Raw genomic sequence first — 51,752 nt, forward strand, 5'->3', positions numbered from 1 at the left:
ACGAACTAGCAATTTAAATAAATTCCGCACATCCATTTTTACCTCTCACACACCCCTCTCAATTTCAGACCATCAGATCGAATGAATTTAAGAAGATCAATGGATAAAAAATAATAAAAATGTGCATAAAGTAAATAAATAAATGGATAGCCCTAGAGATATGAACGTGATAACTAGTAGGAGGGTGTTCATTGAGGATATCAGAGAGGGGGTTGTTGTCTATGGAGGCTCTTTTTGGCGCTACGTCTTTCTCCTTCGCATGTTAAGGTTGTCTTGTTGCTTTCATCCAAGGATTTTAGGGCAGTTGTCGACTTCCTTGTATAAGGGTTGTTTAAGTCAAAGTACATTCAAAATGCTTGGTTTGAACTTATTGTTGGGGAATGTTCGCTTACTTGAAATAAAAGTAAATAAATTAGGCTCATATTTAATATATTTGAAGTCTGATGGTGGTGTTCTTACGATTGATCGTAGGAATTAAAAATTAAAAATTAAAAACGAAATAGTTATGAACTAGTCTTTACCAATTGTATCTTAAATTTATAAAAATTGTCGATATTGGAAAAGTAATTGATTATTGAGTGATGGAGCGAAATCAAATCGCGGTCCTTTAACTAGGTTAGTTCTATGATGCGGTAGAACCGTAGAACCTAGAACATGAACATGATCCATCATCTTGGCAGGAATTTAAAGGGGGTCCAATATTCTTTCGGTCGTACAAAATGAACTGCCAAAGAGTATTCGGATATAAATGCCGAACTAGGTCGAAAAGTTCTGTAGGTTCTGCCGACACAAATCAGGAACTTCGGTGCTGGGCTAAGAGAGAGTTGAGAGTTTGGGCTGGAGTCGGCCCATCACTAGATGGTTATGGGAACCCGACCCGAATCTCATATCTCGACATTTTTTTTTTTAAGAATTTAAATTCAAAGAGTGTCTCGTTCTCTCACGCAAATAAAGCTCAGCGAAGCACATTGTCCCCGGCATTTCCCGCCAAATTCGTTCCCAAACCGCTAGGGTTTCTCTTCAGTTCTCTCTCTGCATCCTCTTCGTATAGCTGCTGTAACTTCATCTTTCCGATTGGAAGAGGCAAACAAACGAAGAATTTCGACTTTTGCGGTAAATCTCCGCAAAAGTGTTACCACTTCATATTTCGGATTTCAGCGCCAATTTTCTCGTCCTTTCATCTGTGATTTTCGATTTCTTTTTACGTTTTGGCGTTTCAGGAAGTTTTTCGTATGAATCGGAGCACACTCCGAGAGACGGCCAGTTGAGCGAGCGGAAAATCACAATCGGACGGTCTGTAATTTGATAGCTGAAGGATTTTCTTTGAAACCAATGGAATCAAAGCTTTGGAGCTGAATTTTGGTCAAAGTTCGGGTATACAAGTTTATAACTTCTCTTTTTACTGTTTGGTTGCTGAGAAAATGTTAAAAATCAAAGGATTTTGCGTTTATTAAGCATTGATTATTTGATATTGATGAGGAAATTAATTGATTTTTCCGCTTCTTTGTTTTTATTTTCAGAAATTATATTGTCAATGAACATGAAGCTATTTTCTTCGTCTGTATTTCTTTGGACAGATTTGATTTCAATATATTTCTCACATTTTTTCTGTTCCAGTGGTTTCCTTTATTTTGGTTTCAGAAAGTGGTCAAAAATGTTGAAAATGGATAAGAAAAACCTATTTTCCATAGAATTTGTGTTAATATTTGCAAATGAACTCATTGCTCTTATAATTTGTAGCAAGTCTGCAATTTTTTATTACTGCACTGGAAAAAGTTTATGTTTCCTTTGTTCGTTTTGCCACAAGCCTCCCTGGTTTCTCAATTGAAACCCATAACAAAAAGCATTTAACCCATGTTTTATATCCCCTAGGTATGCCAGTGCATTAGATTGTCTTTGAAGGTTGAAATGAGATGCAATGCGTGTTGGCGAGAACTGGAAGGGCGAGCCGTTTCCACCACCTGTGGCCACCTTTTGTGTATCCTACAGAGAGGAAAATTTTGCGTCAACATTCGTGTAACTTAACTTTCTTGTGGAAATAGGGTTGATTGGTATATATGAATATAAATTTCCTTAACAGTTTGGAAAGGCACAGAGGATGCGGGCAAGATCCTTGGCAGTGATGGAGCGTGTCCCGTTTGTGATCAAGTGCTCTCTAAGAGGTAAGTGCCTCTAATGATCTTAGAATGGTAGCATTTTCTGGGAATCTGTATTCTTCAAGCCTTGCAGTTAAGTGTGCAGGTGCACTGTGCATACATGTACATAAATGAGAGGGTGTCATCTTTTATTACTAACAAGTAATATGAGAGTGTAACTATAGATATGCACTGTATGGGATAACTGCTGAATACCAAATTTAGTCTGTTTCCGGCATCAATGGTTGCTGCAGAATTCTTTTTCGTGCAGCAACCAGTTTGTGCAATCCTTGAGAGAACCGAAAAGTAAAGCCATAACATGACAGTTCCTGCCACCAATAAAACTTTGTGTTTTGAATAGAAGCACTGTGGCAAACTTATTTCCTACTTACATATAGCATCTTGCCCATCTCATTTTGCTTTCCTCTTGGCAGTCATATGAAAGCTTTTGATATCAATCCAAATGATGAATGGATAAATGTAAGCAAGTACTCACTGACTAGACCTAGCTTGTCTTCATGTTTTATATTACTTTTCCTTTTGCGTTTGTAGCTTCTGTATCCTTTTGATAATGATCGGAAGATATTCTGTTTCAGATGGCCATGATTGGAGTGTCTCCACAGATATGTATCCTTTTCTATGTTCTCTGCAATCTAATAATCTGATACGGTGATTGGTGCATTTCTTATGAGGGAGTGATGAAACTAGATTAGGTTTTTATTGCATTGTATTCAATGTTTTATAAAGGGACAATGGCAGGACATCTTTCCCTTGACAGTATTCCTAGTAATGAACAGTGCACACAAAAGTGTCATGTTCTACATTGGCCAAAGGGAATTGGAAATGCAGTGCAAGATGAACAGAATGCAAGCTCAGTATCGGCAGAAATTTGAAGCAATGCAAGAAAAGTTTGGTGAGAAAATGGAACAGCTGCATGCTGCATACCAGAAAATGGCAAAGAGGTGCCAAACGATGGCGCAAGAAATTGAGAGCTTGTCCAAGGATAAGCAGGAGCTGCAGGAGAAGTTTTCAGAGAAATCCAGGTCTCGTTTTCATACCCACTGATACTAATTCCTGAGGCATATAGTCCCGTTATTGGGTCCCTCGTATAATGATTTTCTCTATTATATACCAGACAGAAGAGAAAATTAGATGAAATGTATGATCAATTGAGGAGTGAGTACGATTCAGTTAAACGATCCGCCATCCAACCGTCGACCAATTTCTTTTCAAGAAATGAACCTGATATTTTCTCAAACCAAGCTAACATTATGATGGATAACAGAGAAGCTGTTAGAAGAGGTAACTCTTTTCCTTCTAATGTTGCAGAAATAAATTTGTAAAGCAGTAAATAAAAACCCTATGCTGACTTTTCTTTTCGATAAACCTCCCAAGTTCTGGATGTTTGATGCTATAACGTGACTGATCTGAACATAATAGCTTTATTTTTTAATCTCTGTCTCAAATATTTCCAAATCCAGTTGACTTATTTCTTGCAGATTGGTCCGTTCTTACTCCTGAAACTCCAGGGCCGAAGGAGGATATATGGCCAGCGAGACAGAATAGTTCAAACTCCGGCGGTCCTTTTGACATGCCGCTTGGCTCACCAGCAAAACAAGCTGCTATTCCAGTTGATGCTGGGAATAGAAGGGCTGGTGCTCACCCTATGTTTGGAAGCGGAGCTAGCAACCCCGCAATGACTTTACGGAACATGATACTCTCCCCAATAAAGAGGCCTCAGCTCTCCCGCCGTCCCCAGATGTTCACGTAAGTTGCAATTTTAGTTCTGCCAAGTTTACTTAGCTATCCATTCCTGAATTCTCGTGACCTGGTTTTCAGGTTCTAGGCTCGAAGTTGAGTGCTCGCTGTTTGCTGAAAGACATGCCGAATATGTTTACTATGACTATAATTTTCTTTTTCGAAAAGAAAAAGAGAATTCTCGCAGACCCTATTACGAAACAATCATATGTTGTAACAGAAAAATGCATCAGTTGTGGCATCATTTGGTGTAAATATTTTCGTTCTGGGGTGAAACAGCTTCCGGTGATATGGTTATGGCATGGACGTTGCACCCCGGAAGCTGATTTGCCTCCCAACTCTTCCCCCTTCCCTCCTTCACTTGATGTAATTTCCTTAGCAGATATCAATAGTACGGAATGTTTCTGGCAGGACACGTTTGTTACATATTCGACTACAATGGCACGGTTATTTACTTGGAATAGAGAAAGTTACTCGCGTGCTGGTAAACACGGGGATGTCAGGGTTCCAAATAATTCCAATATCGTTTCAAGGAAAATGTGTCATGGTTTCTACTGGAAATCAAAGAATCAAAACTCTACAACCCGAACGCATGTTTACAGAAGTTCCGCAATATTCACAGCTCGTATTTACAAAAATTTATTTCTACCCAAACATCCGTCCTTACGTTTCTTCACTAATGTTCTGTAAATGGTGGGGCAAAAAAACCTTCAAAACTGGGGCCTTGGAAGATATCTCTATGACATCGCCATCTTTTATGGAATAGCAAACATGAGAACCGTCAATGTATACGACCCCCTCTTTAGACAACCACGTAGCTTCCATGGACTGACGAGATTTGATTGATCCGTGCATTAAGCTTGAGGTGTTTCCTGGTGAAATGGGCTCTCTTACCATGTACTGGAGATCCTGAGATAAGATGGGCATCGGAAATCCGCCTGCTGAGAGCATTGCAGCGGTTGATCCAGCAGCTGTTGAAACTCTGAGACCACTTGATCGAGAGTGCACCAGTGGGGTACATGGCTGGTCATCCATTTTAATTCTGCTTGTAGGTGGGGGAGGGAAAGTTAGATACATGTTAGCTAGAGAGAAAGTTAGATGCATGTTAACTAAAGAAATAAGTTAAGCATACAGCTGTGTGACCATGGAGGAAGCTTACTTGAATGAGAATCGCGAAACTGCTGCCGGACATGGATGTGCAATTAAAATATCATTAAGAGCATAAGTCGGGTGTACTTTTGAGTTTACACATAGGGATATCCTTGTCAATTTGGAAGGATTAGCTCGACCCTCGAGGATGTTGTCCAGTACCTAAGAAAAGAAGAGCAAATCTTTTCAGAAGTTACGATACTTCAAAAGGAATTGCTACTTTGTGCTGGAAATCACCAATTTTTCTACAAATCCTTCACTCTGCATCTCCAAAACGTGTAATGATATCACATTTAAGTTGTGCGGAACAACTTCACAAGAAGTTGAAAATACAGAAGTTACTTAACTAAGACTAACTCCTAAGTGAGTGGGCCTGCCTACAACCAATTAACTGCACTTAATATTACATACTTCCATGCAGACCAACCCTAGATGCCTTTAATACCGTAGCAGGGCTTGGGCCGGCAAACAGATCTTTAACGCATGAGGTTAATGTTCTATGTTTTCTCTCCTTCCAGTACTGTCTGATCTTGAAGACACCCTAGAATAGAGGAGTAAAACTAGTAACTAGTCTCCGATCATCTTTAGGTTAAAATTCAAGATCAGTCTTACCTGTTCAAAGTTGTTGACTGTTGCACCGCAAAGATAGCCTGTGCTTCTATTAGCATCAAACTCATTCCTGAGCTTCTCTACCTAACCAAGGCAAAACCAGGAAGAAAGAAACAAAGCATGAACTGATTACAAGCCATGATTAAGTGAAACTCAGTGAACTAATACGCCGATATAAAGACTGAACCTCTATGGCTTAGCCAAATTAAGAGACTAACCTCTTCAGGTTGTGTGGGGTCAGAATTCACTCCTAGAACTGGAACCGTGTCATCAATGAAATGGCTGCCTTGTAATAGAGTGCCATCGCCCCCAACTGTAACAACAAGGTCCACATCACGGATAGGCTCGGATAGATTAGTACGTACTATAGGTTTCCACTCAACAGGCTTCTGGTGCAAAATACTCTGACACAAGTTTATTGCATCCTTGTGCACTTTTCGCCTGTTCTCCAAGTAATGTAGTACCTGCAATTTCTCCAAAGGAAACTGAATTATGAGGGTGCTTTGGAAAAAGCATAATATGATGAACTAAGAAAATATGAATTACTTGTATGCCTTTGCAAAAGTTGTCAAAAGATGGAACCAAACCATCCTTCCGAAACAGCAAGACAATCAATGTCCGGAGCACTATGAGAAGAGCAAGCCCATGACTCTCTGCTCTTCACTCGAGGCTCCATTTAACGTGAAAATACAAAGTTTAAAGAATATTCCCACAACCAAAGACATAGCTAGAATCGTGTCCTTGATTAATATACATGTACAATCACAAAGCCAAACGTTATTGGTGAAACGATTTAATACCTTAAATTGGTTTGGCATTTTCTCATTTACCGGCTTTTACCAGTGAAATCACAGTTGACATAAATCCATCGCAAATTCCACTTATTCCAAGAGTTTCTCCAACATCAGTTCAGCTTGTAAAAGCCTCAATCATACAAAGTACGGGTGAGAAACTAGTACCATCATAAAAAAAAAAATCCCGGCCAAAGAAATACCGGAGTTTTTCCGCAAGCCCAAACACACAAATCAACCATCGTCGGCATCGTCAATCATGATACATTCATACATGATTCTACACATATATACAAAACAACATAAAATTCTAAAAGACAAATCATGGTTTAAACTACAATGTCTTGAAAATTGGTAAAATGGCGAGCCAACACAACAAGGTTCCCTACTTTGCGAGGGTCGGGGAATGTCCTGAAAATTGGTACAAAGTACAAATCTTTTTCACCTTTCTCACTCAAATCACAGACTTCTTAAGTTCATTGATTTCGTTTAATAAAAAAAAAAATCAATTTTTTTCCCGAGCTTCTTCTCATTTCAAACCAAATTTATTAACTTTGGCATTTTAACAAACAGGTTGAATGCTTAAGCTGAAAATTGCAAGCGACCCATCAAAACTAGCAAGGCAAGCAGTTCGAATATGAGGGTCCACGAGAAGGACCACGTTGTAGCGGACACCGAATCAGAAAGAAGCAAAAGGGGCATGGTGGTACCTGAGGGTTGGTGATGCGAGACAGACCCTCTGATTGGCCGACTGGGTAAACGTCGAACGGTTTTAACAGCAGCAACAGTCTCCTCCTCGCCATCTCTCTTTCTCTCTCTCTCTCTCTGGTGTGATGGTGGACCGGCCAAAGCTCCGTTTAGACTTGCATGTGGCGGAACCGTAACAGGCTACATTGAACAATTTCTCACAATTTAGGGCCTTTCTTTTCCACTTGTTCTTGGTAACAGTCAGGGACTTAGGGTAGGGTCTATTTAGTATTTAGTATATTTTTATTTTATTTTATGTTTTGTGTAAGAAATTATTTTGTTTTATGCTATGGTTTTAATGGAAGATTATAGTTTTTCGTTTGGGATATGATATTCACACACCTGTTTTTACTTCTTTCATATTTTTTTAATTTTTGATCGTTGGATCGGATGAATTGAAGAAGATCAAAAGGCAGAAATCAACAAGAGATGTATGAAAAGTAAAAAAATGTATGTAGATAGCACACTCTTTCGTTTTCATTTTGTGTGTCATTACAAATACATTTCTTCTGCTTCCCTCATGATCATTCCTCAACTATTTTTTGTTTCTCTTCTTTTTCTTATGTTTTTCTTTTGTATCTCTACCAAAATTGAAAACGAAAAAATTGAATGGATGAAACACAATATAAACGTTCAACTAGCAAAAAGGCTAACTCGGATGGTTCGGTTTGAAACTTTGAGCTAAAAACTAACAAAAACTGTACTTTTGAGACTAACCACAACCTACACATGTTGCATCTTTATTCAAACAATATTCTAATTAATCTAGTTAAATTGCTGCTCTAATCCAGTTATGGGCCTCTTTATAAACGACTTGAATGGTCCACACTCTTTCTAAACGACAAGAAATTCACGTATTACTTGTTATCACTTGTTATTCCATTCCACACGTCATTTCCACGGCAAAGCCGCCGCCGGTAACGATGGCTGGGGCAAGCGTTTGGTGAAACTAGAGAAATACTTTCAGAATTATATATAAAGGTAAAACAGTAATTTTATTGACGCAAGAAATCACGAGTTCCACATGAATGAAGTTGTGAATAGAGCTAGTATTTACAAGCTATTACATTTTTATGTAAATACTTTTCCTCACATTTCTTTACTGTTGTTTGCAAATTGCGAGACAAGAAAACCTTCAAAATTGGAGCCTTTGAAGATATCTCAATGGCATCCCCATTCTGTATAGAAAAGAAAACATGAGAACCGTCGATGTATACGCCACCTTCTTTACAAAACCATGCAACTTCCATGGACTGATGTGATTTGATTAATCCATGCATCAAGCTTGAGGTGTTTCCGGGTGAAATGGGCTCTCGTACCATAAACTGGAGATCCTGAGATAAGATTGGCATCGGAAAACCGCCTGCTGAGAGCATTGCGGCTGTTGATCCGGCAGCTGTTGAAACCCTGAGGCCACTTGACCGAGAGTTCACTAAGGGGGAACATAACTCGCCGTCCCTTTTAATTCTGAAGGCAACGATTCAGGAATTTAAACAGTTAATAAAAACTAATGCGTGTAAGCTAAACAAACAAGTTAAATATATGGCTGATCAGCAGACCACGGAGGAACTTTTACTTGAATGAGAACTGCGAAAGTGCTGCAGGACATGGATGTGCAATCAAGACATCGTTAAGGGCATAAGTTGGAAGCACTTGCGAGTTTACATATACGGATATCCTTGTCAATTTGGAAGGGATAGTTCGACCCTGGAGGATGTTGTCGAGTACCTGCGGAGAAAAGAAAGCAAATTTTCAAAAGATATGAATTGTGCACTTTCCCTATTCCTGCTTCTAAAGACACCCTAACTAGAATAGAGGAACCTAAATTTGACTGGTCTGGATTCTGTTTTGTATTGTGTCAAATTCATGATTTTGTTTTACCTCTTCGAAGTTGTCAATAGTTGTGGCGCAAAGATATCCTGTGCTTCTGGAAGCATCAATCTCATTGCTGAGCTTCTCTACCTGACCAAACAAAATATTGTAAATACGCTGCTCCGAAAATTACCAAGTCTCAGCCCAAAAATCAGGGAATATGAGGAAAAATTGAACTCGTTACAAGCAAGGATAAAGCACAAGCTGTACAACTAAGGAAGCTAGCATGCCAATATAAAGACTAATACTTGAGGGCTTAGCCAAAGACTGAAACTAACCTCTTTGGGCTGTGTGGGGTCAGAATTCACTCCTAGAACTGGAACTGAGTCATCAATGAAATGGCTAGCTTGTAATAGAGTACCATCGCCGCCAACTGTGACAACAAGGTCCACATCATGGACGGGCTGTGATAGATCGGTAAGCACTACAGAATTCCACTCAATGGGCTTGCGGCGCAAAATATTCTGACAACAACTTATTGCATCATTGTGCACCTTTCTTCTGCTGTCTAAGTGATGTAGCATCTGCAATTCATTCAAAAGAAACTGAATTAACAAGGGTGTTTACAACTAACTTAACAGGAGATAGAGCGTGCGAGAGTTTATCAAAGGTAGGGGGAAAATGCAATCGAAGAAAGAGGGTTTAAGGAACTGATCTAACAGTATTATCCTTGGCAAAGTTGCACAACGAAAACATGTCACACCGAGAAATGATCAGAATTTGATTTTGTTATATATACAACTACAACAACTACAAAGCGTAAACTTTCGTCACCTTGTTTTTCTTTCCCAGGTATGCCATTCTCTTTTATACTGAGTTAAACAAGTGAAATCAAAGTTCACACCGTTTAATTTTCAAACTTGTTTCGTACTCCACTTATTCCAACAGTTTTCTCAAAATTGAATCCAAGTAAGAAAATTCTTGAGTTTTCTGTAAGCCTAAACACCCAAAACCGGAAACTTTATCATTCTTAGCACCTTAAATCATGGCCTACTCATAGATGAAGCCTTAATACACACTACAAAGTAAATATATCACAAATACTACAAAAATCTTACAAAATTGGTACAATGTGCTAATCCCTCCTCTCTTCTCATTTGTAATGTTTTTGCGTTCATTGAAATTTTTTTACTTTTTGCAGTATAAACAAGAACCAAGAATTTTCTTATTATCCCATTTTTACAAAGATGAATTTGAAGGAAAAAAATAAAGCACACAAACGAAAGTTATCGACTTTGGCATTTTACCAAACACTTGGAGTGCTAAGCTGAATAAAACAGTTCAAATATGCAGATGGATCATTACCTTAGACTGAGGATTGGTGATGCGAGATGGACCTTCTGATTGGGAAACTGGGTCAGCTTCGATCGGCTTTAGCACCACCAACAATCGCTTCCTCCCCATTGCTCTCTCGATAGGGTGTGACGGTCGACTAAACACTCCAGAGCTAATAGAAATTGATGAATTAGACTGGGAGGCATAAGGTTTAAATAGACTTACTTTAGGATGTTCGTCTTAGAAAATACAAAAATATTAATGGGATGAAAATACGAAAAGTTCAATTTTTATTACAAGTTTACGCGGTTTTGGAAATTTAAACAAATTTGGATGATTAAAATACATCGTACAATGAATTTGAATTAGCTTGCAACGCTCTTTTTAGAAGGTATTATGCTTCGAAAATGGGAATCGAACACAAAATTTATAAATTTTCTCTACATCCTTTTGTCTTTAGTTCAATGGTTCCTAACTTTAATTACTTTTTTAAAATTTGAAACATTTTATTTTATTATCTTCCTTCTTTGACTTAGACCATCTCCAACCTTTAGGCTAAAAGCCAAATTATTTAGTCCGAAAAATTTAGCTTATAGCCCAGAAACAGTTTTTCTGCTCTAACCCTTCTAGTCTAAAATTTTAGTACGGGGTTATTAAAGAATGAACTTAGGCTAATTTTTTTCTTAAATTAATTTTTTTTAAATAAATATGTAGACTATCGTAAATTAATTTTATGAACATTTTAATCTAAAAATATTTAAATTCCGATAAATATTGAAAAATCACTAAATTTTCCACAAAGCAATCCTTTAACTTTCGCCAATCTTTCAACTTTCATCAAACTTTCAATTCACCAACCGTTCAACACCAAACTTTCAACTTTCACCAACCGTTCAACTTTCATCAATCATCCTCTATATAAACACATGTACAATATTAGTTGATCACACGACCTTTTAACCTTCAATCATCCTCTATATTCACCAATCTTTCAACTTTCAAAGAGTATTTGTTTCTTAAAAATCCTCAATATCTCATCAATGGGTGATAGAAGAAGGCGTAGCATGGCAATGCAGATGACACAATAACAAGCAAGGATTGAGATTAAGGATATTTATCTTAGTTGGTCTACCTTTGTCAAGGGTAGAGGATATTTATCTTAGTTGGACTAATTGATGATATTTATCTTAGTTGGTCTACCTTTGTCAAAAGTTTTTCTCATCTCGATAGTGCAAAAAAGAAATTATTTTCGCAGAGGCAAAAATCTTACAGGAAGGATGTGGAGATAGCGTTCGAGATCCTACAAGCTCAATTGGCCATTGTTAGAGGACCTGCACGATTTTGGCAGATCAAAGACCTCTATTCAATCATGATGACGTGCATAATTTTGCATAACATAATTTTGGAAGATGAGTACATCGAAATTGAAAAGATTCAGACGAAGATGTGGATGATAACCAACTAACACATGCGAGAACTATTGCAAGAGATGTTGAATATCTCGCTCCAACCACATATGAGACTCGACAGGATAGGTTCACCTTGAGTGAGTATATGAGACGTTTAAATAGAATTCAAGCTCCTAAATGTCATGACACACTCCGCAAGAATTTGGTTGAGCATGTATGGCGTCAAGAAGGTGAACGTTGATGATGTTGGTTAAGTATTTATGTAATAATTTTAAGTGTACTATGTTGTTATTTTCTAGTAATAAATTTAAGTGTCTTCTTGTGCAAGGTATTTTGTCTACTATGTTGGATAAATTATTGAATGGAGGTTGAATTATTGAAGGCATCTATTCTACATCAAAGTGTGAAATAATGACACACCCCGATCGAGATCGGGGCATGCTGGCCGTCACGTGGTCCGCTCTGGGCCGGGATGTGACAAATAATAAGTACAATAATTATTGAAGGCATCTAAATTAATAGAAACAATAATTAATAAGACATAAATTTAATAAAGTATATAAACCATTTAAACTTAATATAACCGATAATTCATAAACCACATAATTAATAAACCACATAAACTTAATACAACTGATAATTCATAATCTACATAATTAATAAACTACATAAACTTAATACAAACAACAATTAATAAAGCACATAATTCATACACTACATAAACTTAATAATCATATCCACCATCTCCGCTTGGTGATGGACTTCGTGATTGACTTGGGATATAAGGTTTAGAGGATTCATCATCTTGAAACATACTCCTTAAGGCAGACTTTCGCAAAATTTCCTTTTGCTTACCACGTAAGAACTTCTTCCTCTATGGAGTGTATTTGTTGAGGTCCTCCATCATGAAATTAATTTCAAACGTATCTTGCTCCCTATCCGAAATTTCCTTCATTTGCAAACGCATTCGGGACGTTTCTTCTTGGTGAAGCATTATAGGTTTCGTTCAATTTTACAATTCTAGTAGCAAAGTGTCCACTCATCGGATCTGGGGACTTCCTTTTTCTCTTTACTTCCTTTTGCTTATCTCTTCCCAGGGGTCTTGCAAAAGAAGGAGATGGTGTCATTTCATCGACACCTTCATCTCCGACATTTGTCTATGCGGCTTCACGTTGAAATAATTTTTCCCATTGTTGGTCCGCATCGGTTCCCTACCTCAGACAATCCTTGAGGACGTCCTAAGCATGTTGTAACTTAAAAACTTGATTTTTTGGTGTTACTCTTGTCTAGTAAATTTCCATTGCTTTGTCACCCTATGCAAAAAATACATAAAAATAATTAGTTGGAAACTAATATTATGTACATGACAAATAAAATATCAAGAACAACAAAACTCACAATTTCTGTGGTGCTCCTTTCACTAGCCATGCCAACCACGGCTCTCTACAAGTTTCCCTTTCATAAAGTACATGCTTTGTTGATAGTCTTCCACTAATCATAAACACCACCACCGTCCCGCTGGCCGTCGTTGCAGTTTTCTTGAAACTTTGCAATGATTTTATCCCACATATTTTTTTTTTATTTTGATTTGTGCTAACTGCACCATCTTCGCTAACAGAAACTCATGCCTAGCATAAAGCAACATCTTTCTCATAGGTCCAATTACGACCTCTAATATGCTCTCTTACCATGTTGAACAATTTGGAAATGGAAAGAAATGGTAGAAAGATAAATTGGAAGAATTGTAGGAGAAAATTGAGTTTTGTGTGGATGTTTGAACAAATACATAGGTATTTATAGAGTTTTTGGGTGAATTTTGAGTTAAATATATATTTTTAATTATTTTAGCCGTTGGGTTTAAATTTGGGCTGTTAGATCTTTTTTTTTTTTTTTTACCGTTAGATTTGATTATATTCGATCTTAGTCGTTGGATTCAATGTATTTTAAAATAACATATATTATTTTTTAAATTGAATTTGGACCGTTGGATCAATCAACGATCCTTAAATGATGGTCGTTCGATGCGCAAAAGAGTCGTTGGGCTCAAGGAAGTGGCCGACAGGGCCCTGACAGTGGGCCCCATGCTGTCGGGAAACAATTTCAACCTACCCTGTGTGGGCAGGCCGAGACTGGCCCAAGTTCCAGCGAGCCCACACGTTTGGGGGGGTATTTGGCCCAGCTTTAGCATTTGGCTTTTAGCTCAATGTTTTAGCTTAGGTTGAGTGGTGTTTTTGGGGGGGGGGGGGGAATCAATGGGTAATTTGGCTTTTAGCCCATGGTTGGAGAGAGTCTTATACCTTGTCCTACTTCACATATGTTATAAAACATCATTCGAATGCATTCGATTATGATTTTAAAGGAGTATATAAAATTTTAAGTGTATTCAATTAGAAATTTATTTGAAATGAATTTAATTATTTACAAATCTCACATCTCTCATGAGGGACATCATTAAAATCTATAGAAATCATTTAAACTTCATCAAACTCTATGAACTTATAAATCAATTAAAATCACTCAAACTCCATATCTCTAGTAAACTAAATTAAATTAAATTAGAATGTCGTTTTGTCAAAAGTACGAAAGATTCTATAGATTCTATAAGTCCAACTCTTATTTACCAAATTAAATAAACAAATAGTTCTAACTCCAAATGTCTGAGAATGAATAAGGAAAATTAATGAAAATGATTTGAAAACTTTGAGTTTTAATGATAAAGAAAAAATAAAAGGTAAAGTGAATAGTACCATAATTGATTTTTTTTAATATAAAAATTTGATTTTTCGTTAAAATGAATAGTATCGAAAACTTTTCATTAAAGTTCCCATAATAATACAGCATGCTATGAATATATTATTCGCGATTTTTGTGGGGAAGTGTTATTAGCGCTCAAAAAATCTCATTCTACACTTCTCAGAAATGTATTTTTCTTTCTTAATATAGAAAATTTTAAGTGTAAATGAGATTTTTAAAGTGCTAATAACAATTCCCTTTTTCTGTACTATAAATTGTTTTCTAACACCATGTTGGCAAATGATTCAAACACCTAACACCTAACCCTGCCTAACCTAAAACAAAACGGACCACAATTTGGGTCAGGTCAAATCACTAGGGTCCGTACCGTTGCTTCAATTTCTATCGGATCGCCAAATTAATATCTAATCCGTTGACCCACAACCCAATACGGGTAAAGTGAGTGGGTATACTTATCGGATCCAAACCATTTTCTCTCACACCCACATCGGGTTCAGGCTCGCTCCCTCTCTCTCTTCAGGGTCACCCACGATCCAACCCCGATTCGCCGGACCACTGATCGGATTCCCTGAGATTTTTTAAGATATAAGGTCATTTCAACAATTGCGGTAAGACCCATTTCGAATTTTTGTGTAATTTTGTTCTTTTTTCCTCTCACTCTGTTTGGCTCAGATTTTAATTGGAATTTGTAATGTTTATTGGAGTTTATTTGGTGGATTTTGGTCTGACCCAGATCTTAAATGCATATGATTGTTCTGTTGTTTAGGGATTTGAAGATGAAAGGTTGAATCTTTATAAATTGAATTTTGTATTTTTTTTGTTATTTATTTGAAAATTTTGATTTTTGAATTAGTTAGTTTTTAGGTGGTGTTGAAATTCAAGTTATGTGGTTGTGGATAAACTCATGCTTTTGTATGATCAAGAGGAGCATGATTTGACTCTGGATTTATCACTTTAAATTGTGACATGAGTCAATGCAATGGTACCTTAACAAATGACTCCAAATGTTGACTTCTAGTCCTAATTGATATATTTTTATTGGGTTGAAAAATTTCACCTTTGAAGTTCCCCTGGTGACGTGTCATGACATGTTCTTCGTTTGTTTTTCGGGTTTCTCAGTGGCTTCGTGCACATTTTTCTTGAGTTCGATATTCATATTTGCATTCAGACAGTTTTGTGTTGATCTGGTTTGATGTCACAAGGTCTATAGTTTGCTGTTTTCTCTGTCTGCGTTAAGACTTAGTGACCTATAGCCCTCTTGATAAGTGTAACGGGTTTAGTGAGAGCTTGAACATTGAATCTTTCAGCTATTAACTTATAATCGTAGACCCGCTAAATTCATTTTGAGTCATGTTTTATATTGGAATTGATCTTCAAGTTGTGAGGTTTCATGGGTTTGGTTGACATAACATACTTTAGCTGCATTATTGCTGGTTTCAAGGTTGTATTTTTGGTCATTGTGTGGGTTGTGTTCTAGACTTGCTTCCAGGTTTTCCTTGGGAAATCTCTATGGGACAAAATCGATTCAGTTTGTCTTGTGCACTGAAGAAGAAAAAAATTCGTTCGTGTTTCAGTATCCAGTTAGTGAAATGAATGTTCACATACCTCTTGAATCTTGTTATGTGTATCTTCTGACTGATAAATTTCTCTGTGAATTTAAACTAGTGATAACATGGTGATTTCTTCTTGTAGTGATTCCGTGCATTTATGCTGGTTTGTCTGTGCGTTATAGTTTATTTATAGTTCAGTGTTCGCTGGATGATTTAAGTATTGCAAGGTTTTGGTCTGAGAGTATTTGAATTCTTGTAAAGGATGTGTCTCAAGGAATTTACTTGCACCAAACATTTTAACAGTGTGGTTGTTATTCTGTGTGTTTCTCAATTCAGTTGTGTTGTAAAATATCAATTACTATGAGATCCTTCGTGTATGTCTGTAATTATACATGTACATGCACACACACGACACACACATATTTGCATTCACCTTTTATTGGTGTTGTGCACCGTAAATTATAGGACTTATTTATAGCTAGTGTTCGGAGTAATTTTAATTCTTTTGTGACTGTCAACTTTTTTTTATTGATGCTTGAGGTTCCGCATATTCATCTTGTAGTTCTATCTGATTTAGTCGTTTTATCTCATATGTTGTGCAGAGTTTGATCGAATTTCATGCCTATGTGATGGAAATACCAGTCGAGTCTGCTAAGAAACCAAAGAGGTTGACATCTATTGTCTGGAATCATTTTGAAAGGGTTAGAAAGGCTGAAATATGTTATGCTGTTTGTGTACATTGTAACAAGAAGCTCAGTGGATCAAGTAATAGTGGGACCACCCATCTGAGAAACCATTTAATGCGATGTCTGAAACGATCGAACTTTGATGTATCACAACTACTTTCAGCGAAGAGAAGGAAAAAAGATAATATCCTTGCCATAGCAAGTATTAATGGTGATGAAGCACAGAGAAAAGATGATTATATTCAGCCAGCACTTATAAAGTTTGATCAGGATCCAAAAAAGGATGAACTAGTTACCATTGCAAGCGGAAAGTTTGATCATGACCGTAGTCGTTATGATCTTGCTCGTATGATTTTATTGCATGGTTACCCGTTCACCATGGTTGATGATGTTGGATTCAAAGTTTTTGTGAAGAACCTTCAACCATCATTTGAGGTTGTGCCAAATAATGATGTTGAACAGTTTTGTATGGAAATTTATAGGAAGGAAAAACATCAAGTGTATGAGATGATTAATAGTTTGCACGGCAGAATTAACCTTTCTGTTGAAATGTGGTCTTCTCCAGAAAACGTTGAGTACCTGTGTTTGACAGCACACTATATTGACGAGGACTGGAAATTACAAAAGAAAATTCTGAATTTTGTCACACTTGATTCTACTCATACGGAAGACTTGCTTTCAGAAGTAGTTATCAAGTGCCTGATGGACTGGGACATTGACAGTAAGTTATTTGCCTTGACATTTGATGACTGTTCTGTTGATGATGACATTGTTGTAAGAATCAAAGACCGGATCTCCCAAAACAGGCCTCTCTCGGTCCATGGCCAGTTATTTGATATTCGCTCTGCAGCACATCTTCTAAATTCAATTGTGCAGGATGTTTTGGAAGCAATGAGAGAGGTGATAAGAAATATTCGAGGAAGTTTCAAGCACGTAAGAAGTTCACAATTGACACAAGGGAAGTTCAATGAAATTGTTCAGCAAGTAGGACTTAATAGTCAGAGGAGATTAATTCTTGATTTCCCAGCTCGATGGAACTCAACGTATCATATGCTTGAAACAGCCTTAGAATACAGGGGTGCATTTTCTCTCCTGCAAGAGCATGACCCTTCGTATACATCAGCTTTAACTGACACAGAATGGGAACGGATGAGGTCTGTTACAGTTTATTTGAAACTTCTTGTTGAAATCGTTAATGTCTTCTCCAGCAACAAATGTCCAACTGCAAGTATATATTTTCCTGAGATTTGTGATGTTCACATCCAATTAATTGAATGGTGCAAGAGCCCAGATGAATTTCTTAGTTCCATGGCACTAAAGATGAAAGCTAAGTTTGATAAGTACTGGAGCAAGTGCAGTTTGGCTTTGGCAGTAGCAGCAATCTTGGATCCCCGATTCAAAATGAAGTTGGTGGAGTATTACTACTCTCAAATATACGGTAGTACTGCTCTGGATAGGATTAAGGAAGTTTCTGATGGCCTCAAGGAACTTTTTGATGCATATTCAATCTGCTCAACAATGGTTGATCAAGGTTCAGCTTTGCCTGGCAGCAGCTTACCGAGTACCAGCACTGATAGTAGGGATCGATTGAAGGGATTTGACAAATTTCTCTACGAGACCTCTCAGAGCCAAAACATGATATCAGACTTGGACAAGTATCTAGAGGAACCTGTCTTTCCACGCAATTGTGATTTTAACATATTAAATTGGTGGAAGGTCCACACGCCTAGGTACCCTATCTTGTCCATGATGGCACGTGACGTTCTGGGAACTCCCATGTCAACTGTTGCACCAGAATCAGCATTCGACATTGGTGGTAGAGTGCTTGATGAATGTCGAAGCTCACTGAATCCTGACATTCGAGAGGCTTTGGTATGCACACAAGATTGGTTGCGGGTGGAATTAAAAGGCATGTAATTACACTTTGAGTTCTGCGTTTCTATTCCATAGCAGTGATCTTATTGCATGAAGTACTGATTTCTCTTTTCTATCAGATGCTAATACATTGTCAAGCCATTCTGCTAGACCAATCCCTTCTGCCAGACCAATTCTTGTTGAATAGAGTTCATTTTCCAATGGTATGTTTCTGCTACACTTCCTGCATTTCTCCATATCTATTGCGCTAACCGTATGTGTCAAGTACCGACTTATGGTGTAATCTTATGATGCAAGGTTGATGGATCGGCTATTGGCCTATCCAGTGCTGTCTAAATGATGTCGACGCAGTTAAAGCTGGTCTGGGCAGTGAACCTCATCTCTTTCTCCATGTCAATACATCACATGAGACTCGTTAATCGCTTGTAGTTCTTTGTCAAGCTTAAATGTAAATTTTAGGACATCTACTAGATTTCCAGATCTGTACGTAAGCAAGAGCAACCTCTTTCGCGTGTATCCTTAATTTTCGAGCGTGCGACTCTTTCTTTGTAAGATGTGGTTCTTCATGTTTTAACAAAATGTGGGATGTTCAATCAATAATCTTTATATCTATTCTATGCACAAAACCTTCATCCCAAGCCCTCAATCAGTATATTATTACACGTTTATCTAAATGCAATCTTTCTTTCTTATTTACAAGATTCAATTTGCTTATCTATCGATGGCTAATACCTTCAAGTCTTGCTGTTATAAACCATGTATGCTGAACGTAGCATAATTTTTGACACAGAGATTCTAAATTATAACTTACAGGAGAGGGATTGAAAGGGTGCAAAAGATTGCGTACACTACTCTAGCCAACTGGCTTAACTTCCGTCTAAAAATATATGGAGGGACACTTTTGGGGGCATCCAGACAGGTAGCATTGCACTTCTAGAAAGTCAACGAGAGACTGTCTAAAGATTGACTTGGTTTTCTTGACCAAAAAGATAATAGCTCAGAATAAAATTTTCAGACAAGCAAATCCCCAGATCCCCAGATCCTCCATTGAAATCTGAGAACTAGAGCAAAATTATCAGACAAGGCAAGCTATGTCAAACTATTACTTCCCTGAAGCAATCCTACGGGAAATTCTTCTGAGGTTGCCCATCAAATCTTTTGGCAAATGCAGCGCAGTGTGCCTGCCATGGAGGTCTCTAATCCAAACCTCCGCCTTCATTCACGCCCATCTCAGCTGTGCGGTCCAATCCAGCAACCAAGACAACACTGATCACCTCTTTCTACGAAATGCTTTGGCCGAGAAAGAGGACGCTACTCATCAGGTTGGTGAGCTTTTCTCCTTGCACTGAGACAACCCTGCATTTGGTGAGTACACCAAGAATCTAAATCCCTTCATTTACAATAACACAAATTATTTCCACCAAAAGAGAACGGTTTTAGTACAAAATAATTTCTGTGGTTGGAACTTGTAATGGTCTCATATGCCTTGCTGCTAACTTTGCCACAATTATTTGGAACCCTTGTGCTAGAAAGTTTATGTTTTTGCCTGCATTCTCCGCTACAGATTATACTAATCTGATAGCGACTTATGCATTTGGCGATGATTTGCGTATAGATGACTATAAGGTTTTGAGAATTGTGAGCAACAAAAATGTCAAAGCCCGGTGCAAGGTTGAGGTTCGGTTATTAGCCGGGGGACACTGGAAGAGTCTTAGCGCTGATGTTATTCCCGCAGACTTTATGCCTGCAGGTATTGCCGGTAGATATACACAAGCTTTCGTTAATGGTTCTCCGCATTGGCTTCAACCGAGTAAGAACGAGGGTAACCGCATTGTGTCATTTGATATGCGAGGGAATCATTTGGAAAGATAATGGTGCCACATGAGTTGAGAAGAAAGGCTTTGTCTGTGTCGAGATACGAAGAGTCTCTTGCTTTGTTTGAGAGAGAGTATGAAGTTTCGGATGGATCGAATACTATTACTCGTGTTCACATGTGGATCATGAAAGAGTACGGTGTTGCTGAATCGTGGACTAAATTACTGAGTGCGTGCCTGGAAGGAAGTCTAACAGGGCCGTTTGGTGTCAGAAAGAGTGGTGAAGTAGTGTTCAGAATGCTGGGCGGAGTGCTTGTTTTGGTGGATCCTGAAACCGAACAAGTTAAGGATTTCGAAACTGATGGATACATGTACTTCTTCATGGATTCTTTTGTAGAGAGTCTCGTCTTACTTGACCAACCGAATGCTATTTCTTACTAATTACAAGGACCAACAAATCAGAAGCCAGGCCATCTTCAACCGAAGGGTCTAGAGGGCCAAAGGGCCGAAAATAGCCCGAAAATCGTCTCCAACCAAGGGCTAGGCCAGAGGGCTCTAGAATATGAGAGGGCCCCACGGAATCAGAGAGGTCTAGAGGGCTGGACCAGCCAGCCAACCCGGGGCTGGCCAGAAAATTTAGTTTTCCTTTCGGTTATAACCAACAGGAATGCTTAAGAAAAAAATTCAAATGCAACGGCTAGCTGACATTAGCTAGCCGTTGCATTTGAATTTTTTTTTTAATAGTTTTATTATTATTTTTTATTTACAAAATTTTTCCTATAACTTCTATTTTTAATATTTTTTTTAAATTCTATTTTTTCCTATAACTTTTATTTTACAAAATTTGTTTCATTTTTTTTAAATTCCATTTTTTTCCTATAACTTCTATTTCACATAGTTGCTTTATTTTATTTTAAATTCTATTTTTATCCTATAACTTCTATTTCACAAAATTTGTTTCATATTTTTTTTAAATTATATTTTTTTCCTATAACTTCCAAAGCTAATATACAACATTAAATTAAATTAAGTAAAATGAAACAACATTAAACAATATGAAATAATATTAAATAACATTAACCAACATACAAATTATAAACATAAAAAAAACATTTAACAACAGAAACTTAAACAACATTTTAAAAAATATTTAACAACATAAAACTTAAACGCCTACTCCATGCTTCTTTTGGCCCAAAGATGTGCAACAAGATCATGTTGTAGGTACTTGTTTGTGGCATGAGAATGTATCATTCTATAGCGCCTCATGTACTCATTTATAGAGATACTACCAGTTCTTGGATTGAGAGGTAAATTAGGGCCATCATATATTTTTGCACGAGCCCTTCTTGACCTATTTGGATCTTCTTGGTCGTCATCGGACTCTCCATCAATATACTCATCTCGCTCATCCTCCACTATCATATTGTGTAATATGATGCAAGACATCATGATGAAGTCCAAATTTTCTCGACTCCACCCTCTTGCCGGTTCGCTAATAATCTTCCACCGTGCTTGTAGAATACCAAAAGCTTTCTCAACATATTTCCGGTATGCCCCTTGGTGTAAGGTAAACAACTTTTCTGCGTCATTCCTAGGGTTTGGAATTGCTTGGACAAGTGTCGCCCACTTTGGGTAGATGCCATCTGCCAAGTAATACCCCATATTGTATTGACGGTTGTTGATGTAGTAGTAAAGTTGAGGTGCTTTACCTTCCGTCAAGTTATTGAAGAGGGGTGAACGCCCAAGAACTGTAATGTCATTTTAGGATCCAGGGATTCCAAAGAAAGCATGCCAAATCCATGTGTCATATGAGGCAATCGCCTCTAACATAATAGTTGGCTTTCTCGACCTTCCACTAAAGCCTCTTTGCCATCTGGTGGGATAGTTCTTCCAATCCCAATGCATGCAGTCTAATGACCCTATCATGCCCGGAAACCCATAGTCTTCAGCTTTGCAAAGGAGCCGATTCAGATCTTCTTGATTTGGCTCGCGGAGGTACTCGTCTTTGTGAACCTGAACAATTGTGTCACAGAATTGTTGAAGAGTATCAAGGCATGTAAACTCAGACATACCATAGGTTTCATCCATCGAATCAGCTGGGGAGCCATAGGCCATCATTCGAAGTGCAACAGTAACCTTCTGATGAGGTGAGAAACCAGGGCGGCCTGCTCTGTCCAGCTTCTGTCGAAAGTATGGATTGACTTGCTGGACATCACGAAGTAAACGCTCGAAGACATGACGCCTTATCCAGAAGTGACGTCTGAAATCCTCTTCTATGTAGACCGAGTTGGGGTTGAAGTAGTTGTTCATCAGATTGGCATGCGAAATCGCCCTGTTTCATGGTTTGTAAGAGTGACCAGCAATAGAACCACTTCATTGAGGTTGTTCCTCAGTTGGTTGACACATCATGGCCCCAGCCATGGCTGCTGCTATGTTTTGTTTGTTGCGCCTTACTTGAATTTCTTTATCACACTCCTCATTTTCTCGTCTCATTTGCGCCCATTTTGCTTCCAATTTGGAATTGGATGAGGACCCCAAGTTGGAATCCGAAAAGGATCCAAAGTTGGAATTCATTGCAAACTTGAATTGAAAAAGATTGAATTCAAAGTTGTGTGAATTATAGCCCAATATCCACCCTATTTATAGCAAAAGGAAAATTCAAATCCAATGGCTAGCTAACGTCATGCTGACGTCACTTAGCCGTTGGATTTGAGCTTAAGTTGTAGTTTTTAAATAATAAATTATATTTGACCCTATGGCCCTTTGGCCCTTAGTTGGAGACGATTTTTTGTGGCAGGGCTAAAACAAGCTCTCTGGTCCTCTGGACCTCGGTTGGAGGCGGAGGCAAATATGGCCCTGTACTGCTTATTAAAATATTAATATATGGGAGAATCTTGGAGGGCCAAAGGGCTAAAATGAGCCATCTGGCTAGCCCTCAGTTAGAGATGGCCTAAGAACAGGAGGATTCTCATGAAATCGAGAAGTTTCGGTCGAAAAAGAAGAGTTTAACCTTGTGGGCTGTTATTCCTAGAGGCGAACCCAATTGCTTTGCATGTATAAGAACTTATTTTATTCTAGTAGAGTGCCCAATTTGCTTACATCACCATAATTTTAAGAATTAAATTTCAAATGCTACTTAGTACTACGGGTTCACATTTCTTTTACTTATAAGTGAGAAGTATTAGATTCGAATCTCGAAAATGACGAGTTCAGAACTAATTTATTTGTCATCCCTTTAATGTAAGTATATTGTTGCTATCATCAAATCTTGAGAATATTTGAGGCAATGATGGAATCTCATAACCCTTGCTAAAACTATATTTTATACAATATTTGATGAGAAACGTTAAGCACACGTACAATTTTTTTCTATTCTCGCACTCTTGTTTAATCTTGTTCGATGTTTATGATTGATTTTTTCAGTTTGATGACCACAATAAGTGGGGGTGTTTGTGAGGCTAAAAATGGTGTGTGAAAATAGGCACCTTATTATTTTCTTTTAGTTTTAGTTAAAATTTTATAGAAAATATATATAAATCCAAGAGTACTTGTGTATTTTCTTTTGGGTTTGAACAATATTAATGTCACATCCTGGCCCGAGCCCCCACCATATCCCGGGCTCGACTCCAACGTAGCACGATAACTCACACGAGAACTTCCCAGTGGGTCACCCATCCTGGGATTGCTCTCGAGCGAACTCGCTTAACTTCGGAGTTCCTACAGAAACCGAAGCCAATGAGCTCCCAAAAAGCCTCGTGCTAAGTAGAGATGGAAATATACATAGAAGACTTACAGGATCCTCACCCCTGAGTGATGTGGAATCTTGCAACTAATCTCTTTAATATGTTACAAAGATTGAGTTTAGTAAACCTTTGACACACAGTTCACTTGTAATTTTAGTTTTTGAACAATACTAAACCTCTTTCTATTCGGTACCTCAAACTATAGGTGATAAATAATTGCATATATGTCCAGGGCTCCAAGCTTATGGGAGTAATCAAATTTAAAAATTCATTATGTTCAGGTTTTGTAGTAGAACGATAGTATTAAGGGCTTAGATAGCGGTGGAAATCAAATTCGCATCAAGATTCATACGCATGATTGTTATACATCTTAATACAGGTTCGATCTCTACCAATTCTCCTCCTTATAGTATTTAACAATTTAACCCACTAACACTATTGCTTGTAAAAATTATAAAAAAAAAATTGGATTCGGGAATTTTCAAACACAACTTTCATCCTCTTCTTCAGTTTCTATTATATTAGAATACATCAAAAGTTCAATCCTGTGGCAATTGCTAAAGCCATATAAGCAACGTCATGGACAACTTTGCTTTTATCTTTGAAATGATCGACTGCCGCCGAGAAGCCCACTTTCACATGAATCTGCTTTTTCTACGACATTGATCATGGCTATCTCTGCTATCTTAGAGTCACCTTTAGAGAAAGCTTCACTGGCTTGTGGAATATCAGTACCGAAAACTTGGTGGTAGGTATTTCCGCAAGCTCCTTCTATAAGTTCCAAGGCATTATTCATAGCTTCGATTGCCTTAGGCTTAACTGCATCAACCACTTTGATGCCTAAGCCTTTGACATCCGCTTCGGTGCTTCGAGAGTCTGATTGAAGAGTGGAGACGCAAAGATCGGGATATGGTGTTTGGTTGCATGTTTGTTCGATCAGATTGGCATCCATTGTGAAGAAGACCGCTGGCCTACTGCAATGGCTGGTTGGAAGAAAGACAACTAGAAAAACAATTTGAATGAGAAATATTAGTGCTTTTGTTGAAGGAGAGGTAGAATCATTCTTCATCTTTTCTTTACTGATGCTGTTCAAGTGCATAGACTATTGTGCAAACTAATTTAGGGTTTCTGTACTTTGTGGCTGAGTTATGGGTGGGTGATAGTATGGTTTACAATATATAGCATTACACTAAACTAGGATACTAATCTCACATCAAACCTAATCAAATAAGTCAACATAATTCCTTGAAAACAAAGAAGCTTAACTTTCAATAGAATAACATAATAATAAATACATAAATAAATAAAACTTTTTTTTTTTTTTGGACAAAAACATTGTCATAGTCATTTTAAACCACAAAAAAAAACCCTTGCACGACGAAACACACATCGTCGCGCATAGTCACTTTGCGCAACGAAACAAACATCATCACTCAAAGTTGCTTTGCGCGATGAAATTTTAAACTTCGTCACGCAAAGTCTTTACAAAAGTAAAAAATTATTTTTTAAAAACCTTTGCGTGACGAAATCCAAATATTTCATCACCTAAACCAACTTATTTTCTTTTTTTATTTAATTTTATATTATAAATTTTAATATAGTTATTTTCATAAGTTATTATTATTTTTTTTAAAACTTTGCGTGACGAATATCAATATTTCGTCACCTAAACCCTATTTACTTGTTTTTTATTTAGTTTTATATTTTATATTGGCTTTGTCACCTTTCTGGTATCGGTTGACACATCTCGATTCGGAGTCCAGGTGAACATTCTAGGTCAGGGTGTGTCAAATCATTCGTTGCCCAAAACTTTGCACGACCAACACTTAGTCGTGCAAAACCTTCAAAATTGAGCGGGTGCCAAAAATGGGAAGAGGGAAATTTTATTTTTTTAAATTTTTTTAAGACTTTGCGCGATCAATATTTTATTGCTCAAACTCGTATCCTTCATCGCGCAAAGTGATACAGTTTTTAAAACCAATATAGTTCCTCCACAATTTTCTCAATGTCCTTCTCTATTCTCTTACCTCTCATCTCTTTCCCTCTCCCCAAATCTCTCATTTCTCTCTCTCTTCTCTATCTCTCACTCTTACTCACTCTTCTCTATCTCTCACTCTCACTCACTCTTTCATCTCTCTCACTGTCTCCTCTAACTCTCTCAGACTCACTCCTCTCTCTCATTCTCATTCACTCTCAATCTTGGCAAAATGTATTTTCTCCCCAAATTTTAATTTTTTTTTCATTAATCAGAAATAATAAATGGACACATTTTTTTTCCTCCTCCAACCCTTGTTTTATTATTTTCATGCATGTCTGATTTTTTACCATTCGATGACTAGAAATAAAAATAGACTTTGGCCCTTGAATTTTAAGTTTCTCCAAATAAAATGAGATATAAGTTTTTCACTCAAATAAAACTTATTGACTAGATTCAACATCAACAAATTTCTTAATTGTGTAAATAAAACCACTAACTATATTCGACATCAACAAATTCATTAATTATGTTTTTTTTTTCTTGTCAAACAGTAGATTTTTGTTAAATTAGGTGTTAGATTAGCCACTGACGGAGTTTGAACCCATACAGTTATGCAAGGGCTTAACTTTTTTCCACCACTGTAGAAAATGGCCACTTACATTCATTAATTATGTCTAACTTTACACATTTAAAATTGTTCGAATGCCTAAACAATTAATTACATGTGGATTGTAAGGACAAATTAATAATTTTACAAAAAGAAAAAGACATTAATGTTAGAGTAGTGCTATTTATACCATATTTTTGTACCACATTTTCATACCACATTAGATGTCATTTGATGTGGACAGCCACATCATTTGAATTAATTAGATTTTTAAATTTAGTTCATTATTTAATAAACTAATAATTAAGAAAAACTAGTTAATTAAATGATGATTGTGGTATACGAGGAGTCTTTCTTATTCATTTCCTTGGGTTTTGTAAACTTTTCAAATGATGTGGCTGTTCACATCAAATGCCACCAAGGTGGTATAGAAATGTGGTACAAAAACATGGTATGAATAACATTACTCTTAATGTTATAAATGCATTTCCTATTGTATAATAACAATAAAACATGCCTAATATATGAAATAATACATGCTTAATTAAATCAAGAAAATAATACTCTTCATACAAATGTAGGTATATTATTTGAAGCACACATATATATAATAATAAAATGCCCAATATATGTAAAAATTCACGCAAAATAATTTACATACAAAATAAAGAAATGTTATTTGATTCAAATAGTGCACCTACTATATAAATTTTAAAATGTTACTTAAAAACAAATAATTTACTTAATATCTGTAAAATACAAGCAAAATAATTTACTCAATATATTCCAATCGGAAATTTTATACTTATTTACATGTGATAAGATAAAAATTCATTATGTTCATTGTTTTGGGTACAACGATAGCATTAGTGGCTTAGATAACGGTGGAGATCGAACATGCACTAAGATGCATAAACATGATTGCTATGTACCCTAGTGCAGCTTCAACCCTAAACTATCATCCTCCTGCTAACATTTAACAATTTAACTCACTAACACTATCATTTGTAAACAAAAAAAATGGATTTGGAAATTTTCAAACAACTCTAATCCTATTCTTGAGTTTTTATTATATCAAATTCACTACTTTACTACAACAATAGAAGAATACATTAAGAGTTGATTAATTTGGCAATTGCTGAAGCCACATAAGCAACATCATGGACAACTTTGCTTTTATATTTGAAAGGACTGCCGCCGGGAAAACCACTTTCACACGAATCTGATTTTTGGACGACATTGATCATGGCTAGCGCTGCTATCCTAGACTCACCTTTAGGGAAATCTTCACTGGCTTGTGGAATATCAGTAAGAGAACTTCTTGGTAGGTATTTGCGCAAGCTTTTGCGGGCTGATTTCCGGGTTCTTTAACTACAAGTACCAAGGCTTTATCCAAAACGTCGAGTGCCTTAGGCTTTAGTGCATCGACCATATGATGCCTAAGTCATTGACATCTTCTTTGGCGCTTCGATCCAGGGTCTGATTGAAGAGTAGAGACGCAAAGATCGGGATATGGTGTTTGGTTGCATGTTTGTTCGATCAGACTGGCATCCATTGGGAAGAAGACTGCCGGTCTGCTGCAATGGCTGGTTGGAAGAAACACAACTAGACAAACTATTTGAATGATAAATATTAATGCTTTTGTTGAAGGAGAGGTAGAATCATTCATCTTTTCTTTTCTGATGTTGTTCAAGTGCACATACACTAGTGTTAGGGTTTGGATATTTTGTGGCTGAGTTATGGGTGGGTGATAGTATGGTTTACAATATATAGCAATACAGGAAGGCTTCTAGGATACTAATCTAATCAAATAAGTCAACAAAATTAATTCCTTGAAAACAAAGAAAAACTTCAATAAAATAACATATATAATACAAAATAACCAAGTAAATAAAACCTTTCCCTTTTATTTTTTTGTTTTTTTTTTGAACAGAAACATTAACCAATAAATTTTTCAGTGTGCGGAACACGGCCTAGTACATAAGTGTAATAATGCAATTGGTTGGACATTTGAAAACAAAAATTTCCAACCAATTGTGTACCGGGGCTTGTTCCTAGCACACTAAAAAATTTCTCTCTCAACCGTAGTCCTAGTTAAAAGTTAAAGCTATATTTATTACAATATTTAATGAGAAATAATAAATAGACACTTTTTTTTCTCCTCTCACATTCTTGTTTTACTATATTCATGTATGTTTGATTTTTGACAATCCAATAATCAAAAATAAAATAAATAAAAATAAAAATATGACTTTGGCTTTTCAAATTTAATTTTCTCCAAACAAAATTCGGCATTAGTTTTTTACGTGAGTAAAAATCATCATTGACTAGATTTCACATCAGCAAATTCATTAATTATGTTTGACTTTACACATTAAAAAAAATTTCAAATGCCTAAAATACCTCTATTTGAATGTTTGATGTACACAATTAATTTCATGCAACTTGTAAAGATGAATTAATAAATTTTCAAAAAGAAAATAACTGTGACCTAGCTATTGTGTCACTCTGATAACAACTTCCCAATTGTGGGACACGTGTAATATTATTCCATTTTTTTTAACGTTTGATGAAAAGGGTTGAGGGGGAAAGCTTGTAATTACAATTTGGTTGGTTTGGTTGCCAGAATCATGAGTATATTGATGAATTCTTGTCAGTAGTGACATTCTTTGTGATTGTGCAAAGATTGGTGTTGAAGTCGTGCTGGGACGACGATGATTGTATTTGTGAGTTGAGGTACAATGTGATTGAACTTGAGCTAGCTAAATCTAGTTATAGCTAAAGTGTGAATGTGTTTGTGCATCACTATTTACTTGAATTGTTGCATTAGTGGACAATGATTTGATACTGGGAAATTTCAAGGACAAAATTTTTTTTAGGGGGGAAGAATGTGAAATCCCGTTCCTGGATTTCACTGTTATGATCTATGTATTTGTATTTTTGACATTTTATATTATGTTTCGGGAATTTATATTAATTTATTTCGACGGGTGGGAGCCAAATTGGGGCTTTTTCCAACCAAATTGGACTTGGCCACAGGTATAAAACTTGCTTTACTCATTGAGATCTTCATTATGGTAAAATTTGGTAATTTTTGGAGATAGTTGAATTTTCTGGCAAGTCCGGGCAGCCGACCGCCACTAGCGGCGGCACGTGGCTAGTAGGCCGACGATGCTATTTTAAACTAAATTAGATGTCTTGATTTCAGAGTTGATACCCGCTTGATGAAATTTGATTGTTTGAACCTGTTTTCATTATAATACGCCACTTGATAAATATATGAATCGACGATCCGACTATTGGATCGTCCTCAAACTTTAATATCTTATAGAACGTAATATTTGAGGATGTTAGGAACTGAAGAATCAGGAATCCAACATACGGATCTTTCCGAATTGAATTTCTAAGTTTGTAAAACTAATTGTTGACTGCCACCTAATTCTAGCAATTGGAAGAGATCCGACCGTCAGATTGCAATGAGATTTTAGTAAGTTGTTCTATGAGCATAATGTGGACCTTAGGATGTTATAGATCCTTGATGTCATATCATATGAGACCATCAGTTCTGCATTCTGGCCTTTCGATTCTAACATGAATCTGTATTCTAGCATTGATTTGTATTTCTTTCCCATAATTTCGAGGCATTAAAAAAAATAGCAATCTACTGTGTTTTCAAGGTATTCTACTTCCATTAAATCAATGAAACGAATTTGAAGGGGTTTGTACAAGAGAAGAAACTAGCTCTTTCACTCCGTATTGTACAAGAGAGCCGAGAGATTTTTTTTTTTATTGCACTGAATCGCAAAGCCAATTATTACAGATTCCTTTAACCTCATTTCATCAATCACAGGAGAAAATTCACAAAAAATTGAGCAGCACAGGGAAGAGTTCAAATATCTATAACATCGTAAGCAATCTAAGAACCTCCTCCTAAGAACGCTCTTACGAAGATATGAAAATGTAAGAGAACAGAGAAAAGATGTATGAACATTAAGTCCTTCTTGACAGACCTAGGAATACAGTAGCTGATGAGATTTGTACCCTGAGATCAGCTGCATCTACATCATGACCGCCTTCAACCAATCCCCACCTGTCTACCTGCAAAATAAGATGAGGTTTTTTAAGACTTCGCAAGAGTTTGTTATGCCCACGAGCCATAATCCTATGTTCATTAAACATAATTTGGCTTGTGTACTGGTGATGATTGTGATATGTGATTTGATGTGCATATTTGAAATGTTGTTGATTTGCATAATTGGTATGATGTAATGAAATGTGAGGGCTAGTAGTGGACTGTTAACCCACTGTCATGGGAGATTTATTGCTTCGAGACTTGTACTACATATCGATTCATTATTTCATTTCTCGTTTCGTTGAGCCGTTTTAATTGTGTACCTTGTGCCTTGTTCCATTTCTTGTTTCGTTGAGCTTTTGTATTTGGGTACTTGTTTCATGTCTCATTCTTTGGACTTCCAGTCGGTTCCGTTGAGTGATCGGGAACTAAGTATCCACTTGAATTCCGTTGAGTGATGATCCGGAATCCTTTCTACTTTATGATTCCGTCAAGTGATGACCCAGAATCGTATCCTGGTTTAGATTTCGTTGAGTGATGATCTGGAATCCCTTCTACTCTGCGATTCCGTTGAGTGATGATCCGAAATCGTATCCTGGTTTGGATTTCATTGAGTGATGGTCCAGAATCGTATCTTTGTTGGATTCCATTGAGTGATGGTCCAAAATCCCTTCTACTCTGCGATTCCATTGAGTGATGGTCCAGAATCGTATCCTAGTTTGGATTTTGTTGAAAGGTTCGGAATCCCTTTTGGTGTTTTAATTCCGTTGAGTGGTCCAAAATCGCATCATTTGACTTGGTTTCTTAGAGTTGATATCAGCTTCAAAGATGTAGGCTTCGGCCGAACTGTGTCGCTCTAGCCCTGCATTTTGGTATATGTTATGTGTTATTGATTGAAGTGATTGTGGAATGATGTTGGTTGTGATTGTTGTCATTATGATTAGACTCGTTGATCATTGTGGTTAGAAGATAACATTGTGCTTTGTTGACTGTTCTTTGAGATGTTGCAGACTATGAATTGTGGTATTATGTGAAACATAGTGATTTATATGAAGAATGAATTGGAAAGCATATGTGCAGGAATATCATACTTGCATGTATGACAAGATGATAATTGTGTTTGGCTTATGGTTGATGTGTAGTGTGGTACCCTATGTTTTTCGCTAGAAGTATTTTATGAAAAGATTAGAGTTTGACAAATGGTGAACTACGAATGGCTTAATCCCTATTGAGGGTACGTAGGCAGTCTAACGAGAACGTTAGATGCAACCATAAAGCATACGAAAAATTACTATGCAATTTGGACCTTGAGTGGTGTTTTATCCATATCTCGGAGGCTAGGTATGTTAGATGTACAAGTATTTGAGACATCACGTGTCGATCCTGGACGTAGGTTGGGATCGGGGCGTGACAGATCGATTGCTACTAACATACACTGTCAATCTCTCAGTCAGCGAGGTTTAGAATGGTGTAATCTCTTCTAGTTTGTGTGTTGGCATATTTGGAAGTGGAGAAATTGTATTGTATTCAATCCTTCCTATCAACCTCCATTCGATCTTGTGAAGGCTATTTTGAAGTATGCTTGGGAGTGGATTGATGCTAATAAGGTTAGTCATTCTAAGCCCTGCAGAATTATTGAAAAGTTGACTTTAGGTTTTTCCAAATGACAGATGGTTGAAATTGAATATTGATGGTTCTTGTCAAGGGAAAAAACCATGCTATCGGTTCTGAAGGAGTATTTAGAGATCATCAGGGCTCTTGGATTGAAGGTTTTTTTTGCTAATATAGGAGTAGGAGAAGTCCTTGAAGCAAAACTGTGGGATCTCTTTCTGGGTATGAAAATGACTTTGGATAAGGGTGCTAGGAGGATACTTGTGGAATCCGACTATGTTGTTTTAGTGTCAATCTTCAAATTTCTTGTGCATGATTTGCATCCCCTAGCTTCTTTGTTATATGGCTATCATCACTTGATTTTTCATTTTGAACAATTTGATTTAGGTCATATTATAGGGAAAGGAATATGGTGTTGATGGTTGAGTAAAACTGAGTTTTTCTTTGAATCTAGGTTGTATTATGTTGGATAACTGTCCTCTTTCAATTGTTGGTTTACTTCCAGATGATATTTTTGGAGTTGCTAGTACTCAAGTTGTTTGTGTAACCCCCTTGGGCTAATGTTCTTCTTTGTTTAGTAGTTCCTGCTTGGGCTTTGGGCCCCTTTGTAACAAAAAATAAAAGACACTTACCAAACAAATCCTTAATTAATCAAGAACCATCTCTGTAATTGTTACATATACTATACTATATGAATATATTTTTTAATTATAATTAGTGTAGAATTCCTAACTAAATAGAGAATTATGTCACCCTACATAATTATAATTACAAAATAATTCCAATAATATATACAATAATTACAGAAATATTACTGATTAATTAAGTCTATTCTAACATCTCTATAAATTGTGACTCTAGTGAAAAGGTAAATACTAGGTTAACTGTTGTAATTTTACAGATAAGATAATGTTGAAGTAGGAGGCGAGACCAGCAACGCAGTCATGAATTTGGGCTGGATAGGCGGATCAAAGTCTAGGGTTTTCTTCCAAGGAATTTCTCCATCTCATTATAGTTCGTTCTTTGTCTAATATAACTTATCTAAACTAATGACAATTAGCTAATTAATCAAAATGATTCGTTATTAGCACTCTAAGAAAGTTATCTTATATTCACATTACTATTCATGGTGCAATTTCTTCTTTATGTTTTCATGAAATACGAGTGTGTGTAGAATAATATTTTTGAAGTGGATTATAGTAAATAGGATAAATCAAGCATAATAAAAAAGCTAGTGACGAGCAGTGTTGGGGTGTGCCAAAGGTGCAACGAATTTCTGAGCCCTAAAAATTTTTATCCTCTTATATGATCCAATGAAAAAGCAAGGTCAAAAATATTATTATTATTATTATTATTTTATTTTTAACAATTTTTAGAATGAAAGTTGAACTACACCTGGGTTCTCCCAAAAAAAAAAAAAAAAAACTTTCATTCTTTGAAACGATTTTTAAAGAACTCAAAAAAATAAAAATAAAAATTGCAAAAGAAATGTTTTATAATTCTATGAATTTTTAAAGGACAAAAAAAAAAAATTGTTTCTAAATGTCTCAAAAAACCAAAAAATGGGACCCTTAAAAGCATTCTGTTTACAAAAGAACTCTCAAAAATATAATAAACCTAATTATATAATTTGGATTGAGAGATATAGAAGTATATGAATTGAATGAAATTAATAACGATTCAATAATCTGTAATCGGATGATTGGCTGGAAATCTAAAAAGAAAGGTGGCTGGAGATTAATTGTTTCTAAAATTACAAAGATTGTTTGGCCTAAAGTCTAAAAGGAAAGGTGGTTGGAAAATCCTTTTTCGAAATAAAGCAATTGTTCTTGCATTGATTGATTCAGCAATGATACCGCATTCAACTGATCACCACGTCTGTATCGTAAATAGGCAATTACGAATAATACTGCCAAAGTAATAGGACATAGACCTAAGACATTACATATGAGCACAATTTTGTTAATAAAATTTTTTTTTACTGAAAAGAAAAATCATAATCGTAATTTTATCTATATATATATTACAGTTGATAAATACATAATATATTAATTTTTTCTGTATCAATAAAAAACAATTATTTATTACTTTCGTCCACTTTTCTCTAGCAATAAAAAAAACTTGTGTATTACTTTCTCCGCCAAGCACCGAGTGTATTTTGTATCTCTCTTTCAATCATGCTTCTTTTTCATGGATGGCCCCTAAAGCATAATTTCATGACAATAGAAAATTCAATTAATAAGAGTGAGATGCTGATTTAGATTAAGTTTGAACATTGATCGTTAAATAATGTATAAATATAATATAGTCCAAACAATTATTTTCTTTAAAAATGAGGAGCGCCTCTTTATTAAATTCAAAGCCCTCAAAATGTCAAATACGGCCCTTCCAGTGGTATTGCTAGATGTAACAAACCTCTCCCTCTTGTGTAAAGATGGACATCTAATAGGAGCATATTTATATGATTTTGTTATCTTATTTCTTTGCATTTACTATTTAATTTCCATTTATTTTGGTAATTTAAGTTATTTTCGTATTATTGTAGGTCCAGTTGGTAAAGATGACAATAAATAGCCAAATGGAGCGATTTGGAGTAGTTTTGGACTTGGATTGGATAACATATATATGGGCTGGATGTTTTTGGTGTTTAAATGGTGCTAGATATGTGCTAAAATCTGGAGAAATTAAAGTTGAGGGTTGGAAGGCAAGGAATTACACAAGAAAGAGGAATCCTAGTTGAGAAAAATTATCTTATCTTATCCAACATGATCTTATCTTATCTCTAGCTGCAATGAGGAATCTTAATCACATTCCAACACTTTCTATCTGATTCTTAGAGTCCTAAAATAATTCAAAATGCCTAATTCCTTTCCTCCTTGGATTCAATCGTTTCCCCTATATATATGAAATTCCTGCAACGATTTAGGATGTGCCGTGCGTACCATTCATCCATTGAAGTTGTTGGAATTTTCAGAGTTCTTTCTATCTTTGTTTTAAGTTTCAATGTTTATTTTAGATTGCTTTTCAGTTATGATGAACATGTGTAACTAAGTTTCTTTTTTTCTAGAAGTGAATTCGAAGTCATAATCATATGTTTTATATAAATTGATTACATCTAGTTATTATTTCATAAAACATGAATGCGATTTACTTATCTGCTTTATAGAGAACTTATTTATGTTTATTAAGGATGCATACTTAGTTTGCATGCAGGGATTTAATGCTAGAATATAAGGGAATTTCACCTAATCGTTATGAACTTATATTTGTAAGTAGTAAAAGTCACTAGTCATGATTGAGTTAAGTAACTTCTTGGCAGGAGTATCATGCTTATCATAGTTACGAATGTTTTGTCAATGCTTATGACTTTCACAGAATTTAATGACCTTTGAGATGTATCTCTATCATGCTTTTCATAGTTAGGGAACTAGAGAAGAATAATTTGGTTGCGTTGCTGAGTCCAATTCAATGAACTTAGGAAAATCTGAGAGTTAATTAGTGTTGTTCACAATTAATTTGGGGTATTGTCATTCATGGTTTATAGAAAGAATAACTGGAAATCGATTTGTATGCATATGATTCATGTGTGGAGAAGAATCATTTAGCTATCCTTTCATCCATATTTCATTCACAACTTAATTTACTTGCTGCCTTTTACTTTTGTTTAAATTAAATTTGTCCAAAATCCCCAAGTCACTGTTTTGTTGTTAGTTTAACTTAGTTTTCAGTTTTATAAGTTTAATTTGTGTTGATTAGCATCCCTTCGAATCTTCGGAATAGAACGATCCATACTTACTCGTACTACGATTGCATAATTTATAGGGTTTAATTTGTGTGTTAGTTTCTACCACATCAACATCCTCTAATTTATGGGTTGGGAGGTCCCACAGAAATGGATTGTAGTCATTGGTGTCTTTGTGGAATCCCAAACACTTGGAATGAGATTCTCTACAATTTCATTCTTTGAAACATTATTTCTATACCAAAATCTAAACTCGGGTGCACTGTTCACAGACAATGTAGTGGCGAAAATGCCCTTCATTTGTTCACTACTGAAAACCATCAATTGCACAGGTTCTTAGAAAGAAATAATGATATTCAAATTTTTAAAACATCTAGTTTAAGTGGATCAAATTAAGAGGTTTTGTTGTAATTTTTCAAAGTTAGAACAATTGGTGGATTCCCCTCATTTATAACCTTGTGTGTTTCGAGATTAAAAACCCCATAACATAGTTTATATTAGAAATTTCCGCTTGTAATTAACAAAAAAAATTGCGATGTCAAAAATCATTTTGAGCTTGTAAATATCTTGGACTCGAACGGGTCCTTTATGAAGATCAAGCTCTAGCCGTTTTTGGTAATAAATTTTGTTTTGGCTACAAGCGAAGCTAAGGGGAAGGGAGGATTCTAAAAGATCAATAGCTACGTATACAACCCTCCACTTTAATTGACATCAACAAAGAACAATGAAATTGGAGGCAATTAACAAGAACTTGATTTGCTTTACCACTTGAATAATCGCCAAGGAGGTACAATCAGAAATTGTTTAGTTGTTCAGATATATGGAACAAATCGATGATGTGAGTATCAAGGAATATATTCATGATAAACCATCTATTTATTAACTATAATTGGATGACTAAACGATATACAATTTGATTCAAATGAAGATACGTTATTTGCAAAAGGTAGAATATGTGCAAATGTGATTTTCTTCTATGACCTAAATGCCACTGTCAAGGAAATCTAACAATAAATTTAAAAGAGTAACAGTCTTGGATTTTTCTGGAAATCTAATAGAGCCTCAAAGCTTATTTATTGAACAATATCAAAACAAGGTTAACTTATGATTAAAGTTGCTTTAATTTTAGGGAACTTTGACAAAAAAACTCATGATATTGTTCACTTTAACGAAAAACTACATTTTTACACTAAAAAGTCAATCCTGGTGCTATTCATTTTACCCTTTATTTGGTACTTATCGTTAAAACTCAAAATTTTCAAGTCATTTTTATTAGTTTTTCTCTAATTTTATACCTACCTCAAACCCTAGCCCCCACCCAATCCCTAGAATCTATAAAGTAAAACAAGGTGATATCTTAAAGACCACATCTGTTAAGGAGATTCTGAACCAAAAAAATAAGATTCCAAAGCTGCCTATTGATTTGCCTATCGATTTTGTGCCTTTCATAATGCACCCACCATGATCATGTGGTGATTCTCCTACAACAATGCCCCAGGCGTCCCCATGCCTGTCCCCAAATGCTACGCCCATACCCTCTCGTGAATTTGTAATTATGATAGCAAAATATTGTTTTGATTGCCTTTTAAGATTTCACGCACTCGTTTGTCATTTTCTTCTTGGATAAGCAACCATTATTGTGCTTTTTTTGTCTATCGGATTCGGATGGTCTAAACCATTAAAATAAAAATAAAAAAGAAGGGAGACATAAACCTTACCCTCTCATGAATTTGTAATTATGATAGCAAAATATTGGTTTGATTGCCTTTTAAGATTTCATGCACTCGTTTGTCATTTTCTTCTTGGATAAGCAACCACTATTGTGCTTTTTTTGTCTATCGGATTCGGATGGTCTAAACCATTAAAAATAAAATAAAAAAGAAGGGAGACATAAACCTTACCCTCCTAGAAACAAAAACAATAAAGATACAAGGAAAAGAGGGGAAGAGACATGAAACCTAACCCTTCTAAAACCAAACATAAAGGTCTAAACCTACAAAACAGATTGAGCTAAATCACAAGGTTAAGAAGAAAAAAATGAGACAAATCTGTATATTGAAATGCACATTAATTTGAGAATAGGAAGCTAAGAAAATCAGTGTAAACTGAAAATAAAGTAGCACAAACCACGAACAGAGGGGAATCATGCCATACCAGGGTTGGATAAGACAAGCCCATGTTAGCAAAATTGTTTACAACAACATTTTCTTTGCGATATATGTGAGGGGGCGTAGAAAGTCATCTTTTGAATGCAGTCCAAAGAAATAGACTATTGCGTACAAAGAGGCCAATGAGGATCAAAATAAGTCGATTGGAGAGCAGAAATAACACTAAAAGAGTCACTGTCCAACCAAAGATAAGGTCATCTCCAACCGGGAGCTGGCTAGATGGCTCGTTTTAGCCTTCTGGCCCTCCAAGATATTAATATTTTAATAAACAGTACATGGCCATATTTTCCTCCATCTCCAACCGAGGGCCATAGGGCTTGTTTTAGTCTTGTCACAAAAAACCGTCTCCAACCGAGGGTCAAAGGACCATAGTGCCAAACATAATTTATTATTTAAATTTAAAAACTACAACAACTTAAATTTAAAAACAACATTAACTTAAATTTAATATCCATAATCAACATCATTTTCATCATCCGCCATTGTAGGAGTATAGTCAGAGGTAAACAACTGTTGCCGAGTCATAATTTCTTTTTCTTTTTCCCATCAAAATAGACCTTACTCATTGGAGTGTAATTCTAAGTGTTCCTTTCCATATTCTTATCATCCATCTCTTCTTCTATTTGTTTGGCCCGTTCTTCATGCCTACCTTTCCTTTCTTCCGCCTCAAGGGCATTTTGCTCCGCCATTAGTCGCAATGAGGCTGCCACTTCATGTTGAGCGGCGTAATCATAATTTGCCTTACCCTTTTCCTTCAACCTTCACACCTTGTTTCGTCCCATAGCCCTAGGTATGGAACCTTCACCCAAAGACGGATTTTCTACCCTTGTTTGTTGAATGGCAGGAGATCCATCTTCATCCATATTTGTAGCTGAGGATGCAGTTCCGAACACCGGCGTATGAGCTCTGTATTGAGGTGGATCTTCAAATAACAACCACACTTTACAAATTTCCCAACAACCGTGAAACTGAAAGGGTCTTGAGATGCCCTCCATATACAATTCCTCCGCTTGGCGTACCTAGAAAATATAATTACAAAAATTAAAGGAAATTAATTTATGAAATTAAATGTAATATAATTAAACATTTAAAATAAACTGTGAAAACACTAACTTCGTCGTAGTAATTGGCACCGCTTTCATGTCTACTTGCGGATGCTAATGGTGCTTGATGCCAATTCAAACTTGGATGAAGATGTTTCTTCCATCTTGAAGAACAACTCTCGTGGTTTCGGATATTCGGTGGAATGGTGCCTTCGTAGAACTCTAAGTATTTTTTGGACACACGAGTCCAAACACTTTCACTTGTTTGAGAAATCCCCCTCACACTATCTTCCGAGACCTATCTATAAACCTTGCAAAGATCTTCATCTTCTTTTTGGGTCCAAAAACTACCTTTCATTGCAGATGAAGCCATTTGAAAATGATTGAAAAAATTGAAGGAAATATTATTGGAAGAGGTAAGAAAATATAATGTGAAGAAATGAAATAGAATGAAGTGAGATAGTATGGAATGGTGAAAATTATGTGAGAAATGGTGTAGGAATGGCTTAGGTATTTATAGGGAAAAAAAAAGGTTTAAATTCATTAAAAAAAAAATTTCCCTACTATTCGTGTTGGTTATAACCGACACTATTGCTCTTATTCTTGTTGATTATAACTGACAGGAAATCTGACAGATTTAACAAAAATTTGGCCCTTTCAAATTCCGTGAGGTCCATGAGCCATCTGGCCTAACCCTCGGTTGGAGACGGTTTTTGGGCTATTTTCGGCCCTCTGGCCCTCTGGACCTTTCGGTTGGAGATGGCCTAATACCAACCCGCTGATATACAAAATCTACACCAATAATAATTGTTGATAAAAAAACTAGATCTCTTTTATTAGTTAGAAGAAAACTACCATTATACTAATATTGTTCATTCATATTTCATGATAAGGTTAGTAATAGGTGTATGATTGATTTAGAGTCCGTCTAGTAGTGAGAAGGGGTGGAGAGTAACAAGACTATAGATTCAGAATTTGAAAACTTCGAATGTAACCTTTATAGAGTTACCATAACATTGTTTTATACTGCCTGAGTAGCCAACTAGAAGTATAACGAATGCTATCCATATTGCATTTCATCGAAATTTAGTTTATTAGGACACCTAAATTAAGCATTCATATGACATTTCATCGAAATTTAGGTTTAGGATACTAAATTAACCATATAGTTATAACTTATATGACGCAACGATAGTTTGATGAGCCAATTAATTAATTAAGTGGCCCGTATGATTAATAAACTATTTGATGTCGTAAAGGGAAAAATTGGAAACTGTACGTGACATTTGCATGCTGCTCTCTGGTTGTTATTTTGTTGTGTTTTCCTCTGTTTATTAATTTTCCGGGGTTTTGGTTTTATCTATTCTTTGTGGGGTTTTTGACCATCCTTTGTCTTATTATTATTTTATTTATGATATTTTGATATCTAAGTCTGGCTTTCCCAAGGAAAATGAAATAATTTATTCCTCTTTTCTTAAATTAAAATATTTGGAACTTGACCTAATTTGAAACCACAATGAGCTGATTCCTTGGATTTGGATCCTCTCTTGAGCTCAGAGGGTCCGAATCTTGTTGACCAAGGAACACGAACCATTGGATCAAAATCTAACGGTTATAATTATTATAACTTTTAGAGGATCTGCCTATTTGTAGCCGTTAGGTTTTGATTCAACGGTCCGTGTTCCTTGATTAGCAGGATTCGGACCCTCTGCTCAGAAGATGATCCAAATCCTAATTCCTTAGTACATTTTGGCCCACTAACCACTAGACATCCAACACGTTAATTTATGTTGTGGTTAAAATTAGTATTAGGGAATTTGAACATATCTCTATACAGTTGCAAATTTTTCTACCAGAAAACAAAAGCATTGCAGCAGAATATTTACATAACAGATCTATCGTATGGTATCATGGCCAAGTTCATTGTGGTTCATATATTTTGCAAGCTGTCAGGCAGAACCGATTTGTGAGGATCTGAAGAAATGCATCAAATCGAAAAGTTAAGAAACCGTTCTAGAGCTACTCTCGAGATTTTCTATGGTGCTCTGAAGTATAAAATACTCTAAATTTTTTAAACGTTACATATCTATTAAAAAATACAAACATCAAGATCTAACGATTAAAGAACTCGTAATATCTCATATTCTGAAGCACCATAAAATTTTTGTTCTCTCTATTACCAATTGATTTTGAAATAAAACCGCAAAGACTTGAAATTTGTTAATTTGTCAATTTGTCGGCCAATTTTAACCTCGTCCATGAAATCATGCCACATTTCGGATCATGTTCGGATGGAAGTGGACCTCGGTGGCTGTCTTCCATCCTAGCTAGCTGATAATTTTCTTACTGTTTCTTAGGTAATGAAATGATTAGCTCCTTCCTTTACTTAGTCCTTGTTTTGCAGTGCGCTACATGCGCCTAGAGAGACCAACCTGGTTGCTCACAGATTAGCTAGAGAGGCTTTAGGCGTTGATGAAGATGTATATCTGAGAATCTTTTTAGGTATATATCAATATGATAAGATCGCATTTTTCTTTGTGGAAAACCAGAAAAAAAGACAGTTTGCATGATCGCGTTATAATATGGCCACAATAAGTATATAAGGTAAATGTCTTCATCAATTGCATGCTTTCTCGGATACGACAAAAGGAATCTAAAAAAGCTCAAAGACCAAGTTGCACCAACTCTGTCTTCCTTTGCTTTCTAGCTCCAAAATTAAAATTTGCTTTTTCACTTGATCAGACGAGATTTTAGTTTCGACTCATTTATAGATGCTATGATATTATATATATGCATATCGATTTTATATTTAGTTGTGACTAGTTCTGTTCTATTATAATTACGTTACATTATTGTAAACGTATTATCATATTATCATGATATATTTGTAAACAATCTATCATTCGTACAAAGTACAAACAAGGGGTCGAAAATATTAGTCCCAAAAGACCCAAAAGAATTGAGTGAGTGACTGTATTCTCCAACAATTAATTAGTTGTTAATGGATGGTTTTGGTGGTTTTATTAGAGTTGACCTGCCATTAGTGCAAAAGGATCTAGTAATTTCCAAACAAACTAAAAGTAGTGACCTCCCAAATTTCACAATATTATAAGATCAACAGTATAGTAATTAATCAATTAAGATCACACTAATAAAAGTTGATTTACGCTCAGCTTTTTATAATGAATAATTGGAATCTGATTTTCCGAAAGTTTCTGAAGTTGAGGCCAAAGGCTCATCAAAGTGCATTTGGCACATGCTTTTTGTATAAGTGTCCTAAAAAAACTGCTTTTTGTAACAGTGTCTTAAAAAACCTGCTTTTTGTAAAAGCATGTAGGAAAAGGCAAATTTGCTTAATAATATATTGCAGCCAGGAAAGATAAAATAGAAAGCAAAGTAGGTCCAATGAGAAATGTGTAAGCTCACGTGAAAGCCAAGTTAACGAACGTTGAGATATGAAGGCATAAACCCAAAGATTACGCTGCTGTCATCACCATGTACATATATTGCTGAAGAATCAAGTACAGCAGACAATATTCGACAGAATAAAGCTGTTTACTTATGTTGTTCAAGAGAATTGAGGGAGAGAACAGACTTATCATTTCTTAATTTTACTTTTACTTCTCACCACGAGGTCATGTGTTCAAAATTTTGTTTGTCGATCCACCTCATAGACCTTAATGTAGTCCAACCGACTAAGGCGTTTTGTTGATATAATAATTGTATAAGAGCAACTCCAACGTGGGAGCCCTCCCTTCAGGTTATTTATTATTCAATTCACCTGATGAATAGTAACGGCTCTTAATGAATATTAATCGCCTTTTGCATCTTCACCGTTGCACTTCAATAGCCCTGACAATTGACAATAAAATATTAGTATTTTTTTTTATTTATAAAATAATACAAAATAATTTTAATTGTAATTTCGGTAAGATTTTTAATCATTCTCGTTGCGCCACGTGTCATTATCTGAAATATTATTAAATAATACAAAATAATTATAATTATAATTTCGGATAAGATTTTTAATCGTTCTCGTTGTGCCACGTGTCATTATCCAAAGTATTATTAAATAATACAGAATAATTTTATTTCTAATTTCGGATAAGATTTTTAATCGTTCTCGTTGTGCCACTTATGATAAAATCCGAAAAGACAATTATTGGGGATGGAATTCCGATAACATTTTTAATCTTACTCGTTGCGCCATGTGTCATTATCCGAAAATACAATTATTGGTGATGGTTTTCTGATAAGATTATTAACCAATCACGTTGCGCCACGTGTCATAATCTGTTTACAATCTTTGAGGATAGATTCCATCAGATTTTTAACGAATGACGGCATGCCACGTGGCATTATGTACAACCTAATCCTTTCTGAATCTTCCATATAATCCATCATCCATCCTCACAAATCTCACACCAATTTTCTCAAGATCTCTATCATTATTCATAGTTTCTGCTTCTTTCTTACAATTTATTCTTCTTCCTCAAGGATGATGTGGGAACTCGATCAAGTAGAGGAAGAATTGTTTAACCAATCAGAAGGAATGTTCAATCTCCAGGTGGGAAAAAATGAGAGGGAAAAGGATGAGGAGCGTAGAAGGAGAGATGATGAAGCAAGAATGGGTAGAGCCTCACATTCCCGTCGAGTCATCCAAACAAATAATTATAGTGTAAGTAGGTAACAAATAAATAATACAAACAAATAATTATAATGTAAATTCGGGTATAGTACAAACAAAAAAATAATATATTATTACCTGATCTGAGTAATTTTCCCCACTTCGAATATTAGTACAAGCTTGTGCCAAGGCGTCTCTCCATGTACTAAACGATTGGCTAAGTAATTTCCAACGACTGGACATCAATTCTTTCGTTCTTTTCTCACCAATTTTCTCAAGATAATTGGTATGAATAAGACTCCACATTTCTCGCAATTGCATCTCATTACCCGTAAGCGAACTATGAGTAACTTCAACCCAGCTAGTACACAACGCAACATCTTCAAGAAGCGACCATTCGTACATGCAACAGTAGTCATTTTGTTGAAAAAAAAATGGATTGAAACTTTGAGAGAAAGAAAGGAATGTGATTGAAAGTAGTTGAGAAAATATGAAATTGTGGTGTAAGGTAGATGATAATGAGAAAGTATTTATAGAAAAGAAAACAATTTTTTAAAAATAATTTCAGATTTTTTTTCTTAATTTTTTACCATTTTTTAAAAATTTTTATTCAACTAATTAATCTCTACCATTGGATATAAAAAAATTTGAATTCCAACACTCCAGATTGTGCCATGTGTCACAACGGTAACTTTTCTTAATTTTAAAACTATTTTTTCTTTTATTTTTTTATTTATAAAGCAAATTAATATCAACCGTCGATCTCAGATCGAACGGTTGATATTAAATAAGATTTTTTTTTTTTTTTTTTTTTACCATTCAGATCGAATAGACCGTGGGAAGCCACGTGGCTTCCAATGGTAACATTTCAGTCTGAAAAGTAGGTTGACTTTTCTGAAAATATGTTTGGCGACGCGCCCTCATGCGCGAGTGGGGTGCATACGCCTGACAGAAAAAAAATAAAAAAAGGGCCTGAAACCAAGCTGACGTCAGCCCTGGCATCACATCCACTCGGGCTCTCGGGCTGGCAATTCTTCACAGGCCTTGAGCTCGGGCCTCCAACTCCACTCGGGCTCCTTCACGATGGAGCAAATCCACAGGGCCTCAGGCTTTCTTTGGCCTGTCCCCCGAGCAATCCACCACGGTAGAGTTGCTTTAAAAGTGGCAAACTATGATTGTATATTGATAGCATGTCACGTACATGTCAAACATATATTAACTACACTTAGTGCTCCGTGAAGCCAACTTTGTAGCTGATTTGTTGGCTAATTTTGGAAGAACTCTTTCCTTTGATTATGTCTACTTTACTATTGTTCTGCATTGTACATGTAGGTCTCGTTTGGCACGCCGTATAAGACCATCGGATAGTGCTAATAATATGGAGCGGAGGTTTGGTGAGCTTCGTATTAAATAAGCACCGGATTATTTAATCTAGCCCTACTTTTTTTATCCCCTTCACACCCGCTTGTTTATTCTGTCCCAAACCTCTGTATTATTTAGTCAAGTGCATCTCTCTCGCTCACACTGGCTCACTCCGTCCTTCTCTCATGCACTCTCATTCAACTCTCTCACATTGCCTGCGATCTCTCGTCTACTTCTATGTTCGTCTTCGTCTCCATCTTTTTTTTTTTTCTCTCTCTCTCTTCCTCCCTCCTTCTTTGCACACACACCTCCTACCTCTCTGTTTGCCTTTGATTTCTAACAACAAGTTCTTCAGAGGAAGATGATGATTCAAATTCTTCCGATCTGGACTCCGACAACGAAAGGACGATGAGGAAGGGAGCTAGGCTTCGACGAGGAGGGGTATATCAATTCGGATCTGGGCTCCGACGAGGAGGGGGACAGGAATTCGAATATAGGCTCCGAGTTCTCGACCCTGGCCGCTACTCCTATGCAATCGGTCACCGAGGGTGGGATTGATGCGCGGGGAAGATGGTGAAGAAGGAAGATGCGACTGAGAAGAGTCCTGGTTTTTTTTTTCCTTTTATTATTTTATTATTTATATTTAATTTTAACAACAATTATTGTGAATTAAAAAAAAAATTATTATAGTTCAACGTATTATCCAATGCATAAATTAATCCGATACAATACCGAACGCTCGACTAATTTAGTCAGTACTATCCGACGATTATTTATCCTATCCGACTGAAATAGTCAGTACAGTCTGAGCTGCCAAACGAGACCGTAATGTTATGCTACAAGATGATTATGTGTACTAGTTGCCCTAAAAGCTTTAATCTTCAACGATATTAACCTTAAAAAAAAAAAAAAAAAACCATGTCAAATATACAATGACTACAACCTAAGAAAGAAAATTCGAGTATTGGCTCCTGAACTTTAATTTAATTAAAGTTCTAGTCACTGAACTAAAAATTTGTAAGTATTGGTTTTTGAACTCATTAAAATTGGATAACACCGTTATAACTTCCGTCTAAAATAAAGGATTTTAAGGAGATAATACAAGATAAAAAGTTACCGTAAAGAACTATTGTTCCATAGTTTGACAAGTGCAGAGACAACACTCACAAATTTTGAGTTCAAATACCAAAATCTACAATTAGACCTAAATGAAAATTTTTTGACACATGCTTTTGAAGTTCTACTATTATAGCTGTTTTTTATATTTATTTATTATTTTTTTTATGTGAATAAATCCCCCTAGCAAACGTCTAAATCGAGGTGAGCATCACTTCGTGCCGCGCGGATTGGGCCTTTGCCCGTGGCCGATCCGAGGTGCTCGGGTTCTAGTTTCTTCGAACCGTTGTCGGCCAACAGACAAGAAAGACCGAGCCACTCAATTTGTGAATATGTGGGTGGGTTGGGCGTGTTTAGCGGTTGTACGATCTATCATGGTGGTTTCATGGTTTGTGGGTAGCTACCTCGGACATGGACGACGACAACACAAACAGGAATATAGAATTCTAATACGAGATTGCATGCGATTTTAGGACAAAGAAGCCAAGTTCTATTTTCCATCTAAAATACTTGGACATTTAACATTAAAATCCATAGAGTTTGAATCTTGAACCACCACTACCCGTAGTTATAAAATTTTAAATCAAAATTATTTTTTATTCGACTTGCATCCTTAAATCCAATCTAGTACGAAATCAAGTTTATATTGCCAAAATTCACAATTTCCCGGGTATGCTAGAAATAAGTTTTTTTTTTTTCCCCTTATCAATTCGAAGATTATGTCAATGAGATGCATTCTGTATTGCAAAATCATTGAAAAAGTTTACTTTTTCTTGCTATAGATTTTGGTCATGCATTGTCATAATCCAATTCCACAAAATAAAACAACATCGCTTCTTTTCTTCTTGAGAGATTATATTCACATACCCCAAATTACTTCTCTCACAAGTTTTTTATTTTTTAATATTTTCTACACACCACTAATACTTGATAGAAAAATATTGTGTGGAAGAAATAATTTGGGTTGTGTGAATATAATCTTTTTTTTATTTTTTTATTTCTTCTCTTTATCCAGAAAGAAAAAAAGGATTCAAAAATAAACAAAAGGGGAACAAATTCCCTCCAAATGATTGGTAGCCCCTCCTCTCTCTCTCTCTCTCCCCCTCTCTCTCTCCCGCCATAAAAGTCTTTCTGACGACGCTACCACTGTCTCCCAATTACTCTCTCTCCTCTCTGTCGCTCGCATTTCTTCCCAGATATTTCCTCCTACTACATTGCCCCTCTCTCACTTCTCCACAACACATTCCATCTATCTCTCTCTCTCTCTCTCTCTCTCTCGCAATCGGACGACGGAGGAGCTCTCAGTGCTCGTTGGAAGCTCGAGTCGATTTTCGAACGAATCGGTTAGCTCTTTCTTTCTGAATGCAAACTGTCTTTCGTTTTGCTTGATTGAGTGTTGGCAACTGCATTGAATCTCGGACTGTTCATCGAATCGGATTGCTGTCGTAGTTGTACTGATTCTTGCGAGTTAAGTCAGGATTAAGCGTTTCAAGAAATCATAATATATATTTATTTCAGTTTATTGCGAATCTTTTTAGGCAATGTAATAATTTTAGGAGCAATTTCGTTTTGTTTGTCAGTAAACGTGGGTTAGTTTTACTTACTATCCTCAAGTTTAGCAAAACTCGCTTTTACTACACATTTTTTTTTTTGATAAATTACACTTTCATACCTTAGGTTTGGGGTCTATTTCAATTTCTTACAACATCACTATTTTATTTTAAAATAATACTTCCGTTACATTTTCCATCTATTGATCTGTTAAATGCTAATATGGCTGCTACATATATGTCACATGGCAAATATTTTTTTTTTTTTTAAAAAAACCTAAATTTTCTCAAAAAAAAGGAAAAAAAAAAAATGAAACCAGTGCCTTGCCCCCCCCCCCCCCGGGCGGGCGGAGACCCTAACCCAGAACCCAAAAACGTGCAAGAAGAAGAAGAAGAAAGTCTCAGTTCGTCCCACTCGAGCCACCCCTTTCTCCCATCCCCCATCACCCACAAAAATTCCACCCAAGATTAGGTGGATCTACCACAAAACCAGTCCAAAAATCATCTCAAACTCAGAGTATTTTCAAAACCCACCCATACTAAAAATCACGAGATCCTGACCTGAGAGGGGCGGGGAAGGGGGGAAGGTCGCGCGGCGCCTTTGGGGGGAAGGGAGGTGGGTCGCGGGAGGGGGGGGACGAACTGGGTTTGGGGTTTTCTTTTCCTTCTTCTTCTTCTTCCTGCTGATGCTGCTGCAGGTCTTTTTTTTTTTTTTTTTTTCATTCTTCTTCTTTCTGCTGCTGCAGCAGGTTTTTTGGGTTTTGGGTTAGGGATAGGGATGTGGGTCGCTGGTGGGGGGATACTGGGTTTCATTTTTTTTTTTTTTTTGAGAAAATTCAGATTTTAAAAAAAAAAATTAAAAAATTATTTTATTTGCCACATTGCAGACATTTGGCAGCCACGTGGCATATATGTGGCAGCCACGTCAGCATTTAACATATCAATAGATGGAAAATGTAACAGAGGTATTATTTTGAAATAAAATAGTACTTAAGGTATGAAAGTGAAATGTTTTGAAAATGTTGTAAGGAATTGAAATAGATCCTAAACCTCAGGTAAAGTGTAATTTACCCTTTTTTTTTTTCATATCTAAACTTTTATTTATCTAATACTTTTAAATTTCGTTAGACTTTCTTCAAGTGATTGATTAGGTTTTTACTAACTTCGTTAGCTTTAGCCTTTAGCTATTCTAATCACTCATTAGTTTTATGTTTTTGGATTGCTTGGTCAGGTTACAAAACTATTGAACTTGATTTGTCCACTGGAATACACATAGGATGAAATTGTAATTCACAAAAAGATTAGGGTATAGGAAGCTTCAGGTTTCCAGCTAGTGGTAGTTTTCACAAGGTCAAGTTTCTTATGTTACAAGAATTCTAACCATCAGATTAATCTGAAATGTTTCCTGTTCAAATTTCGATGAGTTATTTCCCCATTTCTTTTTGCTGTTTGAAATGCAGTATCATTTTTGTTATTTGTCACACTGTAATCAATTTAAGTTAGGGGTGAAGATTTTGAATTTAAGTACATAAGAGACAGACTTCTCTAAGCAACTTAGCAATAAAAAGTTTTGTTTGTTTTCAACCCCACGGCACATTAGAATTTCAATTTTTGACAGCCCTTGATGTGATTCTACTACAATTGCCCCATGATGTGTGCCCTTTTTACTGTCCAAACCCAAGAGAACTTGCTTGCTTAGACTGGATGAAATTGGACGGTTAATTTGGTCCAAAATTCAGGATATCGCGTCAAACCGGGGGCCACACAACTCTGTGTGCCAAAGCTTTATGTTTGCATGTGTGACAAATTTAAGTTTAGCTCTGCATATTCTCTGACTAGGTGAGTGTTTCAAGAGCTTTGCACCATAGAAAGTAAAAGAATCCCTCCCCTTATCTGATCTGAGCACATCAAAGCAAAGCAAAGCAATATTACCAATTCCACTTGGAGAATGCATGACTTATATCAAACGGTACACACCGTCACAATGGCGTCCACATGTACTTATTTTATGTGTAAGTTTTTGTTTGCATGTTCTCATTTTGTTATCACAGGACGCCAACTGTGTGTCATATAAGTTGTTTTTCCACTTGGCTTGCTGTAGCAGAGAAGAAAACAACACACTGAGCGCTGCATGCACAATTCATTGGCCGCTTCCTTCCATTTAGTCACATGTTTGTGGTTGTTTGTCACCCCCTTTTCCTTTTTCTTTTGCTTTTACATAAGAAAAAAAGCCAGAGAGGAGAGGAGCAGAAAATCTTTATCATCAGTCAAAAGATACTCTGAGAAGAAGATACTTAAAAAGTTCTGTGCCGTAATTTGTTCCATGACAAAAGGTTTTTTTTCTCCTTTTCCAACAAGTCAATGAAGGTTAGCGTTTTCTTTTTCCTCTGTGTTTTTGTGTTCATGTTTAATTACCTTATTTTATATGCCACTTTGATTGCTGGATAATCAGAAATTTGTTTCTCTTGCAACCATTGTTGGAATGTTCAAGTTTTTCTGGTTGTTTAAGGTCCAATAGTCCCTTCCGAACGATAGAGAGGTCCTTACTTTTACCTAGATTAATTGCAGATTGTAAACGGTCGATTCTTGATTAGGAAGTGATTGTAGAAACTAATTAAGTGTTTCTTCTTATCCGAGTGGCGTCTTGATATAGTTTTTGCCTCTAGACTTGGCCTGATTATGGTGTTTCCGGTCCAGCTTTCGGACATTTGGTCCCTGCTAGTAGGGACTCCAAAGCTAGAGGAAAAGAAGAATTGTTACCTTGTAATTGTTGGTGCTTAATTAGTCCTAATTAAAATGCTTAACAGATCATTATACTTGAATACGAAAGTGTCTGATGCTTCTTCTTGGTTTAGTAAATAAAACTTGTGGTCGTAAGCATTGTCGCTGCGTTATATTTCATCGTGTTTAGTCAATGTTCGACTTGTCTGTGGATGAAATGATGCCCTGCTAAGAATTTCGACCTAAATGTGGAATGAGGATCCTCTTCGGATCCACTTTATGAGGATCCAGATGATTCTTTAATGATATCCGTTCATCGTAAATCGTGCAGCTAGTTTTCTTCAGGTACTATTTGTGTTCAATTTAAATAAAATTTTTAAATGTTTTCTAACTGCATGATGTACGATGAATGGACACGATTAAAGAATTCACAGAATCTTCACAAAAAGATCCGAGAGGATCTTCATTCCTAAATGTGTGCTTAATTAGTGTTTTATTCTTTGGTCCTCAATGATTCTGTCCCTCAACTTTAGCGCAGCCATGTCCTTTATGGTTTTATAATCTAAGAACCAAATGAATGAATAACGTGTTTGTATGTTCTAGCTTCTTTACTTTACTAATTTATTAGAAGAAAATAATTTTTACACTACTGTTTTTTTAACTGTATACTCTTGTTTATTTCTCGTCTTATATAAAAAAGTTAAAAACAATTTTAAATCTGGTGTATAAAATAGAAAAATGATGTGAAGAAATCATTTCCGAACTCGAAATTGCTCCCTGTGTAGGCAGAATAATTTGAACTTAATGCGTGGAGAGCAAGCTGTGTTACCGACATTTCAAACAACCTAGTCAGATGGAGTGTGTTGTGACCACATTGTAGTGATGGAAATTCCATCAATTAGCAGTTGACACTTCAGTCAAAATTCTTGTTTTCGTCAATGTTTGTCTGCTGCTTGTCCTTATCAGAGACAAAAAACTATTGCTT

At 36.1% G+C, this 51,752-nt stretch overlaps 5 protein-coding genes and 1 pseudogene across 9 annotated transcripts; 2 read left to right on the forward strand and 4 right to left on the reverse strand.

Annotated features, from left to right (window-relative positions):
- The first annotated feature begins 837 nt into the window (after positions 1-837).
- Positions 838-4,303, forward strand: LOC103965396 (E3 ubiquitin-protein ligase CCNB1IP1 homolog). Of its 5 annotated transcripts, none has more exons than XM_048586995.1 (10): positions 842-1,113; positions 1,221-1,374; positions 1,873-1,978; positions 2,090-2,162; positions 2,570-2,615; positions 2,732-2,762; positions 2,923-3,178; positions 3,271-3,437; positions 3,665-3,902; positions 3,975-4,303. In XM_048586995.1, exons 3-10 carry the CDS (start codon positions 1,909-1,911, stop codon positions 3,979-3,981), a joined length of 888 nt encoding a protein of 295 aa, XP_048442952.1. In that variant the 5' UTR covers positions 842-1,113; positions 1,221-1,374; positions 1,873-1,908; the 3' UTR covers positions 3,982-4,303. The 5 variants fall into 5 exon arrangements, with proteins under 5 accessions (XP_048442953.1, XP_048442951.1, XP_048442952.1 ...); XM_048586992.1 differs by having other exon boundaries at positions 843-1,113; positions 3,635-3,902; XM_048586996.1 differs by lacking the exon at positions 3,975-4,303 and having other exon boundaries at positions 838-1,113; positions 3,665-3,906.
- Positions 4,304-4,392: 89 nt separating this feature from the next.
- Positions 4,393-7,399, reverse strand: LOC103965395 (NADH kinase). The gene is made up of 5 exons (XM_009378456.3): positions 7,153-7,399; positions 5,870-6,115; positions 5,655-5,735; positions 5,053-5,204; positions 4,393-4,935 (listed from the first exon to the last, which is right to left on the reverse strand). Exons 1-5 carry the CDS (start codon positions 7,243-7,245, stop codon positions 4,557-4,559), a joined length of 951 nt encoding a protein of 316 aa, XP_009376731.2. The 5' UTR covers positions 7,246-7,399; the 3' UTR covers positions 4,393-4,556.
- Positions 7,400-8,165: 766 nt separating this feature from the next.
- Positions 8,166-10,504, reverse strand: LOC103965394 (NADH kinase). The gene is made up of 5 exons (XM_048586991.1): positions 10,367-10,504; positions 9,340-9,585; positions 9,071-9,151; positions 8,766-8,917; positions 8,166-8,656 (listed from the first exon to the last, which is right to left on the reverse strand). The coding sequence occupies exons 1-5, from the start codon at positions 10,463-10,465 to the stop codon at positions 8,236-8,238; spliced, it is 999 nt and encodes a 332-aa protein (XP_048442948.1). The 5' UTR covers positions 10,466-10,504; the 3' UTR covers positions 8,166-8,235.
- A 4,309-nt stretch (positions 10,505-14,813) lies between these two features.
- Positions 14,814-19,245, forward strand: LOC103965393 (zinc finger BED domain-containing protein RICESLEEPER 1). The gene is made up of 4 exons (XM_009378454.3): positions 14,814-15,107; positions 16,652-18,644; positions 18,730-18,813; positions 18,908-19,245. Exons 2-3 carry the CDS (start codon positions 16,679-16,681, stop codon positions 18,795-18,797), a joined length of 2,034 nt encoding a protein of 677 aa, XP_009376729.2. The 5' UTR covers positions 14,814-15,107; positions 16,652-16,678; the 3' UTR covers positions 18,798-18,813; positions 18,908-19,245.
- A 5,520-nt stretch (positions 19,246-24,765) lies between these two features.
- On the reverse strand, positions 24,766-25,284 carry LOC125478630 (cell wall / vacuolar inhibitor of fructosidase 1-like). Its single transcript, XM_048586998.1, has one exon. The coding sequence runs from the start codon at positions 25,267-25,269 to the stop codon at positions 24,766-24,768; it is 504 nt and encodes a 167-aa protein (XP_048442955.1). The 5' UTR covers positions 25,270-25,284.
- A 2,583-nt stretch (positions 25,285-27,867) lies between these two features.
- Positions 27,868-28,469, reverse strand: LOC125478629 (annotated as a pseudogene).
- Positions 28,470-51,752: the final 23,283 nt, after the last annotated feature.

This window comes from the organism of the source record quoted next, unplaced genomic scaffold (genome assembly GCF_019419815.1).
Source record: "Pyrus x bretschneideri cultivar Hongxiangsu unplaced genomic scaffold, Pyrus_bretschneideri_v1 Contig25, whole genome shotgun sequence".
Classification (NCBI taxonomy): domain Eukaryota; kingdom Viridiplantae; phylum Streptophyta; class Magnoliopsida; order Rosales; family Rosaceae; genus Pyrus; species Pyrus x bretschneideri.

Excerpts from the sequence above, each read along its gene's own strand:
- LOC103965396 (XM_048586993.1), top strand. The coding sequence starts at position 1,909 with ATGAGATGCAATGCGTGTTGGCGAGAACTGGAAGGGCGAGCCGTTTCC. Across the intron at positions 1,979-2,089 it reads CACCTGTGGCCACCTTTTGT|GCACAGAGGATGCGGGCAAG; the intron begins GTATCCTACAGA and ends CAGTTTGGAAAG. Across the intron at positions 2,763-2,922 it reads TGGAGTGTCTCCACAGATAT|TAATGAACAGTGCACACAAA; the intron begins GTATCCTTTTCT and ends CAGTATTCCTAG.
- LOC103965395 (XM_009378456.3), bottom strand. The coding sequence starts at position 7,245 with ATGGCGAGGAGGAGACTGTTGCTGCTGTTAAAACCGTTCGACGTTTAC. Across the intron at positions 5,736-5,869 it reads ACCCCACACAACCTGAAGAG|GTAGAGAAGCTCAGGAATGA; the intron begins GTTAGTCTCTTA and ends TGCCTTGGTTAG. Across the intron at positions 5,205-5,654 it reads CAGTCAACAACTTTGAACAG|GTACTGGACAACATCCTCGA; the intron begins GTAAGACTGATC and ends TTCTTTTCTTAG.
- LOC103965394 (XM_048586991.1), bottom strand. The coding sequence starts at position 10,465 with ATGGGGAGGAAGCGATTGTTGGTGGTGCTAAAGCCGATCGAAGCTGAC. Across the intron at positions 8,918-9,070 it reads CTATTGACAACTTCGAAGAG|GTACTCGACAACATCCTCCA; the intron begins GTAAAACAAAAT and ends TTTTCTCCGCAG. Across the intron at positions 8,657-8,765 it reads CTTTCGCAGTTCTCATTCAA|AATTAAAAGGGACGGCGAGT; the intron begins GTAAAAGTTCCT and ends CGTTGCCTTCAG.
- LOC103965393 (XM_009378454.3), top strand. The coding sequence starts at position 16,679 with ATGGAAATACCAGTCGAGTCTGCTAAGAAACCAAAGAGGTTGACATCT. Across the intron at positions 18,645-18,729 it reads GTTGCGGGTGGAATTAAAAG|ATGCTAATACATTGTCAAGC; the intron begins GCATGTAATTAC and ends CTTTTCTATCAG.
- LOC125478630 (XM_048586998.1), bottom strand. The coding sequence starts at position 25,269 with ATGCACTTGAACAGCATCAGTAAAGAAAAGATGAAGAATGATTCTACC.